Below are 72,089 nucleotides of genomic sequence, written 5' to 3'. Positions count from 1 at the left end.
CCAAAAACTTCTCAAAAGGAGCTCCAAAGTTCACTCAAAAATCGATCAATTTCACTGTAGAAGCAACAATTTCCTTTTGTGATTTCTCTGTAGATACAACTTTGATGAAGGAACTACGAACTACAATAAAAATCAATCAAGAAATTAGTGAGTTTTGACCCACTTTCAGCTACTTCAATGAAAAATTTATCAATTTTTATTCAGTATGGTGGCCGATGGAATGTTGACAACAGTTTTGTAGATTACAATGCCGATGTTGTAATAGTTACTCCAAATATAAGTTTTGAAGATTTTGTAGACGTGATTTCGAAACAACTTATGATAGATACTTCATTGAATGTTATTCAAATCAAATGCACTGCCCAAAACGGTTCTCCACCAATAGTGATACACAATAATATGGGTGTATGTGTATATCTTGAGATGAAAAAAAGCTCGAAATTTATAATGTATCCCCTTTGTATAACATCGAGTGAAAAGGATATGGATATGATCTGCTACAATTCAAATTCTTCTGTGATTTCCTCAGAGTGTGCACAAAGCTCAGTTATATAGAAGAGATACAATGGCGATACAATTAATATGATTGAGTTTGGTAATGGAGAAGACTGGCAGGATACAAAATCTAATGAAAATACAATAATAACTGACCCTCAACACATAGATGTAAAAGAAGGTAAAATTTATAAAGACAAGGCTACGATAATCAAAGTCATGAAGCACTTGGCAGTAAAGAAAAAATTCCAGTTAAGGTGCATAGATCAAGTCTAAGCAGGCGTCAAAATATTTACTATATAATTATGTATCTCAATGTATATCATAGTTGATGTTAGAAGTATAATTATGCAGAAAATAACTTGCAGCTTGTAAGTATGTGGTTGTACACTTTTAAGTTGTGGTTGTCACTGTGTAGTACTGTATAGTCATTGTATTTTTTCATCTAGTATTGTTGATGGCAGTGTGTATCACTATATATTATTGCATTTCATGTCGCTCTGTTTATTGATAGAAAAGTTTATATCCTTGTCGTAGGTACTGCCTAGTGTGCATCAACAACAACTGTGATTGGTGTTTTAAGTCTTCGAGCCTGAAAAAAGCAAAACTTTTCAAGGTCAGAAATTTCAGCAAAATTCACTCATGTCAAGCCGTAGTTAAATTAGGCTTGAAAAGGCTAAAATAGAAATTTAAACTTGGAAGTTTGACCGGGGAGTTGACTTTTTGATATCGAGGTCGGAAACCAGTTATGAAAATTTTCATAGGTCTATTATGTCATTTATGACTTGTGTGCAAAATTTGAGGTCATTCGGACTTGATTTGATAGGTTTCGGCATCATATGTAGAAGTTGAAATTTATAAGTTTCATTAAGCTTGAATTGGAGCATGATTCGTGGTTTTAGCGTTATTTGATGTGATTTGAGGTTTCGACTAAGTTCATATGATGTTTTAGGACTTTTTGGTCTATTTGGTTGAGGTCCCGGAGGCCTCGGGTGAGTTTCAGATGGTTAATCGGATCAATTTTCGTACTTAGGCAAATTCTAAAAATTTGCAGCTTCTGGTGTCATCGCACCTGCGGAGAGACTGACCGCAGGTGCGAACTCGCAGAAGCGAGTGTGGACTCGAAGAAGCGGAAAGGGGGCTGGTGAGGCAGTAGGTGCAGGTGTGAAGGAAATTCCGCACCTACGTGACCGCAGATGCAGACGAGAAGGGCGCAGAAGCGGAAGCAGTGCTGGCCTGGGTAGACCGCAGAAGCGGTTTTTTTTCTCGCACCTGCGAGACCGCAGAAGCGACTCAGTTTCCGCATGTGTGAAAGCACTAACCAAATTAAAAAACAGAGGGGTTCCGATATTTTTGTCATTTTAGACATTTTCAGCACGGTTTGGAGCGATTTTTCAAAGAGAATTCTCAGAAAAACTTGAGGTAAGTCACTTATTATCATTGTTAGTCAATAATATTGAAGTATCATTGAGCATTTCGGCTAGATTACTTATTTTTGAGGTGAAATTAGAGAATTTGGGCTTAGGGATTCGAAAATAAGATTTGATGATTTGAAGGTCGAGTTGATGTCGGAATTTAGTAATTTTGGTATGGCTGGACTCGTGGTTGAATGGGCGTTCATATTTTATAAATTTTATCGGGTTCCGAGACGTGAACCCTACGGGCAAAATTTTAGTTAAATTTCGGATTTTATTGAAAAATTAATATATTCATATGGAATCAATTCAAATAATTTGTATTGATTGAATCGAATTAATTATGACTAGATACGAGGCTTTCGGAGGTCAATTCACGAGGCAAAGGCATAGCATAGTAAATAATTACCCGGTTCGAGGTAAGTGACTTGTCTAACCTTGTGTGGGGCAAATTCCCCTTAGGATTGGTATTGGTATGATAATTGTGATATATGGAAAGTCGTGTACGCGAGGTGACGAATGTGTACACAGGCTAAATGTGGGAAACTCTGGTTTTCAATTGTGTAGATCTCTATTACACATTAATTAAATTATTTTATTCGGTTATATTCATCATCATTGACCTATTTTTATATTTTAAATTTGCCTGACATTTTTCCTGCTAATTGCTTTACCTGTTTAGTTGAAACTTTATTTCTTTTATTCTGTGCTCAATATTTGAAGGTTGAATTTCTTAATTGAATTATTATCAATATGAAGTATTTAAAATTTTTAAATTTGGTATTGAGGCAACGTGCTAAAAATTGTGAAATCTTATTTTTGTTGGGTTATTAATTCCCGAATATTTTGTGAGATTTTTTTTACTCATTGTGATTGAGCCGTAAGCTCCTTATTGTGGAAGAATATTGATATTTTTGTTGATTTATTTTGGCAAGTTAAAATATTTGGGCACTTGAGGTACAAATTGTGATATATTGTGATATTGATACGCATGCGGTGGTATAAAGTCTGGGTGTTGAAACGCATGCGGTGAGATAAGGGTGGTTTGATACGCGTGGCTGTTAGAGAAACTACTACAAGTCATGCGGTGTGATAAGGGTGGCTAAAACGCGGGACGCTATTTCGAAATTTTTTTTTTCTTTAAAATTAAATGTGAAGGCTCCCGCGGTGATATAAGAAAATGAGATATTGTGAATTTATTTATGATTTGGGACTACAAGGCGGTACCTCGGAAGTGCCCCTTGTTGATATTTCTTTATGGCTGCATTTGCCTTCGGTTATTTTGATGTTTTCCTTAAAGTTGTAAATTTCTGTTTTCCTTCCGCGAGGTGTTATTTGCCCTTATTTTGTGTAGTTGAATTGTGACATACTACTTGATTTATCCCCATTGTCATTTTTATTATTGTATAGTTAAATTTTTCTCCCTGTCTTTTATTATTTCCAGTAGGGCCTGACATGACCTCATCACTACTCTACCGAGGTTAGGTTTGGCACTTACTGGGTACCACTGTGGTGTACTACTACGCTTCTGCACATCTTTTTGTGCAGATTCAGGTACTTCTTATCAGACCAGGCATTAGTGAACTAGCTGCATGCGGAGACTTTAAGGTATATCTGCCAGCGTCCGCAGACTTCGGAGTCCCCTTCTATCCTTATTGTGTTGTTTTCCTTATTCTCTTTAGACTCTGATGTATAGAGACATCTAGAATAAATTCTTAGAAGCTTATGACTTATTTCTACCGGGTTTTGGGAGTTGTAATTACTTGAATTACAGTTTATTTTATTTCAGATTTCTATTATGTTATTCTGCATTGATAGGCTTACCTAGTCATAGAGACTAGGTGATATCACGATATCCTACGGAGGGAATTTGTGGTCGTGACAAGTTGGTATCAGAGCTATAGGTTCATAGGTGTTATGAGTCACAAGCAGGTTTAGTAGAGTCTCGCGGATTGGTACAGAGACGTCTGTACTTATCTTCAGAAGGCTATGGAGCTGTTAGGAAAATGTTCACTTTTTTGATTCCTTATTGTGTGCAATTGTTGACTTCAAAATTATAAACTCTTGTATTTCTATTCTTTCACAGATGGTGAGGACACGCATAACTGAATCCGATGATCAGACACCCATGCCCCCTGTTAGAGACGCAAGAGGATGGGGCTGGGGCAGAGGCTGAGCCAGAGGCCGGGGAAGACTACGTGGTGTATCCAGGGCACCTACACGAGCTGCTGCAGAGGAACCACCAGTAGCTCCAGTTAGAGAGCGCACCTGAGACGCCTGTTACTACCCCTTCCCTTCAGGAGACTCTTGCCCAGTTTTTGAGCATGGTTGGCACTCTAGCTCAGACAGGGTTGATTCCACTTCCTCCTGCCACATCTCAGGACAGGGAGGAGCACAGACTCCCGCTGCCCATACCCCAGAGCCACGGGCGCATGTTGACCATGATCTAGAGGTTATACCAGTGGGGTTTCTTTCACGACATTCCAATTTAAAGGAGCGGCCTACCAGTAGTGGCGGGCATATGAGTTGGATAGTCCGATTGAGACAGCTTCACTCACTTGGACTCAATTTTCAGATATGTTCTTGAGGGAGTATGTTCCTCAGAGTCTTAGAGATGCATGGCGCGCAGATTTTGAGCAACTGCGCTAGGGTTCTATGACCGTGTTAGAGTTTACGGTCCGATTCAATGATTTGGCTAGGCATGCACCGGCCTTGGTTGCTACTGTTCGAGAGCGGGTTCGTCGATTTATTGAGGGGATCCACCCTAGTAACAGATTCAGTATGGCCCGAGAACTGGAGATGGACATCACATACCAACAGGTGGTGTCAATTGCTAGGAGATTGGAGGGTATGCGGACTCGGGAGAGAGAAGAGAGGGAAGCTAAGAGACCTCGAGATTCTGGCACATTATAAAAATTCTCGTGCCCTAGCTGCAGCTCGTCATGGTAGAGGCTATGTGAGCCGTCCTATTCATTTAGCACTTCCAGCTTCCAGGGGTATTCCGGCTACTCCCAGACCTCAGGTTCCATATTATGCATCACCAGTATCTACTGTACCTCCTACACGGGGTGCTTTCAGCAGTTAGTCCAGCCGACCATGCCTATCACGACCCAAAACTCTCTCCGTAAAATGTCGTGATGGCACCTAGTATCTACGACTAGGTAAGCCTATCAAATGCGGAAATAACAAAAATGGAAGTAAAACTTAACAACTAACTGCAACAGATAACTAAATAATTGGTAGCAATGCCGCTCGGCATATACAAGAACCAACACTCTAGAAATACACAGTATTCCCAAAACCCGAAACATCATAAGTCACAAGCTACAGGAGGAAACTAGTATCTCTATACACCAGAGTCTAATAAAAGAAGAACATAAGGTAATTGACATAGGGGAGAATAGAAGGGGACTCCAAGGTCTGCGGACGCGGCAGATGTACCTTGAAGTCTCCGTACCGCAGCAAGCACTCTCAGCTAGTAACGGGGCTGATAAGAAGCACCTGGATTTGCACACAAAATATGTGCAGAAGAGTAGCATGAGTACACCACAACGGTACCCAATAAGTGTCAAGCCTAACCTCAGTAGAGTAGTGACGAGGTCAGGTCCGGGCCCTACTGGATATAATAATAAGACAGATGATATAATAAAATTGAAGTAAAATGGAGAAATTAACAAAAAGTATTCACAAAGCAATAATAACACAGCACAACGAGATAACAACATGGGCGATACCGAGATATCGTCTCGTAGTCCCAAAAGTAAATACTCAATAGGGGATCTCCCGAGACACCGTCTCATAATCCCAAAAGTAAATATGCGAGGATATCTCTTGAGGTACCGCCTCGTAGTATCAAAAGTAAATGAACGGGGAGAACTCCCAAGGTACCGCCTCGTAGTCTCAAAAGTAAATATGTGGGGAGAACTCCCGAGGTACCACCCCGTAGTCTCAAAAGTAAATGTGTAGGGAGAAATTCCGAGGTACCGCCTCGTAGTCTCAAAAGTAAACACACAGCTCAACTAACAAATTCAACAATTAACAACAAGAATCCTACATTTAAGGCTGATAAAAATCAAGGAGAAACAGGAAATCAACTAGGCATGCTGCACATAGTCCAAATAAGCAGTTAAAACATGTAGACATGCGATATTAGACTAAGCAGGATAACTACGCATGTTGGTATAACTCAATTAATATGAAAAACAGATTACTACTCAGTAAAATGGTATAACACAAATTAAAAGGAAAACAGGTTGCTACTCAGTAAAATCAGGTTTTACAACAAATAGCCTGTGTACCTACTCGTCACTTCGCATACACGGCGCTCACATATCACAACAGTATCAAATCCTAAGGGGATTTTCCTCATACAAGGTTAGGAAAGCCACTTACCTCGAACCAAGCATAATCAATCAGTAAGAATGCCCTTTCCTCGATTATCCGATTCCGAATGGCCCAAATCTAGCCAAAAATAATTACATACCATAAATACAACTATAATAGACTAATCTAATTAATGAAATCAAAACTTTAACAAAATATTTAAAAATCGTCCTAAAATGTCGACTCGGGCCCACATCTCGGAATACGGTAAAAGTCACAAAATACGAATACTCATTTGCTCACGAGTCTTACCATATCAAATTTACTAAAATCTGCCACCAAATGACCCTTCAAATCCCCAAAATTCATTCTCCAAATCCCTAGCCTCAAAACCCCCAAATTTCACCTTAAAAACACACCAACTAGGTGGAAAATTAGTGGGGAAACATCATTATTGAAGAAAAATGAATACAAGAAGCTTACCTCAGTAATCTCTTCAAAAAACCCCTCAAAAGCCTCCAAAGTCCGAGCTCAAAATGATGAAAATGGCCAAAAATCTCGAAGTCTCGCTTAAGTAGGTTCTGCACAGGCATTTCCGCACCTGCGGAGCCTAGACTCACACATGCGCGTCCGCTTGTGCGCAAAAATGAGCGCTTCTGCGCAAACCACTTACTCACATCTGCCTTCACACCTGCGACCTATGATCCGCATCTGCGCTATCGCAAGTGCGGGAAAAACATTGCACCTGCGGACTTTGCTGATCCTCCTCACTTCCGCACCTGCGCTCCTCCTTCCGCACATGCGGATCCGCACCTACGAACACCCTACCGCAGGTGCGATTACACCAGAAGCTTGAAAGTTTCAGCAACTCACACAAGTCCAATTTCGATCTGTTAAGCATCCGAAACTCACATGATGCCCCCGGGACCTCCACCAAAAATACCAACCAGTCCTAAAACATCACACGAACTTAGTCGAGCCCTTAAATTACATCAAACAACGCTAAAATCACGAATTACACATCAATTCAAGCCTAATGAACTTCAAAGTTTCAAACTTCTACATACAACGAAACCTATCAAATCAATTCCGATTGACCTCAAATTTTGCACACAAGTCATAATTAACATTACAGACCTATTCCAACTTTCGGAATCGGAATCCGACCCTGATAGCAAAAAGTCCACTACCGGTCAAACTTTTCAAAATTTTAACTTTCACCATTTCAAGCCTAATTTAGCTACAGACCTCCAAAACACAATCCGGACATGCTTCTAAGTACAAACTCATCCAACGGAGCTAATAGAACCGACAAAACTCCATTCCGGAGTCGTCTTCACATAATTCCAACTACGATAAAAAAATTCTAGAACTTAAGCTTTTGTTTTAGGGACTAAGTGTCCCAAAATACTCTAAAACCAAAAACGTAACCTCCCGGCAAGTCACATAAGCAGAAAAAGATACCGGGAAGGCAGTAAATAGGGTATCGGGGTTAATACACTCAAAATGACCGGCCGGGTCATTACATCCTCCCCCTCTTAAAATAATCGTTCATCCTCGAACGAGCATAGAGACATACCTAAAATGGTGAAAAGATGAGGATAGCGGCTACGCATATCATGATTGGTTTCCCAAGTCGCCTCATCGACCGGCTGACCCCTCCACTGAACATTCACGGAGGTAATGTTCTTCGACCTCAGCTTTCGAACCTGCCTGTCCAAAATAGCTATCGGCTCCTTAACATAAGATAAATCCTTGTCCGACTGGACTGAGCTGAAATCCAACACATGTGACGGATCGCCGTGATACTTCCGGAGCATAGAAACATGGAATACTGGGTGAAACCCTGCTATACTGAGAGGCAAGGCAAGCTCATAAGCAACCTCCCCAACACACTGCAACACCTTGAATGGGCCAATAAACCTTGGGCTCATCTTGCCCTTCTTTCTGAACCTCATAACACCCTTCATGGGTGACACCCGGAGCAGGACCCGCTCTCCAACCATGAATGCAACATCGCGAACCTTATGATCGGCATAACTCTTCTGTCTGGACTGGGCTTTATGAAGTCGATCCTGAATCAATTTAACTTTCTCCAAGGCATCCTGAACCAAGTCTTTACCCAATAGCCTAGCCTCACCCAGCTCAAACCAACCCACTGGAGATCGGCACCGCCTCCCATATAAGGCCTCACACGGTGCCATCTGAATGCTCGACTGATAACTGTTATTGTAAGCAAACTCCGCAAGTGGCTAGAACTGGTCCCAAACAAACCCCAAAATCTATCACACAAGTACCGATCATATCCTCCAGTATCTGAATAGTGTGCTCGGATAGTCCGTCCGTCTGAGGGTAAAATGTTGTGCTCAACTCAACTCGAGTACCTAACTCCTGCTGTATAGCCCTCCAGAACTGTGATGTAAATTGCGTACCCCAGTCAGAGATGATAGATACTTGTATGCCAAGAAGCCTGACAATCTCACGGATATAAATTCGAGCCAACTGCTCGGAAGAATAGGTAGTCATCACATGAATGAAATGAGCTGACTTGGTCAGCCTATCCACAATCACCCAAACTGCATCAAACTTTCATTGAGTCCATGGAAGCCCAACAACGAAATCCATAGTGATCCGCTCCCATTTCCACTTCGGAATCTATAACTGCTGAAGCAATCTGCGTGGCCGCTGATGCTCATACTTTACCTGTTGGCAATTTAGACACTGAGCTACATATTCTACTATGTCCTTCTTCATCCTTCTCCACCAGTAATGTTGTCTCAAGTCCTGATACATCTTCGTAGCCCCCGGATAAAATGGGTACCGCGAACTGTGAGCCTCCTGGAGAATCAACTCACGCAACCCATCCACATTGGGCACACATAGTCTGCCCTGCATCCTCAATGCACCATCATCTCCAATAGTGACCTCCTTAGCATGACCGTGTTGACCCGTGTCCTTAAGGACAAGCATATGGGGTCACCATACTGACGCTCTATGATACGATCATAAAGAGAAAATCGAGAGACCACACAAGCCAATACTTGACTTGGCTCAGAAATATTCAATCTCACAAACTGGCAGGCTAAGTCCTGAACATCCAACGCCAATGGCCTCTCTACTACTGGTAGATATGCTAAGCTCCCCAAACTCTCCGCCCGGTGACTCAAAGCATCGGCCACTACATTGGCCTTCCTGGGATGGTACAAAATAGTGATATCATAATCCTTAAGCAGCTCCAACCACCTCTACTAACGTAAGTTAAGATCCTTCTGTTTAAACAGATGCTACAAACTCCGGCGATCGGTGTAAATCTCATAAGGGACACCGTACAAATAGTGCCGCCAAATCTTCAAGACATGAACAATAGTTGCTAACTCAAGGTCGTGGACATGATAGTTCTTTTTATGCACCTTCAGTTGTCTGGACGCATAGGCAATCACCCTACGGTCCTGCATCAACACCGCGCCGAGACCAATCCACGAAGCACCACAATATACAGTATAAGACCCCGAACCTATAGGCAATACCAATACTGGGCTGTAGTCAAAGCTGTCTTGAGCTTCTAAAAGCTCTCCTCACACTCCTCTATCCACATGAACAGAGCACCCTTATGGGTCAGCTTGGTCATAGGTGTTGCATTAGATGAGAAACCCTCTACAAATCGACAGTAATACCCCACCAAACTAAGAAAACTCCGGATCTCCATTGCTGAGGACAGTCTGGGCCAACTCTGCACTGCTTCAACATTCTTTGGATCCACCTGGATCCCATTACTCGATACTACATGGCCCAATAATGGCACTGAGTCTAGCCAAAACTCACACTTTGAAAATTTTGCATATAACTTCTTATCTCTCAGGGTCTGAAGCAGTCATCAGGTGCTGCTCATGATAGTACACCAGAATGTCATCAATAAACACAATGACGAACGAGTCAAGATAGGGTCGAAACACACTGTGCATCAAGTGCATAAATGATGCTGGGGCATTGGTCAGCCCAAATGACATCACAAGAAACTTGTAGTGACCATACCGAGTCCTGAAAGCAGTCTTCCGGATATCTGGCCCGCAAATCTTCAACTGATGATAGCCTGAACGTAAGTCAATCTTGGAAAACACTCTGGCACCCTATAACTGATCAAATAGGTCATCAATATAAGTCAATGGATATATGTTCTTCACTGTAACTTTGTTCAACTGGCGATAATCAATGCACATACGCATAGAACCATCCTTTTTCTTCACAAACAAGATATGAGCACCCCAAGGTGACACACTGGGCTGAATGAAACCCTTATCAAGCAACTCCTGTAACTGCTCCTTCAACTCATTCAACTCAGGAGGAGCCATACGATATAGAGGAATAGAGATGGGCTGAGTTCCCGGCAATAAATCAATGCCAAAGTCAATATCTCTGTCGGGCGGCATGCCCGAAAGATCAGCTGGAAATACATCTGAAAAATCCCTCACTACTGGGACTGACTCAACCGTAGGGGTATCAATACTGACATCTCTCACATAAGCTAGATACGCGTCACACCCCTTCTCAACCATTCGTTGAGCTTTAAAAAATGAAATAACTCTATTGGGAGTATACTCTAAGGTACCTCTCTACTCTAATCGCAGTAATCCTGGCATAGCCAACGTCATGGTCTTAGCGTGACAATCAAGAATAGCATAATGGGGCGACAACCAGTCCATGCCCAAAATAACATCAAAGTCTACCATACTGAGCAATAATAAATCGGCTTTAGTCTCAAACCCACTAAGAACAACCAAACACGACCGATACACACAGTCCACAACAAGAGAATTTCCCACAGGTGTAGACACATAAACAGGAAAACTCAAGGAATCACGAGATACGCCCAAATACGGGGCAAAATAAGAGGACACATAGGAATATGTGGAGCCTGGATCAAATAAAACCGATGCATCTCTATGACAAATCAGAACAATACCTGTAATGACAGAGTCGGAAGCAACTTCCTCTGTACGTGCAGGAAGAGCATAATATCTGGCCTGGCCTCCCGTTCTAGGGCGACCTCAACCTCCCCGACCTCTACCTCGAGCTGGTGGAGCAGGTGAGGCAGTAGCTGGTCTTGTAATCATAAGCTAAGGACCCGGTGGAACACGCTGTGCCTGAGAAGTCTATAGAGGTGCACCCCTCCTAAATCTAGGGCAATCTTTCACCATATGGCGAGTGTCGCCACACTCAAAACAAGCTCTAGGAGGGTGTGGATGATGTGATTGGCTCGAGCTAGGTCTGCTGGACTGACTGCTAAGAGCACCCCGTGCAAGAGGTGCACTAGATACTGGCAGTGCATAATAAGGCTCCTAGGGCCTAGAAGGGACCGAAATACCACTGGCGGCTGGAAGAGCTGAATGAACGGGGTGACTCCCATAGCCCCTACCATGGCGAACTGCAGCTGGGGCATGAGTACCACTATAAGTTCCAGACTCTCGAGACCTCTTGGCCTCCTTCTCCTCTCTCTCCCGAGCAAAGCATAGCCTCCAATCTCCTAGCAATACTCACAACCTACTGGTAAAAAATATCCATCTCCAACTCCCGGGCCATACTAAGCCTGATACTGGGGTGGAGTCCTTTAATAAACCGACGAACCCTCTCTCAAACTGTGGGAACCAAGGCAGGTGCATGTCAGGCCAAATCACTAAAGCAAACTGCATACTCTGATACAGTCATAGCACCCTGGCGCAACTGCTCAAACTCCGCACGCCATGCATCCCTGAAACTCTAGGGAACATACTCCCTCAAAAATAGTCCGAGAACTGAGTCCATGTAAGTGAAGCTACCTCAGCCGGACTACCCAACACATAAGCACAGCACCACTGATAGGCTGCTCCTCTAAGCTGGAATATAGTAAAAGAAACCCCACTCGACTCCGCTACGCCCATAGTATGGAGAATACGATGACACTCCTCCAGAAAACCATGGGCATCCTCTGACGCCAATCCACTTAAGGTAGTGGGTGGTACTTCTTATACCTCTTAAGTCTGAGCTGCTCTGCCTCAGAAACTACTGCCCTAACCTCGGGCTGAGCTGGAGCTACCGGTTGCATCAGTATAATCTGTGGAACCTAGTCGACCTGAACCCATTGCTCTGGAGTACCGTCGATGGGAGTCTGTGCTCCTCCCCCGGCCTGAGATGTGGCAGGATCAAGTGGAATCAATCCAGCCTGAGCTAAGGTGCTGAACATTCTCAGAAACTGGGCTAGAGTCTCCTGGAGGGATGGTGTAGCAACATGTATCTCAGGTAACTGCCCTCCAGCTATAGCTACTAGGGGCTCCTCTATGGCAGCTCGTGCGGGTGCTCTGGCTGCACCGCATGGACGTCCTCGGCCTCTACCCCGGCCTCGGCCTCTCGCGGATCTAGCAGGGGGCGCAGGTGCCTGGTCATCAGATCCGCTTGTACGTGTCCTCACCATCCGTGAGAGAATAAAATATATAAGTTCAGAATTTTTGAAGTCAACAATTTTCGCACGATAAGGAATCAAAGTAGTGGAATTTTTCCTAACAGTTCCATAGCCTCCCGAAGATAAGTACAGATGTCTCTGTACCGATCCGCGAGACTCTAATAAATTGGCTTGTGACTCATGACACCTACGAACCTAGAGCTCTGATACCAACTTGTCATTACCTAAAACTCCCTCCATAAAATGTCGTGACGGCACCTAGTCTCTACGACTAGGTAAGCCTATCAATTGTGGAAATAACAAAAATGAAAGTAAAACTTAACAACTAACTACAACATATAACTAAATAACTAGTAGCAATGCCCCTCGGCATATACAAGAACCAACACTCTAGTAATACACAATATTCCCAAAACCCGGAACATCATAAGTCATAAGCTACAAGAGGAAACTAGTATCTCTATACACCAGAGTTTAATAAAAGAAGTACATAAGGTAATTGACATAGTGGAGAATAGAAGGGGACTCCGAGGTTTGCGGATGCGGCAGATGTACCTTGAAGTCTCTATACAGCAGCAATCACTCTTAGCTAGTAGCGGGGCTGATAAGAAGCACCTGGATCTGCACACAAAACATATGCAGAATAGTAGCATGAGTACACCACAACGGTACTCAGTAAGTGCCAAGCCTAACCTCGGTAGAGTAGTGACGAGGTCAGGTCCGGGACCTACTGGGATATAATAATAAGACAGATGATATAATAAAAATAAAGTAAAATGGAGAAATTAACAAAACGTATTCACAAAGCAATAATAACACAGCACAACGAGATAACAACAGGGGCGCTCCCGAGATACCGTCTCGTAGTCCCAAAAGTAATTACCCAACAGGGGATCTCCCGAGATACCGTCTCATAGTCCCAAAAGTAAATATGCGAGGAGATCTCCCGAGGTACCGCCTCGTAGTCTCAAAAGTAAATGAACAGGGAGAATTCCCGAGGTACCGCTTCGTAGTCTCAAAAGTAAATGTGCAGGGAGAACTCCCGAGGTACCGCCTCGTAGTCTCAAAAGTAAATGTGCAGGGAGAACTCCTGAGGTACCGCCTCATAGTCTCAAAAGTAAACACACAGCTCAACCGACAAATACAACAGTTAACAGCAAGAATCCTATAGTTAAGGCTGATAAAAATAAAGGAGAAACAGGAAATCAACTAGGCATGCTGCAAAAAATCCAAATAAGCAGTTAAAACATGTAGACATGCGATATTAGACTAAGCAGGATAACTACACATGCTGGTATAACTCAATTAAGATGAAAAACATATTACTACTCAGTAAAATGGTATAACCCAAATTAAAAGGAAAACAGGTTGCTACTCAGTAAAATCGGGTTTTACAACAAATAGCCCGTGTACGTACTCGTCACCTCGCGTACACGGCGCTCACATATCACAACAGTATCAAATCCAAAGGGGATTTCCCCCATACAAGGTTAAGGAAAGCTACTTACGTCGAACCAAACTCAACCAATCAGTAAGAATGCCCTTTCCTCGATTATCCGACTCCAAATGGCCCAAATCAAGCCAAAAATAATTACATACCATAAATACAACTATAATAGACTAATCTAATTAATTAAATCAAGACTTTAACAAAAATATTCAAAAATCATCCTAAAAAGTCGACTCGGACCCACGTCTCGGAATCGGGTAAAAGTCACAAAATATGAACACTCATTCTCTCACGAGTCTAACCAAATAAAATTTACTAAAATCCGATACCAAATGGCCCTTCAAATCCCCAAAATTCATTCTCCAAATCCCTAGCCTCAAACCCCCAAATTCCATCTCAAAAACACACCAACTAGGTGGGAAATCAGTGGGAAAATATCATTATAGAAGAAAAATGAATACAAGAAGCTTACCTCAGTAATCTCTTCAAAACCCCTCTCAAAAGCCTCCAAAGTCCAAGCTCAAAATGATGAAAATGGCCAAAATTCTCGAAGTCTTGGCTTAAGAAGGTTCTGCCCATGCATTTCCGCACTTGCGGAGCTTGGACTCGCACCTGCGCGTCCGCTTATGCGGAAAAATGAGCGCTTCTACGCAAACCACTTACTCCCATCTGCCTCCGCACCTACGATCTATGATCCGCATCCGCGCTATCGTAGGTGCGGGAAAAACATCGCACCTACGAACTCTGTTGATCCTCCTCAATTCCGCACCTGCGCTCCTCCTTCCTCACATGCAGATTCGCACCTGCGAACATCCCACCACAGGTGCGATTACACCAGAAGCTTGAAAGCTTCAACAACTCACACAAGTCCGATTTCGATCTGTTAAGCATCCGAAACTCACCCGAGGACCCTGGGACCTCAACCAAAAATACAAACCAGTCCTAAAACATCACACGAACTTAGTTGAGCCCTTAAATTACATCAAACAACGCTAAAATCACGAAGTACACATCGATTCAAACCTAATGAACTTCAAAGTTTCAAACATCTACATACGCCGAAACCTATCAAATCAAGTCCGATTGACCTCAAACTTTGCACACAAGTAATAATTGACATTACGGACCTATTCCAACTTTCGGAATCGGAATCGGAATCCGACCCCGATAGCAAAAAGTCCACTACCGGTCAAACTTTCCAAAATTTCAACTTTCGCCATTTCAAGCCTTATTTAGCTACAGACCTCCAAAACACAATTCGGACACGCTCCTAAGTCCAAAATCACCCAACTGAGCTAACGGAACTGACGAAACTCCATTCCAAAGTCGTCTTCACATAGTTCCAACTACGGTCAAAAATCCTAGAACTTAAGCTTTCGTTTTAGGGACTAAGTGTCCCAAAACACTCCGAAACAAAAAATGGAACCTCCCGGCAAGTCACATAAACAGAAAAAGATATGGGGAAGGCAGTAAATAGGGGATCGGGGCTAATACACTCAAAATGACCGACCGGGTCGTTACAAGGCCCGAGCCAGTCTCAGTAGCCATGTCCTCCGAGGGTTTGTTTTAAGTGTGGTGACACTCATCATATAATGAGAGATTGCCCCAGACTTAGGAGGGGTGCAACTCCATAGATTTCTCAGACCCCACCTATTCCACAAGGCCCTAAGGCTTCTCAGGCCATGATCACTGCACCAGTTGCTACTCCACCTACACAGCCAACTAGAGGTAGAGATCGGACAGGTAGAGGTCGCCCTAGAGGGGAAGGCCAGACCAGATATTAAGACCTTCCTGCTAGGACGGAGGTAGTTGCATTCAATTCTGTTATCACAAGTATTATTTCGGTCTGTCATAGAGATGCATCCGTCTTATTTGATCCAGGCTCCACTTATTCTTATGTGTCATCTTATTTTGCCCCGTATTTGGGCGTATCTAGTGATTTCTTGAGTTCTTCTGTTTATGTATCTACAGTCGTGGGTGATTCTATTATTGTTGACCATGTGTATCGGTCACGTTTGATTGTTATTAGTGGTTTTGAGACCAGAGCTGATTTATTATTACTTAGTATGGTTGATTTCGATATTATTTTGGGCATGGACTGGTTGTCACCCTATCACGCTATCCTTGATTGTTACACAAGACGGTGACGTTGGCTATGCCAGGTCTACCATGGCTATAGTATAGAGGTACTTTGGATTATGTTCCTAGCAGGGTTGTTATTTCTTAAGGCTTAGCGAATGGTTGAGAAGGGGTGTGATGCGTGTCTGGCCTATGTGAGAGATATTTGTGTTGATACTCCTTTCATGGAGTCAGTTCCTATAGTAAGGGATTTTTCTGATGTATTTCCAGTAGATATTCCGAGTATGCCACCCGACAGGGATATTGATTTTGGCATTGATTTGTTACCGGGCACGCAACCCATTTCTATTCCACCATATCGTATGGCCCCAATAGAATTGAGACAATTAAAAGAGCAGTTACAGGAGCTGCTTGATAAGGGTTTTGTTCGGCACAGTGTATCGCCTTGGGGTGCTCCTATCTTATTTGTGAAGAGGATGTGTATTGATTACCTCCAGTTGAATAAGCTTACAGTGAAGAACAAGTACCCATTACCTCGAATTGATGACCTATCTGATCAACTTCAAGGTGCCAGGGTGTTCTCTAAGATCGACTTGCATTCAGGCTATCATCAGCTAAAAATTTGGGAGCCAGATATCCCTAAAACTGCTTTCAGGACTCGGTATGATCATTATGAGTTCCTTGTAATGTCATTTAGGATGACTAATGCCCCAACAAAATTTATGCACTTAATTAATAGTATATTTCAGCCCTATCTTGAATCTTTCATCATTGTGTTCATTGATGATATTCTGGTGTATTTTCGGAGTCGGGAAAATCATGAGCAGCACCTGAGGACTGTTCTTCAGACTTTGAGAGAAAAGAAGTTTTATGCAAAAATTTTAAAGTGTGGATTCTGGCTTGATTTAGTAGGATTTTTGGGTCATATAGTTTTGTGCGAGGGGATCAAGGTAGATCCAAAGAAGATTGAGGCAGTGCAGAGCTGGTCCAGACCGTCCTCAGCTACGGAGATCCGGATTTTCCTTGGTTTGGCAGGGTAATATCGTCAATTTGTAGAAGGTTTCTCTTCTATTGCTGTACCTATGACCAAATTGACCCAGAAGGGTGCTCCATTCAGGTGGACCAAGGAATGTGAGGAGAGTTTTCAAAAGTTCAAGACAGCTTTGACTACAGCCCCAGTATTGGTGTTGCCTACAAGTTCAGGGTCTTATATTGTGTATTGTGATGCGTCGTGCATTGGTCTCGGTGCAATGTTGATGCAAGACAGTGGGGTGATTGCATATGCGTCCAGACAGTTAAATGTACATGAGAAGAATTATCCTGTCTACGACCTTGAGTTAGCAGTTATTGTTCATGCCTTGAAGATTTGGCGGCATTATTTTTACGGTGTACATTATGAGGTTTATACCGATCACCGGAGTCTACAGCATCTGTTTCAACAGAAGGATCTTAATTTGCGGTAGCAGAGGTGGTTGGAGTTGCTTAAGGATTATGATATCACCATTCTCTATCATTCCGGAAAGGCCAACGTAGTGGCTGATGCCTTGAGTCGTAAGGCGGAGAGTTTGGGTAGCTTAGCATACTCACCGGTAGCCGAGAGGCCTTTAGCCTTGGATGTTCAGGGCTTGGCCAACTAGTTTGTTAGATTGGATGTTTCCGAGCCGAGCCGAGTTTTGGCTTGTGTGGTTTCTCAATCTTCTCTATATGATCGTATTGGGGAGTGTCAGTATGATGACCCCCATCTGCTTGTCCTTAAGGACACAGTTAAGCACGGTGACGCTAAGGAAGTCACTATTGGAGATGACGGTGTATTACGGATGAAGGGCAGGCTATGTGTGCCCAATGTAGATGGTTTGCGTGAGTTGATTCTCTAGGAGGCTCACAGTTTGTGGTACTCCATTCATCCAGGTGCCACGAAGATGTATCAGGACTTAAGACAACACTATTGGTGGAGGAGGATGAAGAAAGACATAGTGGAATATGTAGCTTGGTGCCTAAATTGTCAGCAGGTGAAGTATGAGCATCAGCGACCAGGTGGATTGCATCAGAAGTTAGAGATTCCAGAGTGGAAATGGGAGCGGATCACTATGGATTTCGTTGTTGGGCTCCTATGGACTCAAAGGAAGTTCGATGCAGTTTGGGTGATTATGGATAGATTGACCAAGTCAGCTCATTTCATTCCTGTGGCTACTACTTACTCTTCGGAGCAGCTGGCTCAGGTTTACATTCGCGAGATTGTTAGGCTTTATGGCGTACCGGTATCTATCATCTTTGACCGGGGTACGCAGTTTACATCATGGTTCTAGAGAGCCGTACAATGGGAGTTGGGTACTCGTGTGGAGTTGAGAACAACATTTCTCGCTCAAATGGACGGACAGTCCGAGCGCACTATTCAGATATTTGAGGATATGCTTCGTGCGTGTGTGATAGATTTTAGGGGTGCTTGGGACCAGTTCTTGCCACTTGCAGAGTTTCCTTACAACAACAGTTATCAGTTTAGCATTCAGATGGCTCCGTATGAGGCCTTATATGGTAGGCGGTGCCGGTCTCCAGTAGGTTGGTTCGAGTCAGGTGAAGCTAGGCTATTGGGTACAGACCTAGTTCAGGATGCTTTGTAAAAGGTTAAGTTAATTCAGGATCGACTTCGTATAGCCCAATCGAGACATAAGAGTTACGTGGATCAGAAGATTCGTGATGTTGCATTCATGGTTGGTGAGTGGGTCTTGCTATGGGTTTAGCCTATGAAGGGTGTTATGAGGTTTGGAAAGAAGGGAAAGTTGAGCCCAAGGTATATCAGACCTTTTGAGATTCTAGAAAGAGTTGGAGAGGTGGCTTACAGACTTGCACTACCACCTAGTCTCTCTGCAGACCATCCAGTGTACCATCTTTCCATGCTCCGAAAGTATCACGGTGATCCGTCTCATGTGTTAGACTTCAGTTCAGTCCAGTTGGATAAGGATCTATCTTATGTTGAGGAACCAGTGGCCATTTTGAACAGACAGGTTAGGAAGTTGAGATCGAAGAGCATTGCTTCAGTAAAGGTACAGTGGAGGGGTGATCCGGCAGAGGAGGCGACTTGGGAGATCGAGCATGATATGCGCAGCTGCTATCCTCATCTTTTCACCACTCCAGGTATAATTCTAAACTCGTTCGAGGATGAACGTTTGTTTAAGAGGGGGAGGATGTAACGACCCGACCAGTCATTTTGAGAGTTATAGCCCTATTACCCCATTTACTGCTCAATTTATGCTTTACAGTTGTTATGTGACTTGTCGGGGTGATTAGTTTGGGTCCTGTGAGGTTTTAGGGCTGAATTGGATCACTTAGTTTCAAGGTTTAAAGTTTAAGTTGAAATAGTGATCGGATGTCAACTTATGTGTAAACAACCCCGGAATAGAATTTTGATGATTTCAATAGCTTCGTATGGTGATTTGGACTTGGGAGCGTGTCCGAAATTTTATTTGGAAGTCTGTAGTTAAATTAGGCTTGAAATAGCTAAAATAGAAATTTAAGCTTAACCGGGGAGTTGACTTTTTGATATCATTGTCGGAAACCAGTTCTGAAAATTTTCATAGGTCTGTTATGTCATTTATGACTTGTGTGCAAAATTTGAGGTCAATCGGACTTGATTTGATAGGTTTCGGCATCGAATGTAGAAGTTGGAATTTATAAGTTTCATTAAGCTTGAATTGGAGCATGATTCGTGGTTTTAGCGTTGTTTGATGTGATTTGAAGTTTTGGACTAAGCTCGTATGATATTTTAGGACTTGTTGATGTATTTGGTTGAGGTCACGGGGGCCTCGGGTGAGTTTCAGATGGTTAATCGGATCAATTTTCGAACTTAGGCAAATTCTGAAAATTTGCAGCTTCTTGTGTCATCGCACCTGCGGAGGGACTGACCGCAGGTGAGAACTCGCAGAAGAGGAAAGGGGGATGGTAAGGCAGTGGTCACAGGTGCGAAGGAAATTCTGCACCTGCGTGACCGCAGATGCAGACGAGAAGGGCGTAGAAGCGGAGGCAGTGCTGGCCTAAGCAGACGGCGAGAAGCACTGACCAAATTACAAAATAGAGGGGTTCCGACTTTTGTCATTTTAGACATTTTTAACACGGTTTGGGGAGATTTTTCAGAGATAATTCTCGGGAAAACTTGAGGTAAGTCACTTATGATCATTGTTAGTCAATAATATTGAAGTATCATTGAGCATTTCGACTAGATTACTGCTTTTTGAGGTAAAATTAGAGGATTTGGGCCTTGAGATTCGAAAATAAGATTTGATGATTTGAAGGTCGAGTTGATGTCGGAATTTAGTAATTTTGGTATGGTTGGACTCGTGATTGAATGGGCGTTCATATTTTGTAACTTTTATTGGGTTCCAAGACGTGGACCCCATGGGCAATATATGAGTTAAATTTCGGATTTTGTTGAAAAATTAATATTTTCATATGGAATCAATTTCAATAATTTGTATTGATTGAATCGAATTAATTATGACTAGATACGAGGTTTACGGAGGCCAATTCATGAGGCAAAGGCATAGGGGAGTAAAGAATTACCTGGTTCGAGGTAAGTGACTTGTCTAACCTTGTATGGGGGGAATTTCCCTTAGGATTGATATTGGTATGATAATTGTAATGTGTGAAAAGTCGTATATGCGAGGCGACGAGTGTGTACACGGGCTAAATGTGAGAAACTCTGGTTTTAAATTATGTAGATATTTGTTACACATTAATTAAATGATTTTATTCGGTTATATTCATCATCATTGATCTATTTTTATATTTTAAATTTGCCTGACATTTTTCCTACTAATTGCTTTACCTGTTTAGTTGAAACTTTGTTTCTTTTATTCTGTGCTAAATATTTGAAGGTTCAATTTCTTAATTGAATTATTATTAATATGAAGTATTTGACATTTTTAAATTTGGTATTGAGGCAACGTGCTCAAAATTGTGAAATATTATTTTTGCTGAGTTATTCATCCCCAAATATTTTGTGAGATTTTTTACTCATTGTGATTGAGTCATGAGCTCCTTATTGTGGAAAAATATTATTGTTGTTGATTTATTTTGGCAAGTTAAAATATTTGGGCACTTGAGGTGCAAATTGTGATATTGCTATGCATGCGGTGGTATAAGGTCTGGGTGTTGAAACGCATGCGATGAGATAAGGGTGGCTTGTTACGCGTGGCTAGTAGGAAAACTACTAGAAGTCATGCGGTGTGATAAGGGTGGCTAAAACGCGGGACGCTATTTTCGGAAAAAATATTTTCTTTAAAATTAAATGTGAAGGCTCCCGCGATGATATAAGGAAATGAGATATTGTGAATTTATTTATGATTTGGGACTACGAGGCGGTACCTCGGGAGTTCCCCTTGTTGATATTTCTTTATGGCTACATTTGCCTTTGGTTATTTTGATATTTTTCTTAAAGTTGTAAATTTCTGTTTTCCTTCCGCGAGGTGTTATTTGACCTTATTTTGTGTAGTTAAATTGTGACATACTACTTTATTTATCCCCATTTTCATTTTTATTATTATATTGTTAAACTTTTCTCCATGTCTTTTATTATTTCCAGTAGGGCCTGACCTAACCTCGTCACTACTCTACCGAGGTTTAGCTTGGCACTTATTGGGTACCGATGTGGTGTACTCATACTACGCTTCTGCACATCTTTTTGTGAAGATCCAGTTACTTCTTATTAGACCAAGCATTAGTGAACTAGCTGCACGCGGACACTTCAAGGTATATCTGCCAGCGTTCGCAGACCTCGGAGTCCCCTTCTATCATTATTGTGTTATTTTCCTTATTCTCTTTAGACTCTGATATATAGAGACATCTAGAAAAAAATTTTAGAAGCTTGTGACTTATTTCTACCAGGTTTTGGGAGTTGTAATTATTTGAATTGCAGTTTCTTTTATTTCAGATTTCTATTATGTGATTCTGCATTGATAGGCTTACCTAGTCTTCGAGACTAGGTGCCATCACGACATCCTACGGAGGGAATTCGGGGTCATGATAGGATGATAGTTAAGTGTCCACACCATGGCATTCCGAATCAGATGTTGGGACAAAGGTTCTACATGGGATTGGCAGACAGCTTGAAGGCCAATGTTGATGCTTCAGTATGTGGAGCATTTTTTAGCAAATCATTTAGAGAATGTAAGGTTCTGCTAGATAAAATGGCTCAAAACTCAGGATGGATGACAAAAGACCCTACAATCACCTTGTAGTTCACTCAGTATCTTTGTACCCAAACAACTCCATAGCCGAGAATATGGCCACTCTAATGACACAAATGAGTATCCTCACCAAGAAGATTGATGAATCAGTCCAGAAGCAGGTACACATAGTTGACACGACTAATGGGGGATTATGTACACCATGCATTAACCAACCATACGTGTGTTCGTGGAGTGGTGAAAGTGACAACCAGAATTATCAAGAGAACATGAACTATATGGGCAACTATGGAGGCCAGAGGCAAGGTGGTCAGAATAGGGGGCAGCTAAATCAGCAATATAGACCAGCACATCAACAATACAATAACACCAACAATACTGGAGCTATGCGACCACAGGGTCAAGTAGTACCTTACCAAAGGCAACAGGGGTACAGTCAGCAAAATCAACACCTAGCTTATCAACAACCTCAACAACAACAGCTAGTGAGACAAGATGATGGGTTGTCTGAAATTAAAGGAATGCTGCAGTAACTGATTGGGTCTAATGGATAAATGCAAGAGAAGGTAGAAGCACATGAGTCAGCGATTGAGATTCAATTAGGGTAGATATCTATGGCTCTGAATAATCGTCCCCAAGGGACTTTGCTTGCAGACACACATGTCAATCCGAAGGAGCAGGGCCCAAATCAGCTTATGGCGGTGAGCTTGAGAAATGGTAAAGATCTTGATTTAGAGCACGAAATTGCTCGTGAGAGTCGGTCAACTAAAACACTTGTGATAGTGCCAATTGAGTTAGATGAGTCAACTGAGCTAACAAAAGTAAGAGTGCAACCAGCTCAAGAGGAAATAAACAAGGAAAAAGAGGTTGTGAAGGAGACTGAGAAAGTTCAAGAGAAGGCATTAGAAACAATTCCCGAGAAGGACCTAACTCAAGCTACAGGAAAGAAGCGACCTCCGACACCCTTTCCGCAGAGGTTGGACAAATATCAGAAGGAAGAACAATACAAAAAAATCATGGAAATGCTGAAGCAAATTCAGGTAAGCATTCCTCTAATTGATGCTTTGAGGGAGATGCCCGGTTATGCAAAAATGATGAAGGACTTGATGTCTCATAAGTTCGACTTCCAAGACTTGGAAACTGTCACATTGACACAGACTTGTAGTGTTGTTGTGTCAAGACCTATAGCTGAGAAGTTATCCGACCCTGGAATCTTTATAATTCCATGCACCATAGGTAGCTATGTATTTGCCAAAGCATTGTGTCATTTGGGAGAAAGTATAAATCTGATGCCATTGTCTATCTATAAAAAGTTATGCATTAGAAAAGCAAGGCCCACATCCATGTTACTCAACTAGCTGACCGAACGGTGAAAAGGCCATCAGGTATACTTGACGATGTACTTGTGCAAATTGGAAAAATCGTGTTTCCAGCAGATTTTATCATTCTGTAATGCAAGGTTGATGAGGAGATTCCCATAATTTTGGGAAGGCCATTCTTGGCCATAGGGAGAGCTTTGATTGATTGTTAAATGGGAGAGCTGAAGATGAGGCTGAATAATGATGTAATCATGGAGGAAGATGATAAGTCACTTAATGCAAAAGACCCTCTAACAGCCTGCCTTATGAACTTAGAAGAAGTAAATGGTGAGGACTTGGCGGAATGGATGTTGGCTCTTCAAGGGCAAGGGTACTGGAAAAGAGAGCTCGAATTCGAGCCTTTACACTCGGAAGAGAGAAAGAACCCTCCAACCAAGCCATCAATTGAAGCACCACCACAATTGGAGCCGAAACCGCTACCATCTCACCTTAGGTATGCTTTCTTGGGACCTAATTCGACTTTACCTGTTATTATCTCATCTGGTTTGTTAGATGTGCAGGTAGAACAACTTTTGCAAGTGTTGAAAGAGTGAAAGAATGAAATTGGTTGGACCATTACAGACATTAAGGGTATCAACCCGACCTTCTGTATGCATAAACTTCTACTGGAAGAGGGGCACAAACCTTCCAAATAACATCAAAGAAGGCTGAACCCTAACATGAAGGAAGTTGTAAAGAAAGAAGTGATCAAGTGGTTAGAAGCGGGAATTATTTTTCCTATCTCAGATAGCAACTGGATTAGCCTAGTTCAGTAGGTGCGAAAGAAAGGTGGGATGACTGTTGTGCAAAACGAGAACAATGAATTAATCTCAACAAGAATAGTCATGTGATGGCGAATTTGCATGGACTACAGAAGATTGAACAAGGCCACCCGAAAAGATCACTTCCCTTTGTCGTTCATTGATGAGATGCTAGATAGATTGGCAAGGAGGTCCCATTTTTGCTTCTTGGATGGATACTCAGGGTACAATCAGATATCTATTGCCCCGGAGGATAGATAGAAAACGTCATTCACCTGTCCATGTGGCATTTACACTTTTCGGAGAATGCCGTTTGGCATATGCAATGCACCCACCACATTCCAAAGGTGCATGATGGCCATCTTCACAGATATGATAGAGGATATAGTGGAGGTTTTCATGGATGATTTCTCAATGGTGAGAATTCTTTTGATGATTGCCTTAGAAATCTGAAAAGAGTGTTGCGGAGATGTATGGAGACAAATCTGGTGCTGAATTGTGAAAAATGTCATTTTATGGTACATGAAGGTATAGTCTTGGGACACCTAGTGTCAAGTAAGGGCATTGAGGTGGACCATGCCAAGATTGATGTAATAGAGAAGTTGCCACCACCCACTTCCGTCAAGGCAATAAGAAGTTTCCTTGGTCACGCCGATTTTTACAGTCGGTTCATAAAAGATTTTTCCAAGATTGCTAACCTTTTGTGTAAATTGCTTGAAAAAAATCACCCTTTTGTATTTTTTGATGACTGCAGGGTAGCTTTCGAAGGATTGAAGAAGAGGCTAGTGTCTGCACCTATCATAGTTGCACCAGACTGGGAGCTACCATTTGAGTTGATGTGTGATCAAGTGAGCATGTCGTGGGAGCAGTACTTAGACAAAGAAAAGAAAAAATCATGCATCCAATCTACTATTCAAGTAGAACATTGAATGGCGCTCAACTGAATTACACAGTGACAGAAAAAGAGATGCTAGCAATGGTGTTCGCATTTGACAAATTCTGGTCCTACTTGATAGGCTCGAAGGTAATTATTTATATTGACCATGCTGCTCTCAGGTACCTAATTGATAAAAAAGAAGCAAAGTTGCGCCTAATTCGATGGGTTCTACTGCTGCAAGAGTTCGACTTAGAAATCCGTGACCGAAAAGGAACGGAGAACCAAGTTGCCGATCACTTGTCCAGGCTTGAATGAGCTGAAACGAAGGTGGAGGTAGAAGATATCATGGAGACTTTCCCGGATGAACAGCTGTTAGCCATGAGCCTTGAGGAAGTGCCATGGTATGCAGACATTGCAAACAACCTAGCAAGTGGTATTGTTACCTATGAATTGTCTTTTGTGCAGAAGAAAATGCTCTTTCGTGATTGTCGCATGTATTTATGGGATGAGCCTTATCTGTTCAGGATTTGTGTTGATAACATGATCCGGAGATGTATCCCCGAGACAGACCATTCTTCTATTTTGCAGGCTTGTCATGCATCCCCATATGGTGGCCATTTTGGGGGAGTAAGGACAGCCGCGAAAGTGTTGGAGTCGGGCTTCTACTGGCTGACATTGTTCAAATATGCACACCTCTAGGTCAAGAGTTGTGATGAATGACAACGGACCGGGAATATTTCTTGCCGACATGAGATGCCCATGAACCCAATTTAGGAAGTGGAAGTGTTTGACGTATGGGGAATCGATTTCATGGGGCTTTTTGTCAGCTCATATAGCAACAGTACATACTTGTAGCTTTGGACTATGTGTCAAAATGGGTGGAAGCTATGGCAATCCCTACAAATGATGCAAAGGGAGTCATTGGTTTTTTTAGAAAGAATATATTCACCCGGTTTGGCACTCCAAGGGAAATAATCAGTGATGGAGGCACTCACTTCTGCAACCGAGCTTTTGCAAAGTTGTTAGAAAAATATGGTGTTAGCCACATGGTTTCCACCCCATATTATCCACAAAAAATTGGGCAAGTGGAAGTGTCGAATATAGAAATAAAGATTGTGTTAACAAAGACAGTGAATGCTACACGAACAGATTAGGCAAGAAAGTTAGATGATGCACTCTGGCTTATCGTACCGCTTTTAAAACCCCAATTGGCATGTCTCCATATAAACTGGTGTTCGGGAAAGTGTGTCACTTACCCGTGGAGTTGGAGCATAGAGCTTTGTGGGTATTAAGGCAGCTGAATCTTGACATGGAAATAGCGGGTACACGTAGAATCACAGAGTTGCACGAGCTTGATGAGTTTCGCTACCATGCTTTTGAGAGTACAAGGCTATATAAGGAGAGAATGAAGATGATGCATGAGAAAAATATTCTTAAGCGAAATTTTAAACCTGGAGATGTGGTATTGCTATACAATTCGAGATTGAAGTTGTTTACGGGCAAGTTGAAGTCAAGATGGTCAGGACCATTTCGTGTGGTAGAGATGCATCCCGCCGGAGCCGTAGAAATTGCATCAGAAGATGGCTCCCGCAAGTTTAAAGTTAACGGGAAAAGGCTAAAACATTTTCAAGGTATGGTCGAGGAAGATAAAGTGATCTCAACCATGTACTTGAAGGATCCTTGATAAGGGATAGCCGAGTCATGCCGCGACGTTAAATTAGGTGCTTCGTGGGAGGCAACCCATTGTAATGTTGTAAATTCGTCGTGCCGCGATGTTAAATCAGGCGTTTGTTGGGAGGCAACCCAATTTTCTTGCTTTTGTCTAGTTATCATTTAGTCACATTAAAAAAAATGTGGGGGGCAGCGAAGCTCGCTTTGCGAGACCGAGACCAAGAATGTTGAGGAGAAAACTGTTAGGGACAGCGAAGTGTGCCTCGCTTTGTGAGACCAGGACCAAAAGAGAAAGAAAAAGAGAAGAGGGGACAGCGAAGTGTGCCTCGCTTCGCAAGACCGGGACTGGGCATAGCTGAACCAGGTAAAGGGGAGTGTCTCCAGGCCGCGCGGTCCTAGCACGACCCCGGGTATTTTTATTTTTTTCTATTTTCTCGTTAATTCTCCAAATTAAAATAATGGCACTAGGTCCTCAGCTTGACCCGGGTGATTTTGAGGGAGTTTTTGACACACACTCTACTTTTGATCTTACATATTTATATTTCTATGATATTGTGCAACTAAGGACAGTGCACTTCTTAAATGTGGGGTGGGGTGTCAAGCTTTAATTTTTATGGCTTGTGCTTAATTGCTAGTGATACATTTTAAATTGCATGATCACTCGTATAGCCATTGTAATTGTATAATTGTAGTATTTTTTTTTGTAGTGGCTTAATCCCGGGTTTTCTTTAAACCACAGTTCTTTCCCAAGGATGCCAGTTTCTTGAACCGAGTAGTTTTAGGTAGACTTTTTTTTTCAAGATTTGTAAAGAATTATGGATTTTTCCCGACGATGGATTATCGAGACAGTTTTCTTGAGGGACTAAAGTCTAGAAAAAATACAAAAAGATTTTTTTTTTGTTTCTCTTTTATGTTGGTTTCTGGTTGAACTGACAATGGAATTAGGAAAAAGCTTGAGTAATTTGTGCTTTTGACATGTTTTATATCGAGGCTTAGGTCTAGAGCATTTGAACTAAGTACTTTCTTCATGATCTTTATAATTACATGCCTTGACAATATGTGTGGCTTTCTTTTGGCACCAAGGCTCATCTCTAGACTCTTGTGATTATTTTCTATGTGCTAAAAGTTTATGATGGTTGTGCTAGTTGCTTTAACTCGAGTGTCAGATCTGAGCCGTCCTAAATGAGTCATGTGCATTGTGTGAGGTGAGACTTTAGTGTACTATGTGCTATCCTTGCTAGTCTAGAACTTGCCCCGTATGTGAGTCAAAGTGAAATGATTACGTCTTGTAAGTTTGGGAAGTGATAGAGGCTTTCTTTGATTGACCATTTAGCCTATTTGCCAACCAGTGCTAATATTATCCGTAGTCAATCCTTTTTAGCCTGTAGACCTTTTTTTTTTTTTGCAACCACATTACAAGCCGAATCCTTTTTGTTCTTAATCAAATCTTGTTGGACCTTTACCTCCGAAAGCACCTTAGTAGCTAGAAGAGTAAATAAAGAGAGTGGGTAGCTTTTGAGTGGAACCATAAAAAGACCAAAAAGGTGCACTTGTGTATAAAAAAATACTATCCAGAAATACCAAATTGAAGAGAGTGAAAAAAAAAGGAATAACACTTCTCATGTCTTTGTCTGGATTAGTAAGTATCTATATGTTGATATTCTTAATGAAGAAGGGTCTAAATGTGTATGGTTTCATGGCAAGACATCGAATTGGTCAAGACAATAAGGTGCTTAAAAGTGAATTGTAGTGTATTAAAGTTCTTAGGAGGGTTAGTCACTATTTTCTCAAATATATCCTACCCGTCCCTTAGCCTACATTACAACCTATAAAATTCTACTTGATCCTAGACTTTACGAGCTTAAATTAGTAGAGACTTACAATACGGGCAAGCCTATGGTACTAACATGGGTGGCATAAGAGTTTCTTTATGAGAGTGAGCGAATTCTTTCTATATTTGAATCCTTAAACTATACTTGAACTTATATTGAGTGTGTGGACTAATTTCTCTCTATGGTTTGTAAGTGAGGGCACATGATTTGCAAAGGATTGGTAGAAACCTTGATTTTTGAGTTGGCACAAGGAGCGAGTCATAGTGTGGAATGCATTAGAGTAAAGTTTTGAGGCGAGAATGTTGGAAAAAGCTACACGAATATTTTAAATAATCTTGGTATGAATTTAAAACTTGAGAAAAGGTATGAAGAGTGCATATGCTGGGATCTAAACATTGATATAAACAATTGTCATTGGTGTGATGGTTGCGTATGTTTTGAAAGGTATTTCTTTCTTATGTGCTTACCTTTAAGTTGCTCGAGGAAGAGCAAGAGTTTAAGTGTGGGGTGGGGATAAAGGATGAAAAGTGCATGTTTTGAGTGTGTGTGTGTGAGTGTGTTATTTCGTGTGTGAGTTGCAAGAGTTCACATCGCTTTTGAAGTGAAAATATGCTCATTATGTGTTTCTTATATGTAGGGATAAACTTGCGTGGAAAAGGATTAAATGGGAGAAAATTGGTGAAAATAAGAGCTGAAGAGAAAGGTCTCGGACAACGAAGCGAGGGTCATTTCGCCAGACCGGGACCAAAGCAGAAGAAACTAAGAAAGTCCCGGACAGCAAAGTGAGGGTCACTTCGCCAAACCGGGACCAGGGAAGAAAAATTCAACTTTTCCAACCCGAATTAGGAGAAGCAATTTCGGCCCAACTCAACCCTAAACCATATAAATATGAAAGTTAGCCACTTATTGGATAGGAGAGAAGACTGGGGAGAGGCAAGAACACACTTGGAGCAAGGAGAAGGATTCAACTTCACGTTTTTCTTCTTTCTTCCTAATTTTTCATTATTATGAATTCTAATCTTGTATTTGTGCAAATAATTATGAGTAGCTAAATTCTCATCTAGGGTTTGATGGAACCTCTTGAAGGATGACTTTTCCACTGCGTTTAATATGAATTTGCCATTTACTTTTCTCTACTTGTTCAACTATATGATTATTGTGGTTTATTGAAGGCCCCTCAATTGACTATGCCTATTTAGTGTGTATTACTTGGAAAACGGTACACATTTAGAAAGTTGTTTACCAACATCACTCCTAATGTATATGAGGAATCAATACGAAGGGTTTAAAGGTGGGATTAAGAATAACGAAAGCTTGGTGTGATCTTAGTGGGCGGTAAACTAGTGCCAACTAGTGTAGTTCAGAAGAATACATCTAGTAAATTATTGTATCTGCTCGGAAGAGAGTTACGACACCTAAAGTACTCACGATCGGTAGAGAATATCTAGCCGAATTTATATGAGACGTGGCGGGGAGGATTCCGATGAGAGGGAAAATCATAACCGTAGACCTTTCCGATCTTGTCTACAACATTTACTTTGTTAGAATTAAACTTACAGCTTTTTAAATACTTTGTTTTTAGTTAGTAACAATCAACTCATTATTCAATAGTTCTGAAGGTTGATTACTTGAATTCTTGTGAAATTAGTAGTTGTGATTAGTAGGTTAATTCCCTGTGGGGTTCGACTCCGGACTTGTAAACCGGATTATATTTGCAACGACCACTAGACCTCTTAGGAGGCATAGTTTGGCGTGATCAATGAGCTGCCATGTGCACATGCTTGGGCAGTATTAAAATATAAATACATTGATCACATTGAGTATTGCTCGGTGTACTACACCAGGAAGTAGCTATTGAAGACCTATAAAATTCCAATTTATCTGGTTCCTGATGAAAGAACATGAAAAATTCCTGCATAAGTTCTAGATGAAAAAGTCTTGCCACCAGACGTGACTAAATCAATAGGAAGTCCAAGGAAGGGGAGGTGCAAGCCAATATCTGAAAGGGAACGAAAAAGGTCGATTTCATGTGGACAATGTGGAGAACAAGGTCACAACAGAAAAACTTGTAGAAATAATCCAAAGAGAGGATGAAATATGTCAAACATAGAATTACTTGTTATTTTACTTTACTGAATATCATAAAGATATAGAAGAATCCAATATATCAAGAATTGTATCAATGTAGAATGTCATTTGAATTTTAGATATAAATAAATATTTGATATATCATTTAAAATCGTGTTGCAAGTGTATTTTTTAAATTATATATCTGTTTGATTAAAAAAGAAGTTGTATCAGCTATGTATCATATTTGTATCTCTTATGTGTTACGTATGTATCTTTGTGCATCGGTAAATTATACATATGTTTGATTAAAAAAGAAGTTGTATCAGCTATGTATCATATTTATATCATCTATATATCTCTTGTGTATCACCTATGTATCTCTATGTATCGGCCCTTACTCATGTCTGTATTTGTGTAATAACAAAGCTAACTAATGAAAAACAGTCGTAGCAGCTAGAAAACTATGCAAATAGTTTTAGAAATTCACAAATAAGAGTGTGGCTTCATTAATACATATTTCGAAACCAAACAAACTGCAGAACTCATTATGAAGAAACTAACTGTGCATCAATCCAAAACGACTATATCATCTATGTATCATGTGTGTATCATATGTGTATCATATCTATATCATATGTATATCATGCGTGTATCTGGAAGAGACAGTGTATCACAAACTACCGTATATTTTTCATATCTTGAATTTACAACACAAAATCAAGGGAGAAAACACCAAAGTAAACTAAACTGCAACACTCCAATCTTGCACTAAAACTCATTAAACCTTTATAACAGAGCAGCCATCTCATTTGCCGTACAAATCTTAAAAGTATTCATAAAATTCAAATACAAACAAATCTGATCCTTCTTATAACAATGACAACATAACAGAACACAATACGAAATAAAATTATTGAGTTCATCCTACAACAATGACAAAGGTAACTACTTCTTCCGTTTCCGCGACTTATTCTGTCGACCAATAATCTCATCATCACTTTGCGCGTTCAGTTTCATCTTCTTTCTAGCATAATCCCACAAGATAGCACCAAATATGTACTGGTGTGCATAGGCATTGAATGTTTTAGGAGGAGTCTTGTCCTCAATGAAATACTCGGCAAATAATGCCGCAAATACACCGCAATCACTACAAAAATAAAAATAACAACAACTATCAAACTGCAGAATCTAAAAACAAAATAGATTGTGTTGAAAGAATTCATACGCTTTGACTTATTGAGGCAGTCTTTCAACTAGTTTTACATCAAAAAGGGTAATCAAGTCCTTTGATTTGTAGACACCAGTGCGCCAATTGATATTTTTTGTTTAAATAGAAATACGTGTGCACGGAAAAATGAGGCAGCAACATAAAATACTTGCATTGTGTTATGAACTTTGGCTTGATGAGCAGCTCCACCGCGCATAGAGTCATACACATATATGCACCTATCCTTGAAGGACTTCACAGCCATTATCCAATGTCATTGTTCCGCAACATTAATTGGCATTAAGACGTGCTCGACGGTGTGCCATGGAACATTGGCATCCAAGACATACCCCTGAATATATTCTGCAATGACATGTTTCGGATTGCACACTTCACTATCTCCATCTGTATCAATAAACGCCTGCCACAACTCATTAATTTTCTCGTCGAAGTACCAATCTGTAGTGGTGAATGTTATAAGTAGGTCTTTGTAATACTTTCCCTTCTTCCTCAAATAATAGAACAAAACATCAATGTGCTAAAACAAAACATACCAAATAATTAAACATTGAAGGCTCATAAGCTTTAAGCAACTACACTTATTCAAACCAAATTCACAGAAAACAAATGAAAATGAATGCTCACTACTTCTCTTGTGCCAGGCAAGATAGCAACTAATAATTTGTTCTAACTTAAGAGGCACGTGTACACTGGCTAAAATTTTTAAAAAAACGTAAAAGTAACTTTTTACATACCGAGTCATCCAAAGGCAGACCATTATATGCCAAAGTGTAAAATTATTTTTTGTCTTCAACATGATATACACCAAGATCATAAGCAGAATTGAGTTCACTAACATGGTTCGGGTAAATTTCATTCCTGATAATAGATATACACAAAAGAGATACAGTGATTTGATATAAAATAATATTGCAAATGATAATATATTAAAATATAAAACTGAACAAAACTCAGAAGTTGGAAACATACTTCTTTCTGGACTTCCCTTCTTTGACCCACACAGCAAATACATTCAACAAAAAAGTTGTCAATGCCAGTTCCAATTTTGCTTTGAAAAGGATGCTTAACAACATAAATTTGCTTTTTTCCTTTTGTTGCAACAACACCAGTACTGTATCCTGAATCAAATACAGTAATGAACGGAAACTGCACGGCCTTTGCAGTACATCTCTTTCTTTTTTCCATTTGCGGAGAAACTTCAGAAAGTAATTCAGGCTGGTACAGAATAATATGAGATTCAGGAACCTCTTTCTCAGATTGTGTAACGACCCAAAATCCATAAAGGTCGTGATGGCGCCGGATACCACTGTCAGGCAAGCCAACAATAAGTACTTAATTAGGTTCTCATTTTGTTACTTTTGAAAACATATTTTTTTTTCTTCAATTTAAATCATAAAAGATGAAGTTTACAAGATAAATAATAATATCTTTAAAATTTCCAATACAGCACAACCCATAATCCTCCCAAAACTCAGTGTTACAAGTGCATGAGCATTAACTAGGAATGTACAATAAAATACAATAGCTGTCCGGAATATAAATTGGACAGAAAAAATGTAGGTACTCTGAGGGAGACTCTGTTGGCTGCGAATCGTCGTATCGAATGCAGCTCACCTAAGTCCCTGCCATAATCGCGCCTCTGCGCTCACAAGGCCTCTAAACATATGTGTACCTGCACAAAAATGTGCAGCAAGTGTAGTATGAGTACGTAAATCAACGCGTACCCAGTAAGTATCCCGCCTAGCCTCGAAGAAGTAGTGACGAGGGATCGACTTCGACACTTACTATGGGCTATGAATAAATAGAATAATATCATTAAATTAGACATGGATTAATTAATACGGTTGCAAGCCCATTATTCTGAAGTAAGTAAACAGTTCTTTTATAATTAAGAACTCTCCAAATTGATTTCTCATTATTTAACAATTTATATCTCCGACCAATGAGGAAATATAAAATTATCAATTGATCTCAGACCGGGGAGGCAATATCGTTATTTATAAATTTCAAGGTAAGCAATACAAGCATGCGCAAATCATGCCGAGGACGTACGGCCCGATCCAAAAAATATTTAAATTGTGCACTGCTAGAGGGTCGAATGACGCGAACCATAGATGCATCTATAAATTTCCCCGCTCGCGAATCATACATGCGATGCGGTCCTCGCTCGTGAATCATACATGAGACACGGTCAAATATAAATTTAAGAAAATACCCCGCTCGTGAATCATACCTGCGACGCGGCCAAATATAAGTTTAATAGTTAAATCATATTTCTTTCTTGATTCTTTTCAAAATAAGGGAAATTCAACTTTGAAGCTTTTAAAAGAAATTACCCCGCTCGCGAATCATTCATGCGACGCGGTTACACATAGATTTCTTAAGCTATTATAATATTCCTCAATTATTTTTGAAATTTTGAAGTTCAAATGAAACCTTTTAAATCTTAATTTCTTCAAATTTCCATTCTTTCAAGACAATCATTACTCAACCTCAATCTTATTTCTTCTCAAGGCAAACAATAACATAAGTCGACAGCAACGTTAACAAGGCATGATGTAAACCTAAACTACCTGGGCATAGGCATAACTAGTAGCTACGTACGGACTATCGTCACCTCGTGCGTACGTAGCCTCCCACAATTAGAAGCATATATTAATTTATTTCACCTATGGCATTAATTCCCTCTTATAAGGTAAGAAAGGAGACTTACCTCGCTCTGAAGTTCCATAACCGGCTTCCGAGCCCTTCAAACAACTTGAATCGATGCACGACGCTCCAAAACTAGCCAATAATTATGCAAACCCATTAACATATACTCAAATACTCAATATAATCCAAGTTGTAACAAATTTCTAACCCCGATCGAAAAGTCGATAAAATCACCCTCGAGCCCATGTGCCCGGATTCCAAAGTTTTTTGAAGATAAACTTTACCCATAACCTCACGAACTCATATATATAATTTTCATCCAATTCCATAACCATTTTCATGGTTAAAATCTCATTTTTAATAAAAATCTAGGTTTTTCATCTAAACCTTTGATTTCCAAGATTTATAAGTTATAATCCACCCAAAAATCTATGTATTTAACTCAAAGTGTGTAGAATTAACTTACCTTCAAGTTGCTAGTTGAAATCCCCTCTCAAAATGCTCCACAATCGCCCAAAATATGAAGAAAATTGGTAAAACATACGCAACTCCGGACTTAAATGAAGGTTCTGCCTTCTGCGATTTTCGCATCTACGGAGTCACACTCGCACCTGCGGACAAATTCCTTGCAGGTGCGCATTTCTCCCTTTTGGCCTGGCACCGCACCTGCGGACAATGGCTCGCTTCTGCGCAACCGCAGGTGCGCCTGCCCATTCGCTCCTGCGCATCCATCCGCTTCTGCGCCCAATCATCGCACATGCGCGTTCGTAGGTGCGCCAAAATACCTCGCATCTGCAGTTGCTGGCCAGATCCTCAGCTTCGCACCTGCGACTGGTGGCTCGCACCTGCGACTGCCCATACGCAGGTGCGATCATACCAGAAGCTGGAAGCTTCAGCTCTTCCTCCAAAACCCAAACTCGATCCGTTAACCTTCCGGAATCTACTTGAGGCCCTCGGGACCTCCACAAAATATACGAACACATCCCAAAACACGTTACGAACTTAGTCGAGCCTTCAAATCACATCAAACAATGCCGAATTCATGAATCGCACCCCATTCCAAGCTTAATGAAATTTAGAATTTTAACTTCTACATTCGATGTCGAAACCTATCAAATCACGTCTGATGGACCTCAAATTTTGCACTCAAGTCACATTTGACATCACGGGCCTACTCCAACATTCGGAATCGGATTCCGACCCCGATATCAAAAGGTCCACTTCCGGTCAAACTTCTCAAAAACCTTCAAATTTCTAACTTTAGCCAAATGACTCCAAAATAACCTACGGACCTCCGAATCCACTTCCGGACATGCTCCCAATACCAGAATCACCATACAGAGCTATTCCCAAACTCGGAATCCCAAATGGACATTGATAACATTGAAATGCACTTCAACCCAAATTTATGAAATTCTTCCAAAATGCTAACTTCCACAATAGATGTCGAAACGCCCTCGGGGCATCCAAAATCCGATCCGAACATACGCCTAAGTCCGAAATCATCATACGAACCTTCTGGAACTTTCAAATCCCGATTTTGAGGTCATTTACTCTAAAATTCAATTTTAGTCAATTCTTTCAACTTAAGGCTTTCGAAATGAGAATTTTCTTTCCAATTCAACTCCGAAATTCACTTGCGACCACACGCACAAGTCATAATACCTGAAGCGAAGCTGCTCATGGCCTCAAACTGCCGAACGATATGCTAGAGCTCAAAACGACCGGTCGGGTTGTTACAGATTGTTCTTTCAGCTCCCCTGCCGCCGCATCAACACTTGCAGTCACACAAACAACGCTAGTCTGAGATTCAGGAACCTTTTATTTCTCGTATTCTGCCTCCATCTCCTCTGCCGCCTCATCTGCAGTCTCACTAATAGTACCAGCATGCGCTACATCTGGTGTGAAAGTTATTTTAGCAACAAACATGTTAACTTTCACACCATAAGGTTCTTCCATGATATTGATACCTAACTGATCTGTTGCATCGAGTACAATGTTGTTACGATGATGCACACTGGTATCTCCTTGAGAATGTGGAACATCTTTGTCTTCACTTCCACCGACCTATTTTTTTTTAAAAGAATCAAATTATCAAAAACAACAAAGAAAAGAAAAAGAAAAAGTGCAGAATGCACAACTAAACACACCTTACAACCATCCATGTCAACATCTTCATTGCCACCAACCTCCATATTGCTCATAAAATTATTATTGTCTTGACGACCACTGTGTCTTCCTCTGGATATGCACCATATTTATCTTCGCTTGCACCAAACTATTTTTAAAAAAATGATACAGTAAGTAAACTCAAAAAATAAAAGAAAATGCACCATGGAAAAGAAACACATACCTTGGAATTTATCAACACAAAGACTTCCTTAAATTTATCAGAAACATGTTCCATGAAAGACTTTAACTGCTTCTGGAGCTACAAAAGGAAACAAATAAGAAAAATAATAGACTTTGAATATACATTTCTAACAAAACTTTCAAAAAAAAAAATATAAAAAACCAATTCAAATCTGTTTAACATCAGCTTTCAACTTCTGTAACTCATGGTCATAATCAACAGGTTGGACACCCGACATTTTTTTTGGTGGGACAACCTCTTTAATCTATTTCGGGGGTGGCATGATAAAATCATCGCTATCATTAATAGGAAGTTTTTCTCTGTTACGTGATGTCAAATATTTTTGATACTCATCGTTAACTTCAACAGGCAAAGTAAATCTCCTTAGCTCTTCAGTTGTAGGAGAAATATTTTTAAATTACAAATGTAACAAAAAGTGCTTCAGTCCTAGATGTATCAAAGATGTATAAAAACTGTATATTTTATGTATCACAATGAATTACAATGTATCATATATATATAACCCATCAATACATAAAAGTTGGTACCTTATTCCCTGTGCTGTTGAAGAAATCAGTAGAGAAGTCCTCACGCGTTGGCATGTCTATCATTTCCCAATTCAATATGTATGGTGTATGATCTCCAACGCGAACAACAAACTATTTATCAATTACAGTGCAACATTCATAGAACTGCACCTGTAGCGCAAGAGGAAATCCACCAATCCTATAAAACTCAGACTTTCCCCTCAACATATCCCTCACCGACTTCATTAAAGCTCGAAATGTAATCTTATCCCTGGAAAAGGACATATACTCACCACTCTCGACAAGATAGAAATCACGCTTACTTATAAATGTCTTCTAAGCCTGAGTAGACATTGAAATGTGTTTATGAAATAAATGATTGCAATCTTAACTGCGTCTTCATCAGACTGCCATTTCTTATTCTCAAAACAATCAATAAGTGACTTCTTTGACACCGCTTCAAAATCAAAAAAAAAATAAGTATCCACCAGCCTATTGAGTCCACTGAAGTTACCATTAACATGTTCATTGCCACAATAATTTAAACCACTTACAACACCAAATTCTTGAAGATCAAAACGTAAAACACATTCGTCATTCAATTTCACATAAAATTGGTCATACTTATCTTGAACCAACTCCCTAAACATTAAAGAATGAATCATTCGTGCCTGAATAACAACTCGAGGTAAATCAAGAAAATAGCCAAAATAGCTTTCCCTAAACATCCGAAGTTGGATATCAGTCAACTTTAACTGTAAAACTGATACGATATCCACATTAATGTATGATGTCCAATGAGTAACAAGAAAAGGCTCACCAAATGGAATATAAAGCTTCCAATGCTACAAATAAATGATACAAATTAAAAACAAACAAATACAAACTAAATCTAATTTTAAAAGAAGATTCAACAATAGAAAAAAAATATAACTGAAATTGACCTTACAAACTTTGTGAGGAATTTTAATTTTTCTGCCTTTTGAACCTTACTTTTTTTGGTTTGACACCCAAATTCACTTCGTCCTCCACGACACGTTTTCTCTGACCTTCAACATCATCCACTCTAACCATTTTGCTCTTTTTTTTCTCAGATTGTCCAACAACATCCTTTCGAGATTCTAACACTTTAACACTGTCGAAATGATTTTGTCTTCCCATATTTCGTTCATCAATCGATTTCTCAACTAAAATCGGGGTTGAATGAGGAGATAAACTCATCGACCTAGTTTCTCTTCTCATGTTGCTCGATTTCTCAATGGAAACCGACTTTGAATAAGGCGATGAACTCATCGAACAAGTTTGTCTTGTCATATTGCTCTTTTTTCACAATTGAAACTAGGTTCAATGAGAAAATTTTAAAAATAATTATACGAACAAACGGTTACAGAATTTTGTGAAGAAATTGATACAAAACTCAACCAAAACTAACAAAATCATCTATAACAGATACCTACGATGAGCTCTAACTAAACAATCCAGTCGCAAAAGCCTAAAAAAAAGGCAACATCGCTTCTCCAAAAACACATGCAATCCGAAAAAATATACAAAATAAGAGATTTTCTACTCCAAATTACCTGGAATCAGACGAAAATAACAGCAAATGTATCTTGTTTTGTCGTCAATTTCAGCAATTTTGGTTCAATTAATCAATTTAGCAAAAAATCGCATATAGGGAGACAGACAGAGAGTGAGAGATAGAGAGAGTGAAAACTTAGAGAAGAGAACGGTGTCTGTATTACAAAAATAACGGATACAAAAAAAACTGACATTAATTGAAACTATTTGGGCCCAAAATGACATTTGGGCCTTTTTTAATAGATATTTTATTTTGGGCTATTTTTTGTTAGAAAAGTTTATAGAGTGACAATTTGGGTAATTTCCCTATCCAAAATGACCTCAACGGTAAAGAGATTTTTACATGGTTGCTCTCTTTTTCAAAATTATTCTCATAAATGATAGTAGTCTTTGTTTATTCCAAAAACGACACAATTCTTTACTTCTTTAGCACTTTCACGTTGGTAACTCCATTAACTAAAGGATCCATTCCTCTACATCATTACAATTTTACTACATTTCTTTTTCCCTCTCTCTTCCATAATTCTTTTTCCTCTTCCATCAATAACACTTACACAAATACATCAAAGATTATAAAAGAAGAATATCTCAAAAATAATCTCCTCTTTAACGAGGTTGCACAATGGGAATTTTAGTATTTTTTTTCTTTAAGTTTTAAACTTTTTGTTGTACAATTTTATTTTTACTCAGAATATACCTTTAATATATTTCAAGTATATTATATTGTGATAATTTATAATGTAAATATTCCATCAATATATCATATATAATTTTTACATGTATTTTATACTACATATATAAATTTTATATATATATATATATATATATATATCATAATAAATGTAAATAAACAAAATATACCATACTTATTCTTTATAGGTGTGTATTATACTTTACATATATCACAATTATATAATTTATCACATATACCATTTAAATAGAAAATATTTAAGCACCAGTCAAAGTTGTAACGTGTTAAAATAATATGTTATTATCCAATTTAAACTCCAAAGAAGGAAACGAAAATAAAAAATTTGCATATACAAAAAAGAAAATAAGAAAGAAAGGCATTAGAATACATAGGGAAGACAAAACAAATATGGAAGGATTGTATCAGTTATGGAAAATAAAAAATTTGAGCGAAAAACTAGGAACAGTTTCTTATGGGATTGATTCTTGTCCAGCTGAATTTTAGGAATATTTATTTGAAAGCTATTATGATATGTTAATATTTAGGTGCCGGATGATAATTAACTAATGTTGCTATAATTTTGTAAATTTTCTTTAAATATTGCCTAGTTATGTTTTTTCCCCGTAAAAAACTAGTTTGCAGTCCTACTTAATTAGTGGTTTACATTCTAGGCATTGAATTTGTAAAATGGCCTAAGAAGCTTATTTGTTTTCAGAGATAAAATTTTGAAAGAGTGATGCACGAGTCTGGTCTTTTGACTTTTGAGTAGGGTGGGCATCGATCGGTTCGATTGTGAATGTTATCGGTTCGGCATATCGATTATCGATTTATAAATATGCTAAATCGATAACCGAACCGATAAGATATCGATTATTGCGTATCGGTTTGTTGGTTATCGATCCTTATCGGTTTACCCGATAAGAATAAAAATTATCCAAAAGTTTCATGTTTTTATTATAGAAATCGTGATCATACTGTTAAGAGAAAGGAACTCAATTTTTGCTCATAAAAAAAGATGGATTAAATTTCAACTTTAGAAAAGAACACTTTCTTTGCATTTGAAAATCCCAATGAATGATCTCAAGTTTTAAAGTTAAGTCAGTAGGAGTAAGGAATAAGACAATCAACAATCTAATTAATTTTATTAACTATGTCACTGCGGGCGGGCATAACTAATAGGAAAATAATAAATTCCTAATCTTGTAAATACTAAAGAATCAGTGCAACAAAAGAAACAAATAGATAGAAAAATCTAAACAATTAATTCTTTAAAGTATAGAACTACAAATCTTAACGGAAGAATTAAGATGAGAAATTCAGAAAAGTTTAAAAATTACTCTAAGGAATAAGGTCGGAAGATGAAGAGTAACTGCCGAGAGAATTGAGAGAATGAAACCATAAGGTGACTTTATATATTTAGTGGGTAAAATTATAATTTTGTTAAAACTTATTGGGATATCAGTTAAACCGTTATTAAAATTGGGCAAACCGAGACCCGAACCGATAACCCAATAGTCAAATAACATTAAATCGTTATCGAACTATTTACCCAATAACCCAATATCCATAACCCAATAGCATTTTATCGGTTCGGGCTATCGGTTATACATGATATATGCCCAGCCCTATTTTTGAGTACTTGCCAAGCAAAAGGAAAGATTCCAAAAGCATGTATTATATTTTTGGCCCCATTCTCTTCTTTTGCTTATCGCAAGAAAACATATATTCTGGGAAGAAAAGCAAACCATATGTAAATACCAGAAAACGGACAAAAGTCCTAATTCACAAATTAGTTTGATAAGTGGCTGACTAAGCTTATTTTCGTCGACTAAGTTTTGATGCACAGAGTGCTCGGTATTTGTGTTGGTGAAAGCAGATACCCAATAAATTAATGGAGATGCGCACAAACTCGTCAAACACCAAACACCATATTTTCCAACCAAAAAAAAAAGATAGTTGAGCTTCATTTTGAAAGGGGAGCCTTGGAGCAACAATAAAGTTATCTTCGTGCGACCTATAGGTCATAGGTTCGAGCCGTGAAAGCAGCAACTAATACTTGTATTAAGATAGGATATCTACATCACACCTCTTAGGGTGCAGCCCTTCCCCGTACCCAACGTAAACGCAAAATGCCTAATGCACTGGCTGCTCCAATTGAGCTTCACTTTGCAATAAGAATTTCATTCCATTACTTCAAGAATTTTATCTGTTGGCTAGTCCCACACACTCTGCTTTAAGGCCTCTATTTTTTACCACTCTTCTTATTCTAAATAAAAGTTCAAATTCAGCTGACAAGGCTCTTAGAATAGCTAAGACATATATACAAAGGAAACTTAGCAGCAAGACAAGCATATCCACTATTCATTGTTATAATGAATTCAAGAAACAACAATATGAGATGCTACATTATTTCCTTACAAACAATTCTATTGCTAGCCTCAACCCCCTTTGGTCTATGTGGTAAGTTAGCATACACTACTAATGTTATTCTGCTGCTCTACCCCTTCATGAGATTAATATTATTATTGTATTGAGCTTATATTTCTGTACACTAATAGTATAAAGATACGTTTAGTTGACCTACGAAAATACGTAACACTTCATATTAAGCCTAATATTGCAATATGAAAAAAATTTAAGTTATATTCACTGATAGTGTAAAACATTTCTTGCATTATCAGTGCATTTGATTTCCCACCTCCTTAAGGTTACCAATTAGTAGCCTTTTAAGTAACCTGATGGTGTAGATTTATTTACAGCATCGATGCATAGAACTTATACTCTATAAAAATAGAGTAATAACCTGCTATAACCGATTAAATTGTGCTAATAGTGTTAAAGTCATTTGCTCGTCCGTGTATATAACTTAAATCTCTAATAGTGTTACTGTCAGTTTCTTTTGTTCTTGTCAACAATGCAGATAGTGTCAAGAAACCCCATGGTTTAGTATTACACAATCATTTACAGTTACAGCTAACTGAAGCAAAAAACCCAGTAAATAATCCACCAAACTGCATAAACCCTCCTCCTCCTTTAGGGGCTGTGCCACTACCTTTCTCTTCCACTCCACCACTATTACCATCTCCAAGTACACAAACTCCACCCTATTATGCACCTAAACCACCGGCGACTATCCCGCCACCGATGACTCATCCATCGGCACCAACACCGCCTTATAAGAAACCGGAGAATGCTGTTTGGTGCGTAGCAAAGCCAACGGTACCAGAAGTCTTACTTCAGCAGGCAATGGACTATGCTTGTGGTTCTGGGGCTGGTTGTGAGGCCATAGAACAAAATGGAGTTTGCTTTCAGCCAAATACTGTACTTTCTCATGCTTTTTATGCTTTTAATAGCTACTGGCAAAAGACTAAACAAGCTGGAGGAACTTGTGAATTTGGAGGCATCGCCATGCTTGTTACCGTTGATCCAAGTGAGACTCAACTCATAAACATTTTTTATGACAAGATATAATTATATACGCTGACAGTATAAAAAAATTCTCAGGTTACGACGAGTGCCATTTTGTCTACGTCTAATCATGGAAGAAGACACTCAAGCATGAGGAGCTGCGGGTACAACAAAATATGTGTGATATTTGCAAGTTATTTTTACTACAAGTGATAAATATGATTATATGAGATACATTTTTTAAGGGCAGTCACTTCACATAGAACATATATTTACTTAGAACTGTGATGTTTGCCATGGCCAGGGAAAAGGTAAGGTATAAAACTAGAGGGAGAAAATGTAAAGACTATTAAAGTTTCTTCAATGACATATTTATCTTTTTATGTAATTGGAAAATTCCATTTAACATATTTTGGAAAGAGTTTAATTCTACCGGCACAGAAAAACAACCATGCCAATCCAAGAAACTAGAGATTCACAAGCAATGAACGTGAAAAGCACGCGAGGCCTTTCAGATTTTGTTGTTCATGATATAGTACAACTTGAAAACTATATGAAAGTAAAAGCGAAGGCAAAACCCTGACATAAATTGAAACAATAAAGTACCTTAGTACCATTTTTTTCTAATACGAAAGACACCAAGACATATGTAGAAGTGCGATTAGTAATCACTAAATAAAAGAAAACCTGATATCATCAATTACTGATAGCGCCCTGAGACCTCTAGACATGAGCAGTGCCTTCAGTGAACTTGGGATCCTCACATCTGTACCTTCCATCAGGCCCAATCCCAAAGCCCCTTGGATCGGCAAATACGTTCTCTAGCAGCTGGCTACGAACAGGATGAGGGCTTTCATCCGCAAACTCAACAGCATCTTCAACCAGCTCATCAATCTTCTTATCAATGGCCTTCAACTCTGCTTCATTGACCAGGTTGTTCTCAAACATATACTTCTTCAAGGCACTGATAGGATCTCGTGCAGCATAATGGTTCTTTTCAGCTGCCAAGATAAACAGATTAAGGTCAAATAAATAAAATCATTGGCTAACATACAACAACACAACATAACATAATTCAGCGGCCAACGACAACAACAACAAACCCAGTATAATCCCACTTGGGAGGGTAGTGTGTAGGCAGCCTTACCCCCTAACTTGTGGAGATAGAGAGGTTGTTTCCACTAGATCCCCCGCTTAGAGAAGCATAAGCACCACATTAATGAAGAGAATTCAGCGGCTAATTATCTAAATGTCTTTAATTTTATTTAATTTTGGATATATACCTCTTTCGCAATACAGAAAATAGGGGTTTACTCTTATATGGAAGCAATAAAGATCAAAGGGCGAAAGCATTCATTGCACACAAATTTGTCAATCTCCAAGATGATCAAAATGCAGCATAATGGTTCTTCTCAGATTGCTTACTATTTCCATAATTTTCAACCAATTTTCAATTTCCAACATGATCAAAATGTAGATATCATGTTATTCACTATTTTGGTTTCTTACTGCAGAGTAATATCCAAAAGATGCTGCATTTCATCACCTTATAAGCAAATTGACGCCCAGTATAGTTCAAACAGGTTCATTTTGTACTACCCAGCAATTCAATTAAATATTCGACTATTTCAATTATTTACAGATCAATTGTACATTTGTTGTAGCAAACCCAATGCACTTCCACAGACAAGGACCGATATGGTACGTCTGTGACAATTCATCAATGAAAAGCATTTCTCATGATGAAATATGAAGTTCTCAAATATTATTTGACATATACTGATATGCTAAGAAAGCTCAAGCTAGTATAGTAGTTGAAGAGCACACCACCACAAAAAAGGGTCAAAATGTAGCGAACCACATTTAACCAGTATTCAGAAAAGCTACCTGAGTTTTACGTGATAGAATAATAGCATATAAATAGTATGTAACAGTTAATACATTCAACAATTTGAAAACATATGCTAAAGCCAGGCTCTGGTTTTACTAATTCCAGTAACAGCAGTAAAAATTAGACACAAAACTGAGTGGATTAGGGAAAAGGAAAATAAGCAAAACTAGACAGAGTTAAACAACTATACAGAAGAAGAGGATTAGAACGCTCACTAGGGTCACGAAGCTCATCTGGATCAGCCAAAGAGTGTCCTCTAAACCGGTAGGTCTCACACTCAACAAGAGTGGGACCGTCACCTCTCCTAGCTCGGGCAACAGCTTCCTTTGCTACCTCCCTCACCTTCAACACATCCATGCCATCAACGTGAACTCCAGGCATCCCAAAGGCGGGACCTTTCTTCCAAATTTCAGGATCAGAAGTTGCCCTCAAGTGGGACATGCCAATTGCCCACAAATTGTTCTCAACAACAAAGATAATGGGCAACTTCCATAGTGCAGCCATGTTCAAGCACTCAAAGAACTGGCCGTTGTTGCAAGTTCCATCACCAAAGAAGGCCATAGTTACATGATCACAGTCTGCCTCTTTCAGGACCTCCCTTTTATACTTGCTAGTGAAGGCGGCACCTGTCGCCACAGGGATACCCTCACCAATGAAAGCGAAACCGCCGAGAACGTTGTGTTCTTTCGAGAACATGTGCATGGAACCACCTTGGCCTCTGCAACAGCCAGTGGTCTTCCCAAAGAGCTCGCTCATCACTTGACGTGCCGGAACCCCTTTGCTCAACGCGTGGACGTGATCACGATAAGTGCTAACCACCGAGTCCTCTTTCTTCAATAGCTTAATGAAGCCAGTGGAGACTGCTTCTTGGCCATTGTACAAATGCACAAAACCAAACATTTTTCCCCTGTAATACATTTGGGCACACATGTCCTCAAAGGCTCTTCCAAGAACCATGTCCTCATACAACTGCAATCCTTCCTCTTTGGTAATTAACTAGATGGGACAACACGCACATAAAATTGAGTTAAAATTTATACGTTATAAAAGCTTGAAACACTTTCAGTGAAGTGAATTCACACAAAAATGAAAAAGAAAACTACCCCCTTAGTCCCATTGTATTTGTATACGATACTATTACGATTTGTAGAGCTTATCACAACTTTTCTTGACTACAATTTTTTGGAACATGTTTAAATATTTTATATTACATAAACCTTTGACATATATTAGTTAATGTAGTGTCGAACAATGTAAATTCTGTTTCAAGACATTATAAACCAACATCCAAATTCACATTCAGAGTATATGCTTCCACTCCCGTACTCCATACCTCATCAACTACAATTTATTGGAAAATATTTAAATTAATGTGAAAGTTGTTACTTTATGTAGTTTCATACTATGTAATTTTTTTTCAAAAAGTTAATAAACCCATCCGAACTCACACAATTGATACTCCCTCTGTCACAATTCATTTGACCCACTTTACGTTTTAGTCTCTGCCGAAAAGAATGATAACTTTCTATAATGAAAAAGAATTTAACTTTAAACTTCCCATTTTACCTTTAATGAAATGATTTATATCCATGGACATGTTATGTTTTAGATCATAAGTCTTTCTTTTTTAAACTCATTACTCAATCAAACACTTTCACATAATGTGGGACTCGGGGACTGAGGGAGTACCTCATTTTTTGGGTAAATTATACAACACCCTTGTAATATGACTCAGTGGCAGCCATACCCATGTATTTTAAAATCAAACACTTACCCCCCTTATACTATGAGAATCCTACAAAGATATGATGTCTTAGTTACAAATACTGGAAATTCTACACAAATATAATGACTCAAAACACAACAGTGATTTAAGCAAGCATGACCCAATTGAAAAAATGAGCTTATAACACCAAAAATTAACATCAATTTCGTTAAAAATTAGGAAAATGCAAGTAACGGACTGGAGATGATTTAGAAACAATTCAAATTTAAGCTTTGATATTTTATAGCCACAGAAATTCTATGGCATGTTTTCGACTCCAAATTTCAAAAGCCTTTCTTTCTAAACTCCGTGTCACATCAAACACCTTCAATCATACAACATATTCAATGAAAAATAAGCACTAAATCAACAGAAAAAATACTTCAAAACACAGCAATGATTAAAGCAAGCATGAACCAATTGAAAAAATGAGCTCTTAAGACAAAAACAAACATAAATTATGATAAAAATAAGGAAAATGCAAGTACCAGATTGGAGAGGGAGGAATCATTTTTTAGCTTCTTGTCTTGAACAACCTCGGAGACAGCAAAAACAGGTTTGGATCGGCGTTGTGAGTGAGGAGGCGAAAAGGGTTTCTTTAAAGAGAGTTTATGGGTTGATCCAAGAAAAAAGGAGCTGTCTTTAAAGTGATTACTCAAAAGGGTATTCTTATCAGTGGATCTGACACTGGAGTTTAGAGGAGGCAAAGGTTGTAAGAGTTTTGTAGCAGAAAAAGAGGTAGCCATATTTGGGAGAAAGATTTATTAAGGAAAAATTGATGGATATGAAGATGAATGTGATTGGAATTTCAGAGGGAGTGAAGGATATAAGAAGAGAGCGGAGAAAACAAGAAGAGGGAAAGGAAGTGTAGAAATAACCGTCAGGAGGAGTTGGCCTATATAAGTATTTTCTTGCTAATTTTTCTTGGGGAAATGACGTGACCTTTTTTTTTTCACTATTTATATTTTGATCCCGTAAAAAGAATTAGGAAAATAATCCTGCATTAAAATTTTAAAATATGCTGGTCAAAATTTTAAAGCACACCGATCAAAATTTTAAAGCACAAATCTTTAAAGTTTTCGTCATAAACAATTCTAGTGATCCGTTAGAATTTTATGCCAATTGCACAAAACTATGGCAACCGTCATAATTTTATGACAATCACTGTAACTTCGCAAAATTATGGCAACTCTCGTCATGACGAATCACTGTTCAAGAATTTCTGACTAGCATACTTAAAAATTCTGATCGAAAATTATTGTATACGGGCGCAACCAAGCCCTTTCGATGCCTCGGTTTCCGATGAAGTATACGGAACCGAGATGTGACGGTAAGAAATTGAAGTCGGGGGCAAGCAGACACCCGAGTCGGTTCGGGCAATACACTTGCCCTCGAAAGAATCGGGGCCACGTCCCAGGTCCGATTCGAACCTCAAAACTTCGAAGAGCATTACCAGATAATCGAGCACGACAAATAAAGGGTCGTGATATCCGTGCCCAACCGAATATTACGGTGTGAATCTCGACATGTATCGGCAGAAAATTGGTAATTAGTAAAACGGAAGATTTTTACCTTTTTTTGAAATTGTACTTGGAGTAAAACTCCTCTATTATATAAAGAGGAGTCTAACTATTCATTAGGTATCATTGTAACACGAGGCAATATACTCTTATTTTCTCTTGTTATTCAAAGTTTTTACTTTTGTTCATCCGTTCTTTATTATCGTGAGCCCGGGATCGAAGACAGACATTTCATTAAAGTTGTTATTGAGTTCGAGATCACTTCCCTTAATTAGTTTGACAATTTATTACGTCATTTATCTGTTTAATCTAACGCAATTTATCATTTATATTGAATTAATTCGCGTATTTTTAAAATCACATATAAATTTAATTGTTATCCGTATTTGAGGGTAAACAACTATATTCCCAATACTTTTCTTATCGGGTTAAAATTTAAATGGTGTTACCAAATAATCCTATTTGTGTCACTCTCTCATTTATTTACCTCTTTTGTGGGCACACTTGGCCTGACATATTGATGAACAAAGGCCCTTTGTTAGCATTCGACTTTTGGGAATTAAGTCATCTTTGGTAGATAGTGTTTTATTGTGAATTCTAATATCTTAGTGTGAATTTAAATTATTTTAGCCTTAGAATGCCTACTGAACTCTGTGAGAAACGAAAATATATATTTTCCTTCATTACTCCCTCCATTCCATTTGGTGTGATATTTGAGGAATTTTTTTTTTAATCTTTTGTGTAAAATTGAACATATATTCTTTATTTTCTTACAAATAAAATTTAAATATTCTGAAAATTCAGAATATATTAAAAAATAAGTCAAAGAAAAACGTGTTTGACTTTTCAAATACTAATGTTAACACATATAAATTAAAACTCTTGAGTATTAATTAGGGTTAATTTCACTTAATGTCATCCAACTTATCATTTATTTCACAAAAGTCACTTATCTATTTTTCATCACTTAGAAGTCACTCAACTTTACCTTTGTAACTTAAAAGTCATTATAGTTCAAAACCTATAAAATATTCAGTAAAAAGTATGACATGGCATTACATTTAATTAAAAAATCTAACAATAATGCCACATAAGCTTAAATAGACCATATCTAAGTTAGACTCATTTCTTCCTCAGTCCGATTTGACCTATAACCAAAATGGGTTATTAATATTTGAACAATTAACTGGACTAGCACTTTGATTTTGTGGTTAATTTGTAGAAAAAGAAGTCTAAGAAATTTAAGAAAAATTAGGTCTTTTGAATTTATCTTTTAGTTTTGGTTGTACATTTGCGGTCAATGACACAATACGTTGTCTCTTTCTTTTGTCCATACTATCGCTATAGCTAGGCTGTCTACGATTGCGGTGTGTATTGATAACTTCTACTGTACAATTTCATTGTGGTTATTTTTTACTGAGCAATTTTTTTATCTGTTAGTATTACTTAATAAGCAATATTTTGACTTTAATGGTACATTTATATGTTATGTGAGATTGATATGGTAGTATTTTAACTTTATGAAAAATTATAAAATGATATGAAGGACGCAAAATCTAGTTCTGTGCCAGTTATGTTCGTATTTTTAATGAAATTATAGGTGGTGGCATTAAGGTTATTACTGTGATGACCCAAAATGTCATCTTTAAATTTAATAATTAATTCTGTTTTCTAAGATCTTGAAAAAATACTATTTATTATTCCTCGACTTGCGTGCGTAGTCCGTAAATTTTTTCGGAATTTTTTTATGTGAAAATGAATTAAAGTATGAATTAGAGCTTTAAAACTCAACTGAGTTGACTTTGATCAACATTTTGAGCAAGCAGACTCAGATCAGTGTTTTGATAGTTCCAGTAGGTCAGTATCGTGATTTGGGACTTGAGCATATGCCCGAAATCAAATTTCGAGGTCCCTAACCCGAGATATGGAATTTTGATGAAAAATTAAAAAATTAAGTTCAAATAGTGACTGGATGTCGAATTATATGCAAACGAACCCGAAATAGATTTTTGATGATTCCAATAGTTCCGTATGGTGATACTTAGGAGCGTAATCAAAATTTTATTTGGAAGGCCGTAGTGAAATTAGGCTTGAAATGGCTAAAATACAAATTTAAAATTTGGAAGTTTGACCGAGGAGTTGACTTTTGATATCGGGGTCAGAATTCAATTCTGAAACTTTTCACAGCTCCATATATGTCATTTATGATTTGTGTGCAAAATTTGAGGTCAATCGTACTTGATTTGATGGGTTTCGACATCGAATGTAGAAGTTGGAAATTCTTAAGTTTCACTAAGCTTGAATTGGGGTGTGATTTGTGATTTGTGATTTTAGCGTTGTTTGATATGATTTGAAGTTTCAAATAAGTTCATATGATATTTTAGAACTTGTTGGTATAATTGGTTGAGGTCTCGGGGGGCTCGGGTGGATTCCGAATGGTTACCGAATCAAATTTAGACTTAAGAAAAAAATCTGAATTTTTGGCCTTCTGGTGTAATCGCACCTGCGGTTAATTTTTCGCAGAAGCGGAACCGCATATGCGGTCAAATTTTTGCAGAAGCGGAAATGTTGGACAGAACACATAAAAATCGGGTTTTAGCCATTTTTATTCATTTTTGAGTTTTGAGTCTCGGATTTTTGCGATTCTAAAGCAATTTTTCTCGACTTTGTATTGGGTAAGTGTTCTATAACCAAAAGTGATTATATTTCATAAATCCATATCTATATTCATCATTTATTTTGGATTTGGATGGAAGAAATTGGAATTTTTATAAAATCTTCCAAAAACGAAAATTTAAGATTTGAGTGTCCATTTGATATCAGAATTTGATAATTTTTGTATGGTTGGACTCGTAATTGAATGGGTTATCGTATTTTGTGAGTTTCGCCGATTTTCGAGACGTGGGCCCACAAATAATTTTTGAGTTAATTTCGGATTTGTATTGAAAAACGTAGTAGTTTCTTATGGAATTGATTCTATAATTTTTGTTGACTATATCAAATTAATTATGACTAGATTCGAGTCAATCAGAGTCGGAAAAATCGAGGAAAAAATATATTACTTGATTAAATTGGAGCAAGTCGAAGTAAGTGACTTGTCTAACTTTGTGTGGGGGAAATTCTCCTAGAATTGATAATTGTAATGTGTGGAAAGTCGTGTACACGAGGTGACGAGTGTATACACGGGAGCTAAATGTGAAAGATTATGTTTTAAATTATGTAGATCACTGTTGCGCATTAATTAAATTATTTTATTTTGTTATATTCTTCATTATTGATTTAATGTTTATATTTTAAATTTGTTTGACTTTTTCCTGCTAATTATTTTATCTGTTTAGTTGGAACTTGGTTTCTTTTATTTTGTGCATTATTTGAGTTGATTTTTTTAAAATTAAATATTATTAATATGAAGTAATTGATATTTTTAAATTTGGTATCGAAACAACGTATTAAAGTTTTTGAAATATTAATTTGCTGAATTATTTATTCCTGAATATTTTTGTAAGATTTTCGTACTCATTGTGATGGAGCAGTGAGCTCTTTATTGTGGAAAAATATTATTTTTGAATTATTTTGACATGAGCCGTGAGCTCTTTATTATGAAAAAATATTGTTGTTGAATTATTTTGGCAAGTTAAATTATTTGAGCACTTGAGGTACAAATTGTGATATATTGTGATGTTGATACACATGCGGTGATATAAGGTCTGGGTATTGAAACGCACGCGGTGAGATAAGGGTGGCTTGATACGCGTGGCTAGTAGGGGAACTACTAGAAGTCATGCTGTGTGATAAGGATGACTAAAACGCGGGATGCTATTTCGGAAAAAAAAAAATTCTTTAAAATAAATTGTGAAGGCTCCCGCGGTGAGATAAGGAAATGAGATATTGTGAATTTATTTATAATTTGGGACTACGAGGCGGTACCTCGGGAGTGCCCTTGTTGATATTGGGTACCTCTGTGGTGTACTCATACTGCGCTTCTGCACATCTTTTTGTGCAGATCTAGGTACATCATATCAGACCAGACATCAGTAAACTAGTTGTATGAGGAGACTTTGAGGTATATCTGCCAGCGCCCGCAGACTCCAGAGTCCCCTTTTATCATTATTATGTTTCTTCCTTATTTTTCTTAAACCTTGATATATAGAGACATTGAAGATAAATTCTTAGAAGCTTGTGACTAATTTCTACCGGGTTTTGGGAGTTGAAATTGTTTGAATTGTAGTTTATTTATTTTAGATTAAATTTTTATTCCGCATTGATAGGCTTACCTAGTCTTAGAGACTAGGTGCCATCACGACATCCTACAGAGGGAGTTTGGGGTCGTGACAATTACGTAACAAATAAAGTAAGATATTTTTAGCACAAAATAATTGTTCTCTTTTCCTTCTATTGTTCAAAATATTAAAATCCATTTGGGTTATGGGTCAAATCAAATTGTGGATGAAATGGGTCTAAATTGGGTACGGTCCATCTAAGTTTATGTGGCACTATAATTAGATTTTTAATTAAATTTAATGTCATGTCATATTTTTATAGGATATTTTTATAGATTTTGAACTATAATGACTTTTAAGTTACAAGGGTAAAGTTGAATGACTTTTAAGTGATGAAAAATAAATAAGTGACTTTTGTGAAATAAATTATAAGTTGGATGACCATAAGTGAAATTAACCCGTACTAATTATGCTAGAACTTTAAACCCAAAAAACAAACTGTTATGTGCTAGGAGCCTAGGACAATAATTGAGGAGGTAGTAGACAGTATACGGAATAATAATAATAATAATAATAATAATAATAATAATAATAATTATTATAGTCAGTAAATAAACTCCTAAATACTATAAAGGAATAATGCATAAAGACCCCTATACTTGTGTCAATTTTCAATTACACGCTTTAAAGATCCCGTACCCGTTGTTATATAAATATACTCTCAGGCGATTTCACTGGTCAGTATTCCATAATTTCTCACTATTTTGTACTCCTTACAACTTACGAACTAAGAAAGTTTAAAGCTGAGAAGTGAGAAAGTAGAATAGCGGAAGCTATAAGCAAAAAAGATTTATGCTATGCCCCCCAGGAAAGAACCCTGCAGAAATTTCCTGCGTGGCAGGTATAAATTTTGTTTTTTTTTGGCTTCAATTACATTCGCATACTTTATTTATTATTATGTCCATGTATTTCAGGGTTCTTGATAAACCCCTTTAAACCTGCATTTCAAAATTCTTGATTTCCCTATATGTAGTATATAGGAGTAGAGTTGGTTTACCGTCAGCATAAAAGTGTATTTTTTGGATTTTGTATTGGAGGGCTTGGATTGAGCGGAATGAATTTAGAGAATTTTGTATAGCCGACCCTGACTTGTTTAGGATTAAAGCGTAGTTGATTGATGGTTGTACTCATGTTTATCGTAATGGCTGAATGATCTTAGCTAGTATCGCGAATGGCGGAACCAAAAATTTATACAAGTGGATTCAAAAAAATAAATTAGGATGTCACAGTTGGGATTTAAACACATGACCTAAAGCAACTTTTGAACCCCCTTCACTATAATACTTGAATTTTTCTTCATGTCAAGGGGATTCAACAGCTCACATATAAGCAAAAACATATCATTTTTACCCTATTTGTACGGTGTAATTTTTCGACTACTTCACCCTACTTAGTTATGCCACTGAGTATAGTCCCAAGCTTCAAGCTTTTTTCGTCTCTTTGTTCTTCTTGGATTGGCAATTTGTTTAATTTCAATGAAGAAATTTATGTTGGGGTACAGAATTACATTAGTTCATGTATGGGATTGGCAAAAAGTTTAACTTTTGTTTTGTTTGATCTGGCTTCAATAAGTTTGTTACTTCTCTCCTGAAGCAAAAAAATTTCTGGACAATGTTATTATTGTTTATGCATGAGATGATTCATATAGCCGACCCCAGCTTGTTTGGCATTGAGGCATAGTTTTTGCACTGTTAAACTGTTAATATTGCTTCCAGTGAAATAGAAGGGAAAGAAGAAAATTGAGAAGAGACACTGTATTTCTTATTGTCTTATGTTCGTTCTTTTTTCCTTTCTTCTCTGTGAAGGTCAAGAATGTAAAATGATCCCTACCTTTGATGGTATTTATTTGGGTGCCAATGTAATTTTTGGGACTGGAGTTGTGGTGTCTACACTGTACTACTTGGGGCCTCTGTTACTATAACTATGCTGCTTGTAATGCTATTACCAATGGTACTACCACTAGAGATACTGAAAATAGTTGAAATTGAGCACTCTGGTTAAGACTTACTTACCACAATATCAAGGATGAATGTTAAGCATACCCCATGTTTAAGTGAGAGATGATGGGGACCTATCGAAACATTAAGTGGAGGTGAATGGGTAGATCCCTGATTGAACTTTTTTATTTTTACCGGGATATGTAAAGGTAGGTTGAAAAGTGTGGTTTTTTTCTTTTCTTTTGGAGGGGGGTTGCATTTCTTTTCCTCATTACATAATATTGACCAAAGATTGAATAATGATTGGTATGGTATTCCATCTTAGAACTTAGAATAGTGGTGTTATCTGTTATGTCTTATACCTGTGTAACTTAAAACATGTAGAAAGTATTATTCAGATTAGTAGTTTTTTATTGGAGCCGAGTAATCCTTATTTTGATTAGGTTACCCTAAGTATGAAGAACATGATCTGATCTTTGTCTTATTCATCCAGCTGTCAATATGGTGAACGTTGTAAATTTCTTCATGTTGCCCAACAACAGCCGAAGCCAAATCCATTTGGGTTTGGCAGCCAGCCCTCTAATTTTCAGAGTACGAATCTGCAACAGACAAAGTCCAACCCTTATGGTTTCGGTGTTCAGAACAACTTCCAGTCTAGAGGGTCCAACGATCTGGGGCCCAAGCAGAGTCAATATAAGGTACTTTAGCCGTTACCCTCTAATTATAGCTAGTTGCTGCGGATATATAATATTTATTTACTCCCTCCGTCCCAAAAAGGATGATAAATTTTGAATTTCGAGAATCAAACGAGTAGTTCTTTGATCGCGGTTTTTTCATGTCTTTTAAATATTTTCAATTGTCAATTATTGTGACTTATTGTACTTTTTATGTAGTTTTCAAATATGTAAATTTTATTTCAAAAATTTCAAGATTCAACGTCCGAATTTGAGGTCAAAATTAAGAAGTTTGACTCTCGAAATCCGAAAGTATCATCCATCCTTTTTATGATTGAAGGAGTATTTATTTAATATAAGTAATTAAGTACTATTCTTTCCCAGTACCATTTTGAGGAGTCTTCACTCCATATACTCAAATTTTACCTGCTAATACATGATAAAGAAAAATGCTTCTCAAGAACCTTTAGTCCTGGACTAGAATTCATATCATTCTTCATCTTTATGTCTCAGCATAAGTGTTCACATGTTGCTAGTGTTAGGTGGTAGTACTTTTAGAAGTTGAAGAAATGATGGTGAGTCATAAAAAGAATCGGAAGAATACGAAGTATGGAATTTACACATCTGAGAAATTCATTTTATTAGTTTTAAAGACGGGCCTTGTATTTTCTTGAATATGTATTAATAAGAATGTAATTTTTGGGGTATGCCATATAGAAAAAGGAAAAGAACGTGATTTTGGTTGAATGATGTAATGGCCCTTTTCATTTGTTGAAAAAGAACAAACAATCATTAGCAAGACGTGCTAGGTAATTTCATATGCTATTTGAAGCTTTTCTTTAAAAGGCTACCTTTTGATTTCAGCAAAGGTAGAAGTCTAGACCTGTTAAATGGGTCGGCGCGACCCTAAACCGAACCTGTTGACTCTTGGTCCGTGGGTCCTTAACCGGGCTGGGCCGGTTCACTTTCTTATAGGGACCGGTCCGGATTTGACCCATTAATCAAAACATGTTGACCCAACCTAGACCTGTAACCCGTAACCCCTTAACCCGGGCCCTAATGGACCGAATCCAATTTAATTAAAAAAGTTTAAAACTAATAAATGATAAAAATTTCAAACTTTGTAAGTATATACGAACTTGAAATTACTACATGTCCTTGAAGCCGGTTAGAATGAAAATGAAAGAAAAATCATACTTTATTAACATTAAAACTTGAGAAACATATGGAATTCGACTATTTCTATAACTAATAGTCTAAAACATATGGAATTCGACTATTTCGACAAGACGCTTCATAGTGTCTGGTATTATATTCTTTCTTCAATGTTTGGATTCAATTTTTTACCACTTGTTTGAATATATATGTGAGCTGGTTCGGGCCGGTTTAGTGGGTTAAAATATTATAGCCCGGCCCAGTCCCGTTAAATTAATGGGTTGGTCCGGTTAGGGTTTCATGGGTCATGGGCCGGTTAAAAGGGTCAATATTAATGGGTTATGTGGGCCGGTTCGTGGGTCGACCCGGCCCATTTGACATGTCTAGGAAGAACGTCATTGATGCTATCTTCAAAAGAAAAAATCACATGAATCTAAAGTAAAGGTTAATCAATGGAAACTTATGGAGTTAACTATTTTTTTAATATAAGTTTATGGAGCTTAATACTTATTGTTTTGTTTTTGAGGTAACTAGAGTTTTCTATTGCTAATAGTTACATACTGGCGAGACAATATCTGTGTATGGTTTTGCTGGAACTTTCTGTATTATTCCTTTATCTGATAACATGACATATTTATGTAATACTATGTATTGGCCTGTGCATGAGTATGTGTAGGTTCAATTCTATCCAGTTTTCTAGGTTCTATGAAGAATTAAAATGAATGGATAGATGATGCATATTAACTTTTTTTGTCGAAAATGATACATATTAACTCTGTTTATCTTCTTTTTTGTTTTTTAGCCTTTCGAAAATAAGTGGACTCGTTCTACAAGTACCAACAGTTCTTCATCGCGGCAATCTGATAATCAGCCTGTAGCACCTAATCACACGTGAGTTCTTTGTGGCACAACCCTTTCTGTTTTGCGTTTAGCTTTATGGTTTAAATGGAATTAACGGTTTGGTTCTGCTACATGTGTAGCTGCACAGATTCTGACTCATGCAGACGCCAGATTATGGAAGATTTTAATAATGAGAAGCCAATGTGGTTGCTTACATGCTATGGTCATCGAAAAAAGTATGTTTCTAGATCTTATCTTCACTTGACGCACTTTGCTAAATTATCTTGCCTCATACTTTCAGTTTCTCTCATGAATAAGATCTAGTGAAGATTAAAACATTTTTGTTTGGCGAGTCATCCAGCTTCTTTAATTAGTGTTAAATTATTATTGGAAGTTAATGAATTGGAAAAATGAAGATCTCTAACCCTTCACTTTCGTTTGCCAATTTATGTACTTTGATCTCTTGTACTACTCAAACAACGAATCATGCATTAACGCAAATACTAGTATAATTTGTTATTTGTTCTTTTCATTAGCTATTACACCCATATCTGTTCTTCTAACTTGTAATTGACGACTTGATAACTGCTTGTCTTGGGAGATTACAAATTTTCAAATCTTAGACTCCTACTCTTAGGAACTTTGGTTGGAGAAGTGATTGCATCTTCCTCTCTTACTATCCATGTTTTTCAAACTAAACTATCGTACGAAGTTCCCTTGTTGCGACTCTTCTATGGAGAGAGTACTCTTAGTTTCTACTCTTTCTCTTTTCTGAAACTAAAAGGAAAACAAAAAGAAGCAAAATTTTATTCTATGGACCCCTGCATATATCTGGTGGGCTTAGGTTCAAGTTCTATCTGCATTGCCTGTTTCATGAACTAGTAGATCATAGAGATTGATCAAGAACTGCAACTTCTTTTGTATGCAGCGGTCCATGTGATGTTACCGGTGATGTTAGCTATGAAGAGCTACGAGCAGCAGCATATGATGATGCAAAACGTGGACAGAGCTTGATGTCTATTGTAAGACACCACCTTTGCTGCCTTCTTTTGCTCTGTATTGTCGGCTGATACTGTTCGATGCAATTGAACATTGTTGGTTTCATATCTGTATATATGCCTTAAATGAAACTTGTTCTCAAAATTCTAGCAAAGAATTTTATCTTATCGGGAAGGAAGACTTCTAAGTCAAGCAGAGTGCTTTAGATTAGTTAGAGAGCTACATTAACATGATCAAGCTTTTCCTCTTCCATCACCTGGTTGAGTTTTCTTTCTTCCTTCCTCCCCTGAAAATATGTTGAGAGAGGAGCAAGTTCACTTTGAGTAATGATTTCTAAAATTTTGCAGTTTGTTTTTTGGGAAGGATAGTGATGATACTTTTGATATGCTTAGTGCAAATGATAGATTTTCGTAGCGCTCTCTTGATAAGGACTATCTCAGACTTTCACCCACCCTCTGTTATAATTTGCAAACGAAAAGACACTTGCCATCTAAAAAGTAGACCATTTCTGCCCTTTGCCTCCAATTTAGCAAACGGAATCCTTGTTGACATTTATCATTGACACATACGCTGACACGTGGATGACATGTATGCTGACACATAGGGCCCTAGAAAACTTGTCAGCAGAAGCTAAACCTCCAAAAGCCTCCCCTTTTGACTGTTATTTATAGTCTTAAGTTTCTCAACCCCAAGTGTCCCTTTCTACTGGCTTCATCACCTTTTCTCATTTTACTAGGTCATACTTGAACCTTCCTACTTGAGCTAGATGTACCTGCCTTTCTTTCCCAAGTGGATTTTCCCGAGTTTGAGCAGACTACGGTTCCATTGCTGCTTCCATATGAAATTCTCACCTTATCTTGGCTCACTTCTTTTACTATCCAGGGAAAAGATCATAATTGCTGTTTCAGATTTGTATAGGTTACTTTGCATCGATTTTCAGTAGACCTTTTGCTAGGGCTGGAACTGCCTTGGTGCCAATCTTTGACTATCTCATTACTTATCAGTAAACTCTATCATAGTCTTCGTCTAAAAGCATCTTGTGGTCTTGCGTCTAAGTTCTTAACAAACTGTTTTCTGTCGTCGTGTTAATGCAGGTTGAGAGAGAGAGGAACATGCTCAATTCTAAAGCAGCTGAATTTGAAAATCTATTGCGGAATTATGTAGCTCCATCAACTTCTGTTCCTAATGGTCAAAGTCCTTTTCCCGGTGCCGCCCCGAATGCTTCATTGATTGCTCAAAGCCCTTTGCCTGGTACCACGCCGAATGCTTCATTGAGTGCTCAAAGTCCTTTTCCTGGTACCGCGCTGAATGCCTCATTGAGTGCTCAAAGTCCTTTTCCTGGTACCACGCCGAATGCCTCATTGAGTGCTCAAAGTCCTTTTCCTGGTGCCGCGCCAAATGCATCGTTGAGTGATCAAAGCAGTTTTCCTCCTTCAGCCTCAAGTTTTAGTCAGTTGGGAGCTTTACTGAATACAGGGTTAGAACTGATGCATGAATATTACCTACATTAGTGCATTTACACCAAGTTTTTTGCTTCTTTGATAGGTAAACTTTAGTTATAGCAAAGCAGGAACCAAGTGCTGGACATTACCATTAGGACATTTTCCTATTACAAAATCTGTTAGAAAAAGCGAGCACTTGGTTCTCATGGTTCTCAGCTCACTTCATTGACTCACTAAGCCACACCCTTGGGTAAAAAAAAAAAGCGATTATTTTTCTCATACGTGTAATTTCGACCATAAATCTGCATACCACTAGAGATTTGGCTTTTACCAACTTCTGTCTACATTTTTTTAATTAACAGGGCATCTGCTCCAACTAATACATTTGGGAAACCCAGTACCCTTGGGAACTCTGTTAAGACATCAAGTTCTTCTGGGGCGAATGCTTTTTCATTTGGGAATGCGGCAGGTGATTTAACACGGGTTTTAAGTGTTATTAATTCTTGATTATGCATTTTATTTAGCTCGACTTTATTTGCAGGTTCAGGTTCCTTTGGCTTCGGAAGCCAAGTCACATCCCAGTCACATCAAAATCCTCTCACTCCCAGCAATATTTCAGCTAGTTCTGAGAGGAACCCATTTTCTACCTCAACTACCTCGCAACATTTTCCTAATCCCTCTAGCGACCAACTTCCTACTCCTCAGGGGCATTTTTCTGCTTCAGTTGCGGTGTCCCCTTTCAACATCAACTTGATGTAAGTTCCAGCAGTAGTTACTTAACTTGCCATAATTATTATATAGACTCTTGAGAATTAAATCATCAAATATTTCGGTTTTTTCAGTTTCTGTTGAAATATGAAATGGTAACTTACTGATGAGGTCCTTTTGGGTGTTCTTGTTTTGCAGGAATGCTGCATCAACAGAGGAATTCAGTGGGGATAACAGCATTTGGACAAAGAAGGAATGGAAAATTGGGGAGGTAAGCTCTTAACATATTTTCCTCCCTTTGAACACTAAATATAAAATTAAAAATAAAAATAACCTCCCTTGAAGATGGAAGAAGATGGTGCATCTGCAAGCATGTCTACCTATGTATTTAATTTAATGCTAGCGTAAAACATTAAAGATAACATATTAAAAAATTCCATCGTTCGTGTTTTTTTTAATTCTTGTTGCTTTTCAGATTCCAGAAGAAGCACCCCCAGACAAATATATCTTTTAGGACTGTTTCTGGCACCTGCCTATTGAAGGTTGTCAGTGTAAATCAGATACAGAAGAAATTTCTTTTTTGTGACATGGTTCGTTGTCAAAGAAGCAGAGAATTTTGGACATATGGTGAAGTTCCTAACACGTTATTGCTTGTGAAGACGGGTTTACAATATCTTCTCCCTTTATACGCTTCCAAAGAGGGGTCAAATATCGTTTTCTCAGCTGTTGAAAGAGTTGTAATATTATCAAGTTGAGAGCTTGTATAAGAGTCAAAGAAGAAAACGAAATTGATAAGTCATGATATTTCTTTATTAATGTTATTTGAATAGTTATAGTAATAAGGTGTAGAAATGGCTAGCCAAATCCCAATTACTACGAGTATCAAAATTTTGTTTTCTCAAGTTGCCAATTCATTTGCATGGTATTTTCACTTTCTTGGACGTACAAATTAGAGCAACTCATAAACTCACTTTACCAATATGCGTCGAGAACAATCCTCACTAGCTCATAGCAGCAACTCTGCTCCAGATTTTGATACTGTAGATTTGTACAGCAACATGAAGTTCTGCTCCGATGTTGTAAAATATGTGCAGTGCATGCTCATGAAAATACTTTAACCAACATACAACAAGCATCGGAAAAAAAAAATAGACACTCTGTTACTAAGTTTAAGAGCTACCAAGAAGCGTAATTTAGACAAGATTCACAACAAAATGATGAAACCACCTTCATAGCCGGTAATGACAGTACCACCAGAAAACCATAACTTGTACCCATTTTAGGTTAAGATCCAATGAAAGAAGAGATTATGGCAATTGCAGGACTATAACATTTAGTTGCTTAACAGCCTTGAATATTATAGCTCCTACTGTCTTCTACTTTGGCTGTTTGGGTCTATTCACCAATGCAGACCCAAACACCGCTTCCAACTGGGTCTTCAATCCCAAAACAGCAGTTGAGATGTACTCGTTTCACAGTAGTGGACCAAAAACATCAAAAAGCATGGAAAATATGCATTTGTTCTGGATACGCAATGCAAAGATGGAGATAATACTTCTTTTTCAGCTCTAACTAGCATTAGGAGACACTTCAGTTTTGCTGTCTGTTCCAGTTGGAGAACGTGCTGAAGGAGGCACATAAATTCTTGCTCTTTTCAATATTTCAGCAACAACCCAGTGCTTACGCTTGCTCAGTGGTCTTGAATGATCCAACTTAACCTGAAATTGCAATTTCATCCAAAACTTAACTTCTTGTTCACAGATTACACCAAATCTAGCTACATTTGAGACATCAATCTTAAACAAGCAAGCAGGAAGTTAACAGAATGAGTTCATGGTAAGATACAATGCAATGTACACGAAGGATGTAATTTAAAGTTCTAAGTGTGATGACATTAAAGGATTAAAGTAAATCATCCTGACAAAGCAGTTCGATAAAAGAGTTACATTCGCTGCAGCTATATATTGTAGTAAATAATAATTTGACGAGGAAAAAAGTAAAAGAACCTTCAACCTTATCAAAAAAAAAAAGAGCAAAAGAACCTTTAATCAGACGAAGCAAGGATATACATTATTTACACTTACAATTCACCAAGTCTCTATCTGAATCCTCACATCTTTCCCTCAACTTAAAATAGATACATTAGGGTTTTCCTTACAGCCAGTCCCCTTCTTTCTCAAACTCGTGGTTAAAAGCATTTTTCATACTTATTAATATTCCGAGGGGAAGCCTCCTCTTTTCTCTCTTGTATAACTCTAGGTGTAATATAATCAGAAATGCCATAACAAGAACACATAAATCAACGACAACACAATCCCAAATTAATTGCGGTCGTTATACAAATCCCAACCAGTTCCATTCTAATTTAGTCTTGAGAGGTGTATCATAATTCGACTATAACCTACCGCAAACCCAAATTCTTTATCCATAGTTGGGAGTTGGGACCTTGAAATAACATTATTCAGAAAATTTCAACTGAAAGTGAAAAGGACGTCACCAACTTTATGTACCCACAAACAGGCACAGATGATAGGAACACATTGTCAACCAAGAACTTGGATAAAAATGAAGCTCCAAGATGAGTCTAGGCATGCATAATTTTAGGTGATTATTTTTCATTGCAACAAACAATTATTTTGGAGTCTAATAACCAACTCCCATGCGAGCTCCCAACAATTCATTCCATAAACTAGGACCACTTTTGATTCTTAAATATTTTCTCCATTTACGACTCCAGATTCTTTCATTTCATATATAGATCATTTCCTTCCCTAGTACGTTGACTGAGAGCTTTAACAATATATTGAAAAATGAGCGACAAATGGATTGATCAAGAAAGATCTTTTCTTCTTCTTATATATAAGATTGTGTTTGGATCTGAATATGTTTGGTAAAGATTTGGCGAGTTTACAAGCTCATAGTTTAAACCGCTTGAATGATCAAAGACCAAAATAACATCATCAGCAACATTTCCACTGAAAAAGTCCAGTTTTTTCACCAACTTCATGTACACACTAAAAATGGCTCAACCAAGAATTAGGAAAATGAAATGAAAATCTATAGTGAGTGTAGATATGGGTAAATTTAGGTGCTTTTTTTGGGGCTTTTAACACATTTGGTCGTCAGCCCAAAGTAATTAATAGCCGCTAGCCAAATACACACACAAAAAAAATACATTGATTATGTATAAAATATGTATATTATACATTAATACACAGAAAATATACATTTGCCGGCTATTATTTTGGGGAGCGGCTACACTGCGGAGACTTCTCTCTTTTTTTTTTTTTTTTTTTTGCATTGAAACAAAATTTATTTTGAAGTCAATTGCGAGTTCAGAAGCTCATAATTAAAAAAGCTCAAGTAATCTAAGACTATACAAACAGAATAAAAACGCACACACACACACACACAGTGAGAAAAAGGAGATTACGCGGTCACCGATATTGCACTCGTTCTTCTCGTCATGAGCCATGAATTTGGAGGTGCGCTTAACATATCGATTGTAAAGCTTGTTGTGGAAGAGCCGATCGACTGCCACCACTACTGATTTCTGCATTTTGTTCGACACTACTCTCCCTACCACCGGCTTCATCGCAATTACAATGCTAAAACCACCGTCTACGGCCTAAACCCTACAATGTCGACTGTGACGACGCCGTTAAATTTTAGACTTTGTTTTTCACTAATAAATTCATATATTGGTGATGTGCACCATCTTCCCTTAAGTATGCAATAAGTGGCATTTAGACCCACGAAATTTGTTCTCCTGTACATTATCAACCCTTGTTATTATAAATTGGGGGAGATGATACCCACTTTTTTAAAAATACTAGTCTTTATGTTTGTGCGATGAACTAATATTTTATGTCAATTATTATGAAACGCGTACAAAAATTAATAAACTTTCAATCGCATAAATATTCTAAAATTAATTTCAACTGAATATGTACGAAATTTAATACTTACAAAATTCAATAATCAATTCCTTAAAAAAAAGGAATATAATATACAATCCAAACCAACTAATTTGGTAATATTTTGGCACAATAAAAGGAAAAAATAGAACGAAATATTATGAAATCATACAATTATGTGATTAAAGTTGTAAAATCACTTAAAGAATACAATAATACTTAATATTTTTTCTCTAGGTCAATGACCTTCTTTGATTTAGTTAAGATTTAATGATTCAGATACATGAAAATCATATTTATCAAGATATATTAAATATAATTATTATTGAATATGAAACCTTGACGGAATTAAATATACTTACCGTAATGTCCTTCTCATAGAAATCTCATCATACTTAGTTTGACTCGGAAACGATTTAATTAGCTGATAGTCCGAAATTCTAGTAGACACGTTTAATTGAACTATTCAAAAGCATGATGAACTAGTCGAAGCATGAATGAATCGTTTGTTTTTTGGAAGATTTTTAGAAAAATCTGATTTTTCTTCCATAAATTCACGGATTCATGATATAAACGAGTATGGAATCATGAAATATAATCAATATAGGATAAGGAACACTTACCCCAATGTTTTCCGTGAAAATCGCCCAAATATTCGCCTTAACCGAGCTCAAAACGACCAAAATGTGGAAATAATATCGGACTCTTCAATTTATACACTGCCCAGGCATTTCTGCACCTGCGGTGCCTGGGCTTGCATTTGCGAGATCGCATTTGCGAGAAAATCTCGCATCTGCGGAGGAAAAATGCGCACCTGCGCTGACCTCCGCTTCTGCAATTATTGTGTCCGCTTCTGCGGACGCGCGGGTGCGTGCATGTTTCTCCACCTGCGTACTTTTGCCCAGCCACGCCCGGGCGCATCTGCGATGGAAGGCTCGCTTTTGCGAGCTCGCACCTGCAGTCAAAAATCCGCAGGTGCGATTACAACAGAAGGCAAAATTTCAGATTTTGCTTAAGTCCAATTCTTGTTCCGATTTCAATTCGAATCACACTCGGGGTACTCGGGACCACGTCCGAATATACCAACAAGTCCCGTAACATAATACGGACTTACTCGGGGTCTAATATCACGTCAAACAACGCTGAACTTACAATTCACACCCCGATTCGAACTTAAGAGTTTTAAACTTTTCAATTTGCAAATCTCGTGCCAAAAACATATTAAATGAATTCGAAATGACTTCAAATTTGGCACACAAGTCATAAATGACATAACAGAGCTATTCAAATTTCCAGAATCGTATTCCGGCTCCGATATTAAAAAGTCAACCCCGTGGTCAAATCACGATACGGAGCTACCGAAACTGTCAAAATACTGATCCGGGTCTGTTTGCTCAAAATATTGCCCAAAGTCAACTCAATTGAGTTTCAAGGCTCTATTTCACATTTTAATCCATTATTCACATAAAAACTTTCCTGAAAATTTTACGGACTGTGCACACAAGTCGAGGAATGATAATTAGTACTTTTTAAGATTTTAGAATATAAAATTACTTATTAAATTTAAAGATGACATTTTGGGTCATCACATTCTCCACCTCTAAAACAAACATTCGTCCTCGAACGGAGTTAGAAAAAAAAAATACCTGAGCTGGTGAATAAGTGTGGATATTTACTCCGCATGTCCGACTCGGACTCCCAGGTAGATGCCTCTACCGTCTGACCTCTCCATTGCACCTGTACTGAAGGATAACTCTTAGACCTCAACTGTCGGACCTGCCGGGCTAGAATAGCCACCGGCTCCTCCTCGTAAGGCAAATATTTGTCCAATTGGACTAAGCTGAAATTTAACACATGGGACGGATCACCATGATATTTTCGGAGCATAGACACATGGAACACTGGATGAACCGCTGATAAACTAGGTGGTAATGCAAGCCTGTAGGCTACTTCACCCACCCTTTCAAGAATTTCAAAGGGTCTGATATACCTAGGGCTCAACTTGCCCTTCTTTCCGAACCTCATTACACCTTTCATAGGTGAAACTCGGAGTAATATTCTTTCTCCAACCATGAATGCAATATCACGAACTTTACGGTCGGCATAACTCTTTTGCCTAGAATGAGCTGTGCGAAGTCGATCCTCAATAATCTTGACCTTATCCAAGGCATCTTGTACCAAATCGATACCCAATAACCGAGCCTCTCCCGGTTCAAACCAGCCAACTGGCGAACGACATCGCCTTCCGTATAATGCCTCATATGGAGCCATATGAATGCTCTACTGGTAGCTATTATTATAAGCAAACTCCGCAAGTGGTAAGAAATGATCCCAAGAACCTCCAAAATCTATAACACAAGCGTGAAGCATATCTTCCAATATCTGAATAGTGCGCTCTGACTGTCCGTCTGTCTGTGGATGAAATGTTGTACTTAACTCCACCCGCGTGCCCAACTCACGTTGTACAGCTCTCCAGAAATGTGAGGTAAACTGCGTACCTCAATTTGAAATAATAGACACGGGCACACCGTGAAGGCGGACAATCTCACGAATGTAAACTTCAACTAACCTTTCTAAAGAATAGGTAACTGCCACTGGAATGAAATGTGCTGATTTGGTTAACCTCTCCACAATGACCCAAAATGCGTCAAATTTTCTCTAAGTCCGTGGGAGTCCAACATCAAAATCCATAGTGATACGCTCCCATTTTCATTCAAGAATTTCTAACTTCTGAAGCAAACCACCAGGTCTCTGATGCTCGTATTTAAGTTGTTGACAATTCAAACACCGAGCTATATATGCAACTATATCCTTTTTCATTCTCCTCCACCAATAATGTTGCCGCAAATCTTTATACATTTTGGCGGTACCTGGATGAATAGAATACCTGGAACTGTGTGCCTCTTCAAGAATTAATTCACGAAGCTCATCCACATTAGGCACACAAATACGACTCTGCATTTGCAGAACTCCATCTTCCCCCACAACAACATGTTTGGCATTACCGTGCCGCACCGTGTCCTTAAGGACAAGTAAATGAGGATCATCATACTGCCTCTCTCTGATGCGCTCATATAAAGAAGACCGAGCGACTGTGCAAGCTAGAACCCGACTGGGTTCTGAAACATCTAACCTCACGAACTGATTAGCCAAAGTCTGAACATCTGCAGCTAATGGCCTCTCACCAACCGGAATATACGCAAGACTACCCATACTCACAACCTTTCTACTCAAAGCATCGGCCACCACATTGGCCTTTCCGGGGTGATACAAAATGGTGATATCATAGTCTTTCAACAACTCCAACCATCTTTTCTGCCTCAAATTAAGATATTTTTGTTTGAACAGGTACTGAAGGCTTCGATGATCAATAAATACCTCACACGAGACACCGTAGAGGTAGTGCCTCCAAATCTTCAGCGCATGAATAATGGCTGCCAGTTCTAAGTCATGAACAAGATAATTCTTCTCGTGAACCTTCAACTTCCGCGACGCATATGCAATCACCCTGCCATCTTGCATTAATACTGCACCAAGACAAATGTGAGATGCATCCCAATATACTGTATATGATCCTGAACCTGTGGGTAATACCAATATTGGCTCCATAGTCAAAGCAGTCTTGAGCTTCTGAAAGCTCAACTCACACTCGTCTGACCATCTGAATGGGACACCCTTCTGGGTTAGTCTGGCCAATGTGCTTGCTATCGATGAAAACCCTTCCACGAACCGATGATAATAACCTGCCAAACTCAGGAAACTCCGGATCTCTTTAACTGAAGTAGGTCTAGGCCAATTTTGAACAACCTCTATCTTATTAGGATCCACCTCTATGCCTTATGCCGATACAACATGCCCCAAAAAGGCAACTGAGTCTAACCAAAATTCACATTTTGAAAACTTGGCATATAACTGATTATTCTTCAAAGTGTGAAGCACACTTCGAAGATGTTGCTCATGCTCCTCTCAACCGCTGGAGTAAATCAAGATATCATCAATGAACACAACCACAAAAGAATCTAAATAGGGCTTGAACACCCGATTCATCAGATCCATAAATGTTGCTGGGGCATTTGTCAACCCAAATGACATCACTAGTAATTCGTAATGCCCATACCGAGCCCGAAAAGCTGTCTTAGGGATATCAGACGCCTTAATCTTCAACTAATGGTAACCAGACCTCAAATCAATCTTCGAAAATACCTTGGCACCCTGAAGATGATCAAATAAGTCATCAATTTTTGGCAACAGATATTTGTTTTTGATAGCGGCCTTGTTCAACTGCCGATAATCTATACACATCCGCATAGATCTATATTTCTTCTTTATAAATAATACTGGTGCACCCCAGGGCGAGACACTAGGTCTAATGAATCCCTGATCAAGCAAGTCTTGTAACTGCTCTTTCTATTCTTTCAACTTTGGCGGGGCCATACGGTATGGTGGAATAGAAATGGGCAGAGTGCCCGGAGCCAAATCAATACAGAAATCAATATCTCTGTCGGGTGGCATCCTCGGCAAATCTATAGGAAATACTTCTGGAAATTCACGAACAACCGGTACTGAGTCCATAGAAGGAACATCCGCATTAGGATCGTGAATATAAGCCAAATAGGCTAGACACCCTTTCTCTACCATACGCCGAGCTTTCATATAAGAAATAGCCCTGCTAGCAGAATGACTAGGAGTTCCTTTCCACTTTAACCGAGGTAACCCCGGCATAGCTAGGGTCACTGTCTTGACATGACAATCCAATATAGCATGATAAGGGGACAGCCAATCCATACCCAAGATGACATCAAAATCTACCATATCAAGAAGTAGAAGATCCACACTAGTCTCAAGATTACCAATAGTAACCACTCACGAACGATAGACATGATCTACTACAACAGAGTCTCCCACCGGTGTAGATACACAGACAGAAGCACTCAGAGAATCACAAGGCACAGCCAAATATGAAGCAAAATAGGAGGACACATAGGAATAAGTAGATCCTGGATCAAATAGAACTGAAGCATCTCTATGGCAAGCTGGAATAATACATGTGATCACAACATCAGATAACTCGGCCTCAGGCCTAGCTGGAAAAGCATAAAATTGGGGCTGGGCCCCACAACTCTGAACTGTGCCCTGGGACGATCTCTAACTGGCTGGCCTCCACCTCTAACGGTCTCACCTCCACCTCTAATGGCCTGACCTCCACCTCTAGCTGCCTGACCCCTACCTCTAGATGGCTGAGCAGGCGGTGAAGCAACCGGTGCCGGTATGATGGTACGAGAATCTTGCGGAGATCTGTTACTCGCCAATCTAGGGCAATACCTCCTGATGTGACCAATGTTCCCGCACTCATAACAGTCATCCTGATATCATGGCTGCTGAAGCTGAAGCTGACCTAGATGGGCCGGATAACCGCTGTAGTAACTCTGGAGTGGTGGTGCACTGATAGGAGCTGAATGTGCACTAAATGCTGGGCTGCCCATAGTAAGGCATAATAGGACCGTGACTCCCTAAAGCACTGTGAGATGCATGAAGTGCTGAATGAAACGGTCTAGGAGGATGACCCCTACCAAAATTACCACTGCCTCCAGACGAGGCACCACTGAAGCCACCGAACTGACGAGGCCTCTTATCGGACCTCTGCCCTCTCTCATGTGCAAGAACCATCTCGATCCTCCTTGCGACATTAGCAGCCTCCTGAAACGAAATCTCACTTCCGGTCTCCTTGGCCATCTGAAGCCTGATAGGGTGAGTGAGTCCCTCAATAAACCTACTCACTCTCTCTCCCTCAGTAGGTAGTAAAAGGAGAGTATGCCTGCCCAAATCCACAAAATGGGACTCATATTGAGTAACAATCATACTGCCCTGCTATAGACGCTCAAATTGCTTTTGGAATTCCTCTCTCAGTGTGATAGGAAGGAACTTCTCCAGAAATAGCTGAGAGAACTGCTCCTAGGTAAGTGCAGGTGATCCAACTGGTCTGGTCAATGTATAATCTCTCCACCACCTCTTGGCGGAATCCGTCATCTGAAATACAGCAAAATCAACCCCATTGGTCTCAACTATACCCATGTTCTGCAACACCTCGTGGCAGCGTTCAAGATAATCATGTGGGTCCTCAGAAGGTGTACCACTGAAGTGAATTGGAAAGAGCTTAGTAAACTTATCCAGTCTCAATGAGGCCTCAAAAGACATGGCGGGCCTATCATCGGTCTGTGCTGCAATAACTGGCTGAACTACCCCAACTGGCGGGGCTGCTGGAGCCTGATTCTGGGGAGCTATCTGCTCCGGAGCGGGAGTAGTGGGAGTTTGTGCTCCTCCCCAGCCTGTAAGACGGCTGGTGCCACTGAAAATGTATCATTCTAGGCCATGCCCTCCATAAGACTTACCAAACGGACTAGAGCGTCCTGAAGTACTGGAGTGGCTATGAATCCTTCCGGGACCTGAACTGGTCCAACTGGTACATTCTGAACTGGAACTTCCTCCTGAATCCACCTGAAATGGGTGTTTAATAACGGAAAGCTCAATATTGAATTGTATCCAATTTCACTATATTGAATTCAGTTGTATTCAAACAACAACAAAATCAAGAAATAGGGTGTATACCGTTCTATTCAGTTCGACTTTATACATTGTATTTAATTCATCGATATTCATTATTCACTATTATACATTGTATTCAATTCACCGTATGTAATTCAGTTGTATTCAAACAATAAAATATTATAAAAAATAGTGATATTCGGCTGTATTCAAAAAATACTGACCTTCAAAATACATAAATACAGACAAAAAAATAATATATTTATATGAAGATATAATGTATTTGAAAGTATTTGTACAAAATACAATGTATTTGTATCATTATATGTGACTCAATAGCAAAGAAGAGAAGAAAGTTTGCCGGAGATGGCGTTTTTTGGCCAAGCAAAATACTGTATACATTGTATTAAAACTAGAAATGGAGACGAACAAATACCCGGCCTTCAAATCTTCTCTAACGACTCTGCTTTAGATTTCAAAAAGCTCAATTCAAAGCCATGGTTAAATTTGTTCGCTTACTCTCTCTTCACTTCAGATCTATTCTCTTCGCTTCAGAAAGTGCACCATCGCCACCAAAAATAGATGCTACATGGAACTTTTAGGTACAAACACAAGAGGCTCTATCAATCTACACCAACTATAGGCTATAGAACATATGACTATTTCGACGATGACTGCTTCGGAATTCCTTTTATTTTTAGATGTTCCAAGCAAATCAAATCTTTTCATTGTCTAAGATACTTCAAGCTGGACTAGATCCTATTAACTTTCAGTGTGGTTGAAACTCTAAAGGGAGAGAGATTTGAGGGTGTAACGATCCGGCCGGTCGTTTTGAGTATTATAACTCGTTCTCCCATTTACTGCTCAATTTATTATCATGACCCGAAATTCTCACCTTCGGACCGTGATGGTGCCTAACATTTTACTTGCTAGTCAAGCCAACGTTAGAATAATATTATCCATTTTTAAAATAATTTTTAAATTTATTACTAACAAAGAACAATTGCGGAAGTAAATTCTGAAATATAGTGAATAATT

The 72,089-nt window shown here is 38.7% G+C and overlaps 5 protein-coding genes across 7 annotated transcripts; 3 read left to right on the top strand and 2 right to left on the bottom strand.

The window, feature by feature from the left end:
• Positions 1–26,583: 26,583 nt before the first annotated feature.
• Positions 26,584–27,054, top strand: LOC138893593 (uncharacterized). The gene has a single exon (XM_070178230.1). The coding sequence runs from the start codon at positions 26,584–26,586 to the stop codon at positions 27,052–27,054; it is 471 nt and encodes a 156-aa protein (XP_070034331.1).
• A 14,737-nt stretch (positions 27,055–41,791) lies between these two features.
• On the top strand, positions 41,792–43,812 carry LOC104113918 (major pollen allergen Ole e 10-like). 2 transcript variants are annotated; one of them, XM_070177131.1, is made up of 3 exons: positions 41,792–42,432; positions 42,866–43,402; positions 43,477–43,812. In XM_070177131.1, the coding sequence occupies exons 1-3, from the start codon at positions 42,345–42,347 to the stop codon at positions 43,506–43,508; spliced, it is 657 nt and encodes a 218-aa protein (XP_070033232.1). In that variant the 5' UTR covers positions 41,792–42,344; the 3' UTR covers positions 43,509–43,812. The 2 variants fall into 2 exon arrangements, with proteins under 2 accessions (XP_070033232.1, XP_009622531.1); XM_009624236.4 differs by having other exon boundaries at positions 41,794–42,432; positions 42,893–43,402.
• A 42-nt stretch (positions 43,813–43,854) lies between these two features.
• Positions 43,855–47,956, bottom strand: LOC104113919 (pyruvate dehydrogenase E1 component subunit alpha-3, chloroplastic-like). The gene is made up of 3 exons (XM_009624237.4): positions 47,525–47,956; positions 45,487–46,267; positions 43,855–44,381 (listed from the first exon to the last, which is right to left on the bottom strand). The coding sequence occupies exons 1-3, from the start codon at positions 47,780–47,782 to the stop codon at positions 44,104–44,106; spliced, it is 1,317 nt and encodes a 438-aa protein (XP_009622532.1). The 5' UTR covers positions 47,783–47,956; the 3' UTR covers positions 43,855–44,103.
• A 5,557-nt stretch (positions 47,957–53,513) lies between these two features.
• On the top strand, positions 53,514–61,522 carry LOC104113920 (zinc finger CCCH domain-containing protein 16). 2 transcript variants are annotated; one of them, XM_070177130.1, is made up of 10 exons: positions 53,514–53,677; positions 55,267–55,471; positions 57,405–57,493; positions 57,583–57,678; positions 58,371–58,464; positions 59,536–59,918; positions 60,246–60,347; positions 60,423–60,638; positions 60,790–60,862; positions 61,067–61,522. In XM_070177130.1, the coding sequence occupies exons 1-10, from the start codon at positions 53,634–53,636 to the stop codon at positions 61,103–61,105; spliced, it is 1,341 nt and encodes a 446-aa protein (XP_070033231.1). In that variant the 5' UTR covers positions 53,514–53,633; the 3' UTR covers positions 61,106–61,522. The 2 variants fall into 2 exon arrangements, with proteins under 2 accessions (XP_070033231.1, XP_009622533.1); XM_009624238.4 differs by having other exon boundaries at positions 60,246–60,352; positions 60,425–60,638.
• Positions 61,523–61,794: 272 nt separating this feature from the next.
• LOC104113921 (uncharacterized) lies at positions 61,795–64,306 on the bottom strand. Its single transcript, XM_009624240.4, has 2 exons — positions 64,025–64,306; positions 61,795–62,309 (listed from the first exon to the last, which is right to left on the bottom strand). Exons 1-2 carry the CDS (start codon positions 64,184–64,186, stop codon positions 62,160–62,162), a joined length of 312 nt encoding a protein of 103 aa, XP_009622535.1. The 5' UTR covers positions 64,187–64,306; the 3' UTR covers positions 61,795–62,159.
• Between the last annotated feature and the right edge of the window lie 7,783 nt (positions 64,307–72,089).

Source organism: Nicotiana tomentosiformis, chromosome 6, assembly GCF_000390325.3.
Source record: "Nicotiana tomentosiformis chromosome 6, ASM39032v3, whole genome shotgun sequence".
NCBI classification, from domain to species: domain Eukaryota; kingdom Viridiplantae; phylum Streptophyta; class Magnoliopsida; order Solanales; family Solanaceae; genus Nicotiana; species Nicotiana tomentosiformis.
Note: the sequence above shows the minus strand (reverse complement) of the source record. Positions and strands in the feature narration are given on the sequence as shown.

Coding starts and splice junctions, on each gene's coding strand:
- LOC138893593 (XM_070178230.1), top strand. CDS start 26,584: ATGTCTCCATATAAACTGGTGTTCGGGAAAGTGTGTCACTTACCCGTG.
- LOC104113918 (XM_070177131.1), top strand. CDS start 42,345: ATGAATTCAAGAAACAACAATATGAGATGCTACATTATTTCCTTACAA. Junction 42,433..42,865: donor AACCCCCTTTGGTCTATGTG/GTAAGTTAGCAT, acceptor TGTTACTGTCAG/TTTCTTTTGTTCTTGTCAAC. Junction 43,403..43,476: donor GCTTGTTACCGTTGATCCAA/GTGAGACTCAAC, acceptor AAAAATTCTCAG/GTTACGACGAGTGCCATTTT.
- LOC104113919 (XM_009624237.4), bottom strand. CDS start 47,782: ATGGCTACCTCTTTTTCTGCTACAAAACTCTTACAACCTTTGCCTCCT. Junction 46,268..47,524: donor ATTCCTCCCTCTCCAATCTG/GTACTTGCATTT, acceptor TGTCCCATCTAG/TTAATTACCAAAGAGGAAGG. Junction 44,382..45,486: donor AGATGAGCTTCGTGACCCTA/GTGAGCGTTCTA, acceptor TTATCTTGGCAG/CTGAAAAGAACCATTATGCT.
- LOC104113920 (XM_009624238.4), top strand. CDS start 53,634: ATGCCCCCCAGGAAAGAACCCTGCAGAAATTTCCTGCGTGGCAG. Junction 53,678..55,266: donor AGAAATTTCCTGCGTGGCAG/GTATAAATTTTG, acceptor TTATTCATCCAG/CTGTCAATATGGTGAACGTT. Junction 55,472..57,404: donor CCAAGCAGAGTCAATATAAG/GTACTTTAGCCG, acceptor TTTGTTTTTTAG/CCTTTCGAAAATAAGTGGAC.
- LOC104113921 (XM_009624240.4), bottom strand. CDS start 64,186: ATGAAGCCGGTGGTAGGGAGAGTAGTGTCGAACAAAATGCAGAAATCA. Junction 62,310..64,024: donor AGTGCAATATCGGTGACCGC/GTAATCTCCTTT, acceptor TTGCAATTTCAG/GTTAAGTTGGATCATTCAAG.